At 58.3% G+C, this 65839-nt stretch overlaps 5 protein-coding genes across 6 annotated transcripts; all 5 read right to left on the bottom strand.

Moving 5' to 3' along the window:
• Positions 1-10732: 10732 nt before the first annotated feature.
• On the bottom strand, positions 10733-31184 carry ABCA2 (ATP binding cassette subfamily A member 2). Of its 2 annotated transcripts, XM_049782534.1 has the most exons (48): positions 31032-31184; positions 28650-28743; positions 27979-28090; positions 27425-27588; positions 27212-27339; positions 27025-27135; positions 26621-26839; positions 25996-26375; positions 25346-25505; positions 24295-24423; positions 24045-24212; positions 23863-23959; positions 23075-23248; positions 22893-22995; positions 22700-22814; positions 22399-22589; positions 22119-22269; positions 21819-22023; positions 21550-21714; positions 21296-21476; positions 20983-21195; positions 20338-20534; positions 20077-20259; positions 19748-19932; positions 19115-19235; positions 18722-18958; positions 18436-18642; positions 18145-18247; positions 17730-18049; positions 17439-17652; positions 17241-17346; positions 17048-17159; positions 16906-16966; positions 16535-16709; positions 16327-16442; positions 15866-16013; positions 15513-15636; positions 15154-15286; positions 14952-15069; positions 14686-14864; positions 14453-14594; positions 14232-14366; positions 14057-14160; positions 13665-13757; positions 13477-13579; positions 12912-13049; positions 12623-12829; positions 10733-11371 (listed from the first exon to the last, which is right to left on the bottom strand). In XM_049782534.1, the coding sequence occupies exons 1-48, from the start codon at positions 31095-31097 to the stop codon at positions 11336-11338; spliced, it is 7323 nt and encodes a 2440-aa protein (XP_049638491.1). In that variant the 5' UTR covers positions 31098-31184; the 3' UTR covers positions 10733-11335. The 2 variants fall into 2 exon arrangements, with proteins under 2 accessions (XP_049638491.1, XP_049638492.1); XM_049782535.1 differs by lacking the exons at positions 28650-28743; positions 31032-31184 and having other exon boundaries at positions 27425-27611; positions 27979-28045.
• A 3635-nt stretch (positions 31185-34819) lies between these two features.
• On the bottom strand, positions 34820-36978 carry FUT7 (fucosyltransferase 7). Its single transcript, XM_049782581.1, has 2 exons — positions 35935-36978; positions 34820-35841 (listed from the first exon to the last, which is right to left on the bottom strand). The coding sequence occupies exons 1-2, from the start codon at positions 35945-35947 to the stop codon at positions 34832-34834; spliced, it is 1023 nt and encodes a 340-aa protein (XP_049638538.1). The 5' UTR covers positions 35948-36978; the 3' UTR covers positions 34820-34831.
• A 2330-nt stretch (positions 36979-39308) lies between these two features.
• On the bottom strand, positions 39309-44120 carry NPDC1 (neural proliferation, differentiation and control 1). Its single transcript, XM_049782583.1, has 9 exons — positions 43911-44120; positions 41564-41710; positions 41003-41092; positions 40777-40932; positions 40498-40564; positions 40335-40419; positions 40162-40241; positions 39972-40068; positions 39309-39596 (listed from the first exon to the last, which is right to left on the bottom strand). The coding sequence occupies exons 1-9, from the start codon at positions 44017-44019 to the stop codon at positions 39519-39521; spliced, it is 909 nt and encodes a 302-aa protein (XP_049638540.1). The 5' UTR covers positions 44020-44120; the 3' UTR covers positions 39309-39518.
• A 2646-nt stretch (positions 44121-46766) lies between these two features.
• On the bottom strand, positions 46767-51614 carry ENTPD2 (ectonucleoside triphosphate diphosphohydrolase 2). Its single transcript, XM_049781634.1, has 9 exons — positions 51408-51614; positions 50314-50452; positions 49616-49766; positions 49342-49501; positions 49039-49266; positions 48539-48793; positions 48340-48459; positions 47740-47874; positions 46767-47333 (listed from the first exon to the last, which is right to left on the bottom strand). Exons 1-9 carry the CDS (start codon positions 51612-51614, stop codon positions 47133-47135), a joined length of 1596 nt encoding a protein of 531 aa, XP_049637591.1. The 3' UTR covers positions 46767-47132.
• A 5589-nt stretch (positions 51615-57203) lies between these two features.
• SAPCD2 (suppressor APC domain containing 2) lies at positions 57204-60808 on the bottom strand. Its single transcript, XM_049781633.1, has 6 exons — positions 60454-60808; positions 59071-59183; positions 58691-58837; positions 58494-58601; positions 58274-58399; positions 57204-57626 (listed from the first exon to the last, which is right to left on the bottom strand). Exons 1-6 carry the CDS (start codon positions 60806-60808, stop codon positions 57498-57500), a joined length of 978 nt encoding a protein of 325 aa, XP_049637590.1. The 3' UTR covers positions 57204-57497.
• Between the last annotated feature and the right edge of the window lie 5031 nt (positions 60809-65839).

Here is a 65839-nt window from a genome sequence, read left to right as displayed (position 1 = left end):
CACCGCCTTGAAAAACTGGGGCCACGCCCTGATGGTCCAGCCCTCTAGCCACTTAGTCCCTTCCCCGTGCCTGGACGTGACAGGGCGTGTTGGGGGCATGTTGGGGGCGGGGAGGGATGGGATGGGATGTAAACGCAGATGCCCTGTGACAACCCAGCTGGCTGGGAGCGCTGCAAGCCAGGCTGAGTCCTTCAGCACCTGCTAACCACCCTGCTGGCATGGTCTTTTCTTTTTTTTTTTTTTTTTTTTTTTTTTTTTGGTTTTTGGGTCACACCCAGCGGTGCTCTGGCTGTCTGCTCAGAAATAGCTCCTGGCAGGCACGGGAGACCATATGGGACACCGGGATTCGAACCAACCACCTTAGGTTCTGGATCGGCTGCTTGCAAGGCAAGCACCACTGTGCTATCTCTCCGGGCCCAGCATGGTCTTTTCCCTGCAACCCAGTCCAGCCCAGAATGCAGGCTGGATCATCCTCTTCCCCTCCTCTTGCCTCAGAGGGTCTCTCAAGGGCCCCCTAGCCCCCCCCCCCGTGTACCCACATTCCTCAGGCCAAGCAAGGCCTGGACCACTCACTGCCCATTTCCCCACCAGGCCTGATGGAGGTCCTCAGAGGTGCCCCAGTATGCCCGAGTCAGCACCCTGAGGGCTTCAGCCGATTTCCTGTGTCCCCACCATTGCACCATTTTACCAGGCGCCCTTTGTTACATGTGCATGAAAACGCCAGCGTGGGTGTGGGGGTAGCAGCTAGTGGGTGCTTCCCAATATGGGGATCTCAGTGTTTGGCATAGGGGTTCAGGTCCTGGGTTGGGTCTTATTGGTGCTTGTGATTGGGGATGGGCCTTGCACAGGTCACAGAGTGAAAATGGGGTCCTGGACCCTATGACAAGAACCTGTGGGGAAGGATATGTGAGGGTGGAGACCACCACAAGGCTCCACATCACAGCCTGGCAGTGAGCAGGGGTGGGAGAACATGGACCCAACTATGCCCACAAATTTCCACTTGTTTGTCTTTGAACCACACCTGATGGTGCTCAGGGAATACTCCTAGCTCTTCGCTCAGAAATTACTCCTGGCAGGGTCCATGAACTATATGGGATGTTAGGGATTGAACCCAGATTGGCAACATGCAAGACAAACACCCTCTATGCTGTCCTATCGCTCTGGCCTCTTCATGTGTTTTATTGTTGTTTTGGGTTTTTTGGGGTCACACCCAGTGGCGCTCAGGGATTACTCCTAACTCTGTGCTCAGAAATCGAAATCGTTCCTGGAAGTCTCGAGGGATCATATAAAATGCTGGGATTCGAACCATCTGTCCTGGTTCGGCTGCGTGCAAGGCAAATGCCCTACCACTGTGCTATCTCTTCGGTCCCCCACTTCATGTGTTTTTTTTGGGGGGGCCACACCCAGTGATGCTCAGGGGTTACTCTTGGCTATGAGCTCAGAAATTGTTCCTGGCTTAGGAGACCATATAGGACTCCAGACATTGAACTGAGTTTCGTCCTGGGTCAGCCGCGTGCAAGGCAAGCACCCTACCACTGCACTACTGCTCTGGCCCCACCTTCATGTATTTTAAAATATGGTTTGCTTTTTTGGGGCCAGAGCAGTGGCGCAAGCAGTAGGGCATTTGCCTTGCACACACTGACCTAGGATGGACCTTAGTTTGATCCCCTGGTGTCCCATATCGTTCCCCAAGCCAGGAATGATTTCTGAGCGCATAGTCAGGAGTAACCTCTGAGCATCACCGGATGTGGCCCCCTCCAAAAAAATGTTTTGCTGGACTGGACAGATAGCACAGCGGTAAGGCCTTTTCCTTGCACGCAGCTGATCCAGGACGGACAGTGGTTCAAATCCAGGCATCCCATATGGTCTCCCATGCCTGCCAGGGGCGATTTCTGGGCACAGAGTCAAGAGTAACCCCTGAGTGCCACCAGGTGTGACCCAAAAACAACAAAAAAAGTTTTGCTTTTGTTTGGGGCCCACAGTGCTCAGGGATTACTCCTATCCCTGTGCTCAGAAGATCATAAGGGATGCCAAGGATCAAACCTGGGCTGCTTGCACTCAAGGCAAGTGCCCTAACCTCTGAGCTATCACTGTGGTTCTGTATTTACTTCTTTTAATGGAGGTGAACACCACACCTGGTGGTATTCAGGGGCTACTTTCCAGCGCTCTCTCTCTCTCTGTCTCTCTGTCTCTCTCTGTCTGTCTGTCTGTCTGTTTCTCTCTCTCTCTCTCTCTCTCTCTCTCTCTCTCTCTCTCTCTCTCTCTCTCTCTCTCTCTCTCCCCACACACACACATCGTGCAGCGCTCAGGGGTTATTCCTGGCTCTGTGCTCAGAAATCGTTCCTGGCAGGCTCAAAGGACCCTATGGGATGCCAACACTTGAGCCTGGGTCGTTCCAAGACCCCTTTACTTCTTCTTTTTTTTTTTTTTTTTTTGGTGTGGTTTTTGGGTCACACCCGGCAGTGCTCAGGGGTTATTCCTGGCTCCAAGCTCAGAAATTGCTCCTGGCAGGCACGGGGGACCATATGGGACGCCGGGATTCGAACCGATGACCTCCTACATGAAAGGCAAACGCCTTACCTCCATGCTATCTCTCTGGTCCCCCCTTTACTTCTTGATTGAAGCTTGGGCCCACATGTTGCAGTGCTGCGGAGTGCCTACTCACTGTTTGGGACTTGCTCTTGGCAGTGCTTGGGGGATGAGGAAGTGTTAGGATCGAACCATGTTCTCTGCTGCAGACCGCTCAACCGTCGGAGGGCAGCACTCGGGTCCTCCTCGGAAGACAGGTGGGCAAGGGGTTGGCGTAACAAAAGACTCGAAGTCTTGGGTGCTGGAAAGTGGCTAAGAGTTTTGGCTTGAGCCTCTGCTACAGAGCAACTGCATTTATTTCTCTAGGTTATTTATACATCTAACAGCAGGATATTGGCAAAAAATCAAAATACACCAATTTACAGGTTCCTCATTCCAACATATATTTAACACATATTAGCAATTTTCTAGGCATGCTGACCTTATCAAGAGTCAGATCAAAAAAAGAAAGAGTCAGATCAAATCTTACTATTTTTAAACAATGGCACTCTGGTGATTGTCTACATTTACTATATGACCTAAGACTAGTAGTTAATGTGGTTAATCTTTGCTTGATTTTAGAAACCTGCCCAGTCTGAGTTGTGAGCAGGATTTTTATTATATTTAATATGTTATAAATTCACCATTTTAAATCTATGTCTGGGGGTCCAGGTTTAGGTCTCCAATCATGTACTGCCTTGGTCCAAGCCTTCCATAGCCTTCTTTATTTGCTTTTTTAATAAATCCTTTTGTTCCTGTGTAAGATGACATTAAAGAGGCATTGCTCTTATTAATATATATATTTTTTGGGGGGGGTTCACACCCGGCAGTGCTTAGGGGTTACTCCTGACTCTACGCTCAGAAATCGCCCCTGGTAGGCACAGAGGACCATATGGGATGCTGGGATTCAAACCATCATCCTTCTGCATGAAAGGCAAATGCCTTATCTCCATGCTATCTCTCTGGCCCCTCTTATTAATATTTTTAACAAGGGCAATTTATAATAAGACACTCTTTTTCCTTCATGCACCACTCCTCTGTTACCAGCCTCATCATTCACTCCTGTATAAGGTGAGGGATCAGGTGTAGTTAATCCTATGCTAAGTGGGCCATAGTCTAATCCAGGGGTCTCAAACTCTCAGCCCTCCGTACAATATCTTGTGGCCCGCGACTGGCCTTCAAATATCACAGTATTCGCGATTATTCGCTTACTGAATAATTGCAATAAAAATCGCATTAGTAAGAAAAAAATCGCGGGGCCGGGAAGGTGGCGCTAGAGGTAAGGTGTCTGCCTTGCAAGCGCTAGTGTAGGATGGACCATATGGTCCCCTCAAGCCAGAGGCGATTTCTGAGCGCATAGCCAGGAGTAACCCCTGAGCATCAAACGGGTGTGGCCCCCCCCAAAAAAAAGGGGGCCCGAAGAGATAGCGTTTGCCTTGCAAGCAGCCGATCCAGGACCTAAGGTGGTTGGTTCGAATCCCGGTGTCCCATATGGTCCCCCGTGCCTGCCAGGAGCTATTTCTGAGCAGACAGCCAGGAGTAACCCCTGAGCACTGCTGGGTGTGGCCCAAAAACCAAAAAAAAAAAAAATCGCATTAAACATTCGCATACCCCAAGCAGTTCCGTTCGGGGTATGCAAATGTTTAATGTTATTTTTTGCGATTTTTTTCTTACTAATGCGATTTTTTATTGCGAATATTCAGTAAGCGAATAATTGCGAATACTTTGCGCCTAGCGCAGACATAATTTCCGCTGCTCCTGCCCGCTGTCCCTTGCATTATCGGAGGCCTAAGGGAGAGAAGTTTATTACAGAATTAGATTTTGTCATACCTGCATCATGACTTCATCAAAGCCTGCAGTGAAGAGAAAGATTGATGACGAGCACAGACAATTTCAGGAAAAGTGGGAGACGCAGTATTTCTTTGTTGAGCACAGGGACATCCCCACATGTCTTATTTGCTCAGAGAAAGTTGCAGTACACAAGGAATACAACTTGAAACGCCATTCTTCAACTAAACATGCTGAGGAATGTGCAAAAAATCAAGGAAATGAGAGAGCCAAGCAGGTTGCCAGTCTTAAAGCATGTCTAATGAGGCAACAAGATTTCTTCAAGAAAGCAACCAAAGAGAATGTTGCATCAGTCGAAGCTAGTTACATGGTTAGTGAGATGATTGCTAAGGCAGGGAAACCATTCACAGAAGGAGAGTTTGTTAAAAAAAAAAAATGCATGTTAGAGGCTGCAAGTATTATCTGTCCAGAAAAGAAAGGTCAGTTTAGCAAAATCAGCCTTTCTGCCAACACTGTGGCAGATTGCAATTTTGAATTGACAGAGGAGCTGCCCACAATAATTCCAATGCATAGCCAGACCACCGCTAATGAGATATTTCAGCATCTGTGTGTGATGCCATTGAGAATGCAGGTTTGCCATGGAAGAAGTTTGTTGGAATAATAACCAATGGAGCGCCATCGATGACAGGGAGGAAAAATGGACTGGTGGCACTTGTTCAAAAAAAACTTGAAGAGGAGGGTGTAGAGAAGGCCATTGCTCTTCACTGCATTATCCATCAGCAGGCCCTTTGCAGTAAATGCCTGCCATGTGACAATGTGATATCTGTTGTTCTGAGATGCATCAACCAAATCAGATCCAGGGGCTTAAAGCACAGGAGGTTCCGTGCTTTTTTAGAGGAAATGGAGTCAGAATATGGAGATGCGCTCTATTTCACCGAGGTACATTGGCTCAGCAGGGGAAATGTCCTGAAATGATTTTTTGAGTTGAGAGAAGTGAAAGCCTTCATGGAGAAGGATGGGAATCCTGTTTCTGAGTTGAGTGATCACAAATGGCTCATGGACTTAGTTTTTCTTGTTGATATCACACATAAGCTGAATGTACTAAACAAGATGTTACAAGGCCCAGGGCAGCTTATCAGTGCTGTCTATGACAACGTGAGAGCATTCTCCACAAAACTTGTGTTATGGAAATCCCAGCTCTCTCAGACAAACCTTTGCCATTTCCCAGCATGCAAGGAACTTGTGGATGCAGGCATGCCATTTAGTGGTGAGAAATATGTTGATGCTATTTTTAAGCTAGAGAAGGAATTTGATCACAAATTTGCAGACTTCAAAAAGCACAGAGCCACTTTCCAAATTTTTGTGGACCCCTTTTCCATTGATGTGCAAGATACCCCTCTTGTGCTTCAAATGGAGCTCATTGACCTGCAGCACAATTCTGATCTCAAAGCCAAGTTCAGGGAGATTAGTGGAAAAGCAGACTTGCATGGGCAATTTTTGAGAGAATTGCCCCCCAGCTTCCCGAATGTTCAAGCGCACCATGTGCCTTTTTGGGACAAGTGTGTGAAAAGTTATTCTCCACATTGAACTTCAATAAGTCAAAGTACAGGTCTAGACTTAATGATGATCATCTTCAAGCCATACTGAGGGTCTCAACTGCTTCCTCTCTAAAGCCAAATGTGGTTCAGATTTGTGAGAAGAAGCGCTGTCAAGTCTCTGACAGCAAGGAATAGGTAAAAGATGCCATGTTCAGAAGAACTGTTCATGATCTTCACTCAATATTCTATTCATGTTCAGAAGAAATAATTGAAACTGTTAATAATGACATTTGATGACTTTTTTTTGTGAAATCCCTTATGCGGCCCTGCCTCACCCTGACTTTGCCTCCTGCAGCCCCCAGCTAAATTGAGTTTGAGACCCCTGGTCTTAATCCTATGTATAGGTGTTCCCCATCATTTGCCCTGTATTAGATATAATCATTGTGTGCCTTGCTTTTTCTTAGGAACATAAGAAATTCTGTTTCCTTGACTTGATCTATTTCTGCCTTTTATAGGGACACTTATATGAATCTGTTACAGTCCTTCAAGAGTCTCCAGCTATCAGGTTTTATGCTATGGGCTTTCCCCCTAGATTCTTTTTTTTTTTTTTTTTTTGGTTTTTGGGTCACACCCGGCAGTGCTCAAGGGTTACTCCTGGCTGTCTGCTCAGAAATAGCTCCTGGCAGGCACGGGGGACCATATGGGACACCGGGATTCGAACCAACCACCTTTGGTCCTGGATCGGCTGCTTGCAAGGCAAACACCACTGTGCTATCTCTCCGGGCCCTCCCCCTAGATTCTTTTATCAGAGACTTTCCTACTTATAACTGATTCAAAGTTATGGCTAAATGATTCTTACTATTATCATTCTTTTTGTTGTTGTTGGTTTTTGGGCCACACCCGGTGACGCTCAAGGGTTACTCCTGCCTATGCGCTCAGAAGTCGCTCCTGGCTTGGGGGACTATATGGGACCCCAGGGGATCGAACTGCAGTCCGTCCTAGGCTAGCGCAGGCAAGGCAGGCACCTTACCTCTAGCGCCACCGTGCCGGCCCCACTATTATCATTCTTAAGAATATTAGTGATAGCTTTTAAGCACAGAATATTAGTGATAGCTTTTAAGCTAAAATCCTTGATTTTCTGCTAAAGACTTCTTTTCTAAAAAATCATTCTCGGGGGCCTGGAGAGATAGCACAGCGGCGTTTGCCTTGTAAGCAGCCGATCCAGGACCAAAGGTGGTTAGTTCGAATCCCAGTGTCCCATATGGTCCCCCGTGCCTGCCAGGAGCTATTTCTGAGCAGACAGCCAGGAGTAACCCCTGAGCACCGCCGGGTGTGGCCCAAAAACCAAAAAAAAAAAAAAAAACCACAAAAAAAAAATCATTCTCGGAAGTTTCTATGTGGTTTGTAAACTCATTAGGGTGTTCTCAAATAATTATGTTGTGGGTTTTCTATAGAACCCAGTGTTCTCAGGTTACTGTAGCATGGAGTAAGAAAAACAATCATCATTATTCCCAGAAGCAGTACATGACGTGGGGGATATTTCCTTGCTTTGGGGCCACTTGCGACTGCTCCAGGAGACTAACTTCCGTGAAGAGTTTGCCTCAGGTCCAAGAACACAGTTTTCACCATATCATGGACTCCACTGGAGCTGCTGTGGCAATTCTCCCACACTCCAACCTCTGAGGCAGCAACCTGCCCAGGTGTGAACACTGGTGGGTTTTTTTTTTTTGTTTTTTTTGTTTTTTGTTTTTTGGGTCACACCCGGCAGTGCTCAGGGGTTACTCCTGGCTGTCTGCTCAGAAATAGCTCCTGGCAGGCACGGGGGACCATATGGGACACCGGGATTCGAACCAACCACCTTAGGTCCTGGATCGGCTGCTTGCAAGGCAAACGCTGCTGTGCTATCTCTCCGGGCCCAAACACTGTTATTTTTATTTATTTATTTATTTTGGTTTTTGGGCCACACCCGGTGATGCTCAGGGGTTACTCCTGGCTATGCACTTCGAAGTTGCTCCTGGCTTGGGGTACCATATGGGACGCCGGGGGATCGAACCGCAGTCTGTCCTAGGCTAGTGCAGGCAAGGAAGGCACCTTACCTCTAGCGCCACAGCCCGGCCCCAACACTGTTATTTTTTAATTATTATTATTTACTTACTTTTGATTTGGGGCCACACCTGGCAGAGCTCAGGGTTTACTCCTGGATCTGTGCTCAGACATCATTCCTGATGGTGCTCAGGGGACCATATGGGATGCCAAATATCGAACCCAGGTTGGACGAATGCAAGGCAAATGCCCTCCCCACCGTGCTAGCACAACTCAGGCCCAGGTGTAAGCAGTTTTTAAAAAAAATTAGGTCAGAGGGGCCGGGCGGTGGCGCTAAAGGTAAGGTGTCTGCCTTGCCAGCGCTAGCCTAGGACGGACCGCGGTTCGATCCCCCGGTGTCCCATATGGTCCCCCAAGCCAGGAGCGACTTCTGAGCGCATAGCCAGGAGAGTAACCCCTGAGCATCAAACGGGTGTGGCCCAAAAACAAAAAACAAAAAACAACAACAAAAAAAAATTAGGTCAGAGCTGTGGAGAGCACTTGCCTGGGCTGTGGAGGGCCCAAGTCCAAGTCCTCATACTATGGGGTCCCCCCAATCATCAATGAAGTGGCTTTGGTGGCCCCGAGCACCTCAGGGCAGACCTGAGTATTACTAGCTCGTCACCAGGAATGGCTATGACAGAAACTATGACAGTAGAAATTCATAGTCCCCAGAGGATGTTGGGCTCCTAACATGAGAGGAACTCTGACCCCCAGAGGGACCCTTATCCCACTGATGCTATAACACTAAGTCTGGGGAACTGGAAACACAATGAGGAGTGAGGGTTTACAATGTAAACTTTACATACAGGCAATTGCTATATTTGGTTGTTTGGTTTGGGTAGGATGCAGGACGTATTGGGATGCAATGGAGAGTGGGGGGCAAGGACCGGGAAGCTCCGGGGTACTGTGTTCAAAGGCCCAGATAGGGACAAGATAGGGACAAGATGAATTTGAACCCATGGGGAGTCACCCAGGCAACTGTGCTGGCCCTCGGGGCCTACACTGTGGCCCATAAGCATAAGCCTTGGGAATATTCTCCCGTGAAACTTTTGATTCAAGGACAGGTGACTTGGCCATGACATCACTCCATGGGGATCCTGGCCAGGGTCTGGGCCTAGGCCTATCACAGAGCCAAGAGGATGCTCCTAGGAGGGGGTCTCTACAGTGTCCCCAGAAGGGCAGGGTTATCCTCACAAGTCTTGGGCACTTGTGCAGGGAGGCTGTGACATGACTGTGACCACACTTGTTGGCATTTGCTTTATGTTTTGTTCTGGGGCCACAACCGGCAGTGCTCAGGAGTCACTCCTGCTGGTGCTCAGGGACGTCATATTAGATGCTGAGGATCAAACTCAGGCTGGCTATGTGCAAGGCAAATGCTTTCCCCTTGGTGCTATGGCTCCGGTACCAGCTTTGTGTTTTTTTGTTTGTTTGATTTTGGGCCATACCCGGTGATGCTCAGGGGTTACTCCTGGCTATGCTCCCAGAAATCACTACTGGCTTGGGACCATATGGGATGCTAGGGGATCAAACTGAGGTCCATCCTGGGTCAGACGTGTGCAAGACAAGCAAGTGTCCTACCGCTGTGCCACCACTACGGCCCCTGTTTTGTGTTTTATTGCAGCTTCTAACTTTTCTAAAGGGCTAGTGATGGGCCTGAGTCCCAGGGATCTTTTGTTTTGTTTTGGGGGCTACATGTAGTGGTGCTTAGACTTCCAAATACTGCCAGCTCTTGAACCCAGATCCCTCACGTGTGTCACCCCCTGCACTTTTTGTTTGTCCTGGCTCTGCAATCAGAAATTGCTCCTGGCAGGCTTGGGGGACCATATGGGATATCAGGAATTGAACCCAGGTCTGTCCTAGGTTGGCCACTTGCAATGCAAACGCCCTGCCGCTGTGCTATCGCTCCAGCCCCACCCGCTGGACTTTTGTTCTTCCACACAGAGGTGGTTTCTGGCAGAATCACCAGCCCGGCTGTGTGGGCAAGTCAGAAGGTGGGGACTTGGACTCAGGTGTGAGGGCTTGAGAACACTGTGTACAGGTAGCTGGGGCACCCCCAGTTCTCCTTTCTTCAGATAAGGGGACCTTTGTGGGGCAGGGTTGGGAGCCTCAGATCAGTAGCAGAATGCCTTAGGGTGGATGGACACAGGAAAGTGGGCACAGCTAGGGGCCAGGGTTGGTAGGCAAAGGGCACCCCAGATGGCATGGGGGGAGCAGAAAGGGCTCTCTCACCTTGCATCTGCTCAGCAAAACTGCATAAACCCTGCCACCCCTCGATACCTGACACTACCCGCTGCTTCCTGGGGAGATATTGTGGACCTGTCAGTCCCTGAAGCATCCACATCTGCCCCCACACTCTGAGGGGCTCTGCGCATCCCCTTGGGTCTGCCAGTGTGGCAGAAGCCTAGGCCCCAGGTCTGTCCTGGTGCCTTGTCCCCAGCCTGGACATGACTCTGCCTCCACAGAACCCCAATTTCCAATTTCCGGGACCCCCCAACAGCATGAGTCACCTCACCAGTGCTCTTTCTCTGTCTAGGATATTTCCCATGTGCCATAGTATCAGGGTGCCCAGCCAGGAAGGATTACACCGCATCCATTGGAAGGATTACACCGCATCCATTACAAGGATTACAAGGCATCCAGTGCCTTGCCTCAGCCTCCTTATGCGGTCACATTGGGGTTGGTGGGAGGAGCAGCCCTTGGTTCTCCCAGCTGACCCAGCCGCGCCCCCAGTGCCAAGCCACAGACCACATGCATCAGCTTTTTGGTTTTATTTAAAACAAACATCCGTGCGCTATGTACAGATTCAGCTCCTGGGTGTAGGGTGGGCAGGGGCCGAGCCGGAGGCAGGCGCTGGCAGCAGAAGGGAGGAAGCTTCCCAGCCCACAGGGCCAGTATCCCCCACCCCCCACACGGGGAGCCCCATGTGAAAACAGGTCAGGGAGCCTCTTTCCAAAAAAATAGATAGGAGCCTGGGCTAGTCCCCTGCCCCCTAGTGCTGTCGTGTCCCAATCCCACTGACAGAAAGAAAGGCCTGTTCAGGAATCCTGGCCCAGAGACAGGAACCACGGGGATGGTCACCCTGGGTGGCCCCAGAAGAGTGGGCAGAGCCAAGGAGGGGAGAGGTGAGGGGCCAGACCAGACCCCCAGGCTTTAAGGCAAAGCGGGGTGAGGGAGTACGCAGCCCCGGGTGGGCTGGCCTTTGGCACAAATGGGAGAGGGTGGCTGCATGGCCACGGGAGCAGGGGCGGCGGGGGCATGGCACCCCGGTCCTGGACCTCCCCTTCCAGGGCCAGCCACTCAGTGTTGGGACTTTGCCCTGCATGACTTCTGTCTCCGCTGTGTCCTTGGGCCCACAGTCAGCAGAGCGTGTCTGTGTTGAAGGAGAGCTGGGCCTGGTGACAGATGATGGTTGAGTTGGGGTGACCCCTAGTGGCTGTCTCCACACCTGGGACTGACCTGGGTGCTGAGCTCTGTGGCAGATTCCACCCCACAAACCTTTTCTAGTTTTCTTACTTTGTTTTATGTTTGTTTTGGGACCAACCCCAGCAAAGCTTAAGGGTTACTCCTGGCTCTGCGTTCAGCGATGCTTAGGGGTTACTCCTAGCAGGCTTGAGAAATCATATGGGATTGAATCTAGGTCGGTCCTGTTTATTTTTCCTCCCTGCTATACTATTGCTCCAGCCCCACTTACTCTTTTTTTGGGGGGTGGGGTTCCACACATGGCAGTGCTCAGGGGTTACTCCTGGCTCTGCACTCAGGAATCACTCCTGGCGATGCTCTAGGAACCATATGGGATGCTGGGAATCGAACCTGGGTTGGCTACATTCAAGGCAAATGCCCTCCCCACTATGCCATCACTCCTGCACCACTTACTTTTAAAAAGGATTATCTCAGGGCTGAAAAGCTAGTACTTGCTTTACATATATGACTACCCCAGGTTCGACCTCTAGTTTCCCTGAGCCCTTCCAGGAGTGGCCTCTGAATTCACAGCCAGAAAAAATTCCCAGAATACCACTGAGTGTGGCTCTCAATCCAAAATAAAAACACCTTTTTTCTTTCTTTTATATTTGGGCCACATGCAGTGGTGCTCAGGATGCTTACTCCTAGCTTTGCACTGAGGGCTTACTCCTGGCAGGGCCCAGGGGACTCCATGATATGCTGAGGCTCGAGTCTGGGTCCCCTACATACAAGGCAGTAACTCCACACTATACTAGTTCCAGCCCAGGATTCTTTCTTTTCCTTTTCCTATTTTCTGTTGTTGATATTAGGGCTGCATCCAGTGCCTAGGACTTAGTCCTGGTTCTGTGTTCAGGAATCACTCCTGGATTCCTTGGAGGACCTTATCAGATACTGGGGATCAAACCTAGGTTGGTTGTGAGAGGCAAATACCCTCCCTGCTGTCTTATCTCCCTGGCGTCCAACCCAGGATCCCTTTTTACGCTCTGCTCCCCCAATCTCCACTCTGCCCTGTGGAGACACCCCTCAACATCTGGGATGTCTGCCTACTCCTAGGCCTCCATGTCTGCTCTAGTGCTGAGCCTCTGGTGGAGCTCTGTCACCTGAATGAGGTCAGCAGAGGCCCTAGGGACCCACCAGCTTCCACAGAGTGGGTGCGGGGTTGCCTGCAGGCAGGTCCTGCTCACCCGCTCCTCCTCGAAGCTGATGAGGCCTTCATCCTCTGTGTCCAGGTCCTCGGGCTCCTCAGTCACCAGAGCACGGAGTTCTGTGGGTGCAGGGCGCGGCCGGAACAGGCTCAGCAGCCGGCCCAAGGGGGACTGCAGGCCAGAGGGTGGCTCCGTCTCCTGCTGTTCCAGGTTGTCGCTCTGTTTCTTGGCGAAGTTGACAAACACCTGTGGGGCCGAGTCGGGCTGTGGGTGGGATGGGGAGGCCCAGGCCCCGGCCCCGGCCCCGCCTTGGCTTCCAGACACTCACATTGTCCAGGGTGGTCTGGCTGACTGAGTAGTCCTCGATGCCCAGCACCCCCATCACTTGCTCCATCTTGCTGAACACCTGTGCCAGCGAGATGTGCTCCGACTTGAGCTGGTACTGCACCTTCGTGTGGTGCCGCTCCTGGGGGCAAGGCAAGTCAGACAAGTCAGACGAGAGGGGACCAGGAGCTGTGCAATTCCTGGACCTAGTCACAGGTCCCACCAGGACACTCCCACGCCGGCACCGCCCAGCTTCCGCCACACCCGCAGGCCACGCCCACATCCCCCTACACCACCAGGCCACGCCCACAAACCGCACAGCTCTCTGGGTCCCGCCCACATCGTTCTCACCCTCCCAGACCTTGCCTGCAGGGGGCCACTCAGGCCCCGCCCACAGCTGCTTCATTATTCAGGCTCCGCCCATACCACGCCCCACTGGGCCCTGCCCCAAGTCCTTCCCACAATATGACCCTCAGGCCAGATAGCAAGGCCACACCCACAAGCCACGCCCACACGTGACCACGCCCATGTCCGCTCTGTCCTCCCACGCAGGCCCCGCCCCTGCCCACCTTGAGCACCGCCTCGGGGAAGTTCCGGTTGAAGAAGCGCACCACATCCTTCACACTATGGCTGCTCTTGGTCCTCACGGTGATCATGTAGCCGTCGCCAAACCTGCGCGACAGGCCCGTGGCCCATGGCCCTTGCCACCCCCACTTCTCCCTCCCTGGCCCCACACTCTGCCCACCAACCAGCTCACCGGTTCTTCAGGTGCTGGATGCTGCCCAGACAGCGCAGCCGCCCGTTCACCATGATGGCCAGGCGCGTGCACAGGGCCTCGCATTCCTCCATGCTGCGGGCACAAAGCAGGGTCGCGGGGTCAGGAGGTGCCTGAGCACCCTGGAGGGGTAGGGTGGGGATTCGTGGGGGCCGGCAGAGCAGGGCTTGGCATGACACAGGGTTGAGGCTAGAAATAAAGTGGGGCGGGGTTCTAGGGGGCTTGGAGCTAGGCTCAGGCAGAGCAGGGCTGGGCATGGCTGCAGGGTTGGGACCCCGAGGGCAGGAGTTGGGCTCTAGACTCAGGCAGAGCAGAGGGGCCATGGAGACAGCTGTGGCTAGGAGTACACAATAGGGGGTGGGATCGGGACACACCTGTGTGATGTTAGCACCACGGAGCGCCCGGTCTTGATGAGGTCCAGAATGAGATTCCAGAGGAAGCGCCGTGCTTTGGGGTCCATGCCTGTAGTGGGCTCGTCCTAAGGGGGCACAGGCTTAGCCACAGCCCCGCACCCTGCTCCTGCCCCGCCGGCCACCCCAGGGGCCTCACCAGGAAGATGAAGGACGGGTGGCCAATGAGGGCAATGGCGGCCGACAGCTTCCTCTTGTTGCCACCGCTGTAGGTGCCGGCCGGCTTATCGGCGTGCTTGGTCAGCTCTAGCTTCTCCAGAGCCCACTTTACCACCTGCAGAGGGCACAGCAGGGATGTAAGGGTGGGCGCGTGTGCTGCTGCAGCAGTGGTGGGAGCTGGCATGGCAGGCTGGGACCCACCTGCTTCTCATCCTTCCAGGGGATCCCCCGGAGCCTCGTGTAGAGCTGCAGGTGCTCACGGGCCGTAAGCTCGTCGAACAGGGCGTCAAATTGGGGGCAGTAGCCAAGGCTCTGCTGTACCTGCAGTAGCTCCCTGAGCACACTGGGGACACAGCACTGTCAGCCCTGAGCAGCTGGCCGGAGCCCTCGCCAGCTGCCTACCCCACCCTGCTGCCCTCCTGCAAGCCACTGACCTGTGCCCGTTCACAAAGGCCTCGCCCCCAGTCGTGCTCTCGTCGCCCGTCAGCATCTTGAAGGTGCTGGTCTTGCCTGCTCCATTGACACCCAGGAGCCCAAAGCATTCCCCGGGCCGCACGCCCAGACACAGTCGGTCCACGGCCAGGATGCGGCCCAGCTTCCGAGATTTGTAGACCTGAGCAGATGAGGGCTGTTATTTGGAGACCATGCCACGGTGTCCACCCTGCACCTGCACACAGCCATCTTGATGCCCGGGACCCACCTTGGTCAAATTCTCGATCTTGACCATGTCGTTGTCTGCATCCCCTCGGAGCACACGCCGACGCTCACTGGCCACATCCACATCATCCTCCACGGGCTTGGTGGACACTGGCATGCGCCTGGGGAAGGGGGCGGGTTGGGAGTCATTGGTGCGCCAAGCACCCCACCTCCCTGAAGCCCTGTTCGCCAAAGGCCCCACTCACTGTGGCTGCCGAAGGAAGTTGTACTGGCACATGATGGTGAGGAAGAAGCCCACAAAGCCCTCCACCGTCATGGCCACTAGGCTCCGGGTGACGATGTCCCACTCGAAAGGGGACTTCATCTTGTCGAACTGGCCTGCGGGGCAACGGGCTCGGGACCTGGGCGCAGGCATGGACCCCATACTCCCCACACTGCCCTGTGGACCCTGGCCATGCCCAGGTCCCCTTCTAAGCCTCAGCCTCCAGTCCCCATGACCCCCATGCCAACCCATCGCCCATTGGCCATGCCCACAGAACACACCCACATGTTATTTGGCCATGCCCAGATGGCCTGCCTCCATGCCTCACCCCCCCCACCTCACCGATCTTGGCATAGTACTCGTTGATGTACTCGTTGTAGGCCATCTCCATGAGCCCATGGCCCAGGTTGTAGTTGGGGAAGATGAGAAAGCAGCTTTTCAGGTAACTGTTGACCACCTTCAGGTCCTGAGAGCAGTGAGTTCAGCTCTGCTGGCCTGCCCTGAGCTTCCTGGCTCTCCTCGGCCCTGCTATCTTGCCCACTGTTCTGCCTGACCCATCCCCCCACAGCCCTGCCCTCCTTCAGTCCTGCCTACCAAGCTCTGCCCCCCACAGCACCCTGCACCTACCCACCCCATCCCCTTACCCACAGCCCCTTTGTCCCTGCCCACCCTACTTCCCTGGTCCTGCCACACACCTTGTCGTGCTCGAAAAGCTGTAGCAGAAACGTGGCCACGGTGGCTGTGATGCCAATGAAGAGGTTGATGACAATGAGGAACACGTAGGCTGAGCTGGGCACCTCGAACCAGAAGGAGGCTGGGTACATGATGGGAGTGATGGACCACCTGGGGGTAGGAACATGAGGGGGATATGAAGCCATTAGGGATAGAGACATGGGAGGGGATGAGCCCCCCTGGGGGTAGGGACATGAGGGGAAGAATGAACTATGTGGGCAGAGGAACATAATGGGGGTGGACCCCTTGTGGGAAGGCAGGCAGCAGGCATGGTGAGCTCTCTGACCCCCTCCCTCTCCAGCCCACTGACCCCAGCGACCCTTCTTCCCTTTAACCCCACCCTTGGTCCCCTAATCCCGCCCTCCTCAGCCATCTGACCATCCTCTGACCTGCCCTTCTCAGCCCTCTGACCCTGCCCTCTTACCCATACAACAGGAAGAGAGAGAGCACTGCTGGGAAGTTGGTAGGGGAAGTGTAGGCTGGCAGGTCAAACACAAACAGGATGATGACACAGCAGGTGGCTGGGACCAGGTAGTTGAGCTACCAGAGAGGGGTGCTGGTGAGGGCCAGGCCAGGAGCACCCTGGGAACAGGCTGGGGGGCAGGACGGGAAGGCAGAGGCCCGGGGCGCACCATGTCCCACACGTAGTTGGCGAGCCAGTAGATGACGGGGTTGCAGCCGCTGACGAACTGCAGGTGTTTGGCCTTGGTGGACTGCTCGGCCACCAAGAAGACCACAAAGCTTGCTGGCACGAAGGACATGGCCACAATGATGAAGATGGCGATGACTACATCGGTGCCCTGCAACCTGGGGGAAATAGCCCTGAGCCCTGCCCAGTGCCACAGTGGTACCTACTTCCAGACCTCCCAACCCTGCCCATCCCGGCCTCCCACCGTGACCCTCAAGCCGCTACCTTTCCAGCCTCCCAGCTGCACCTCTCCCAACCTCCCAGCCACACCCCTTCTGGGCTCTCAGACACACTTCCATCAGGTCCCCCACCTACAGGTAATCCAGGGAAAGGCTGGCGCTGGTCTTGTTCATGGGGTGGTTAGTGACAGTAATGCCTGTGCACAAGGAGGGCAGCCTCAGAGGCATGCTCAGTATCACATGTCCCTCTCACACCCCCACATGCCCATCCCACTCACCGTAGGCTGCTGGATTGCCCTTGCTCTTGGGCAGGTTGGCGCGAAGGATGGCGTTATTGAGACTGTTGAGGTAGGTGGGCATGCTGTGGTAGCCCTTGTTGTTGTAGAGCACCTGGGGGCAGAGAGAGTGACGCAAAACCCGTGGGTCCCTGTGGGAAGCCGTGGGGGGACATGGGACATAGCCAGCACTCACCTGTGCTGCCCGGCGCACTGCGATTTTTCGCACCATAGCCGGTGCTCGGGCGCCAAATGACGCCGGGATGGACTTCTGCACGTTGCCGAACGTGATTGCCCCATACCTGGTAGAGAAGGAGGGTGGGTGGATGGCAGTGAAGATAGGCGGACAGGGAGCACCCTAATCCTTCAGTCCCAACCCCTCCGACTGGCTCACCGGTGCAGTCGGAAGCGGTCAGAGGTGAAGAGCAGGTACTCAGAGACATTGTGGCCAGTGATGTCCATCAAGATGTCCCCAGTGACCACACGCATCTGTGGGGGGTGTCCCCCCACGCCTCCAGGGCAAGAGAAGCCAGTGCCCTGCGACGAGCAGATGCAGCGCACGGGCTCCCGCACCAGGTGGGGAAGGGCGGGTGCGGAGGTCCAGTTCTCTGTGAGTAGCAGTGGGCAGTCAGCCCCAGCCATAACATCACCCCACCCCACGCCCAGCAGGTCTTTGAACTGGTACCTGGCCCTGATGTGGGTGGCAGCGAGGAGTTCCAGGTCTGCAGGGGGTCGTCATCAGGGGACATGGGTGAGTCGGAAGGGGCAGGGGAGGGCGGCGGGGGCACGAAGTTCGACAGTGGCAGCCCCTTTGTGAAGGACTCCAGGCACATGCTGTCGAAGAAGCGAGCGGCCAGCACTCGGGATTCGCCACTGCTCAGGTTCAGGGTGGGGCCCAGCGAGCCATTGGCTGGAGACTTCAGCACGCAGGTGGCCCCCACACCAGATGGTAGCCGGAAAGTGCTCACCAGCTGCTGGGGGCTGGCATCGGGCGACAACCGTAACCTGGAAGGGCAAGACGGTCAGTCCAGTGGTGGAGGAGGGAGATGGGATGTCCGTTCACCAGCTCCCAGCCCAGCCTCAGCCCAGCCAGTGCTCACCGGTACTCCCGGCGCTCCTCATTGGCATAGGGGATGAAGTTGCCACGAGGCTGAGTGTAGTTGTGGTACTGGGAGGGCGACAGGACCAGCGGGGGCAAGTCCCCTGGGAGGGATGTGGGGAGAAGCCGGTTCTTACCCTCTACCTGGCCAGGGATCTCAGGCTTGGTTTCCCCCTTCCTGAACACCATGAGGGCTTGGGTCAGGGAACTGGAGAAAGGACTGGGAGGGACAAGCAGGGTTCCAAGTAGCATGGGGCGGATGGAGCATCCCCTGAGGCGCGTGCAGCCCTACCGATCTCGGGAACAGAGAGGGCCACGGTCATGGCCACGCAGACAAAGAAGGCAGGCAGCAGGATCTGGGAGGACAATGCCTTGGAGTTGCGGCGGGCACAGTGGAATCGCTTCACCAGCAGCCCATGAAACTGGCGCACTCTCAGCCACCAGCCGTCCAGCTTGTGGCTGCCTTGGCCCACTCGTGTGAGTGCCTCAGCCTCAGCCTCTGCACAGGGAGAGGATGCTGAGCCACGACCTGGTCGCCACTCAGGCCATTCCCAAGGCCCCCACAGCCAAGCCCCCACCTTGCAGACTGACGTTGTCCGGGTCGTGAAGGCCATCCAAGAGCGGCCGGTAGTCGCCGTAGACACCTGCAGAGCCAGTGGCCTCATCGCCACGGGCAGAGCCCACCGAGGACGTGGACTGCAGGGACGCCTGCGACTGTGCCAGCTCCGAGCTTTGGGCTAGGTTGCCCGCTGGTGCCTCCCCTGAGACAGCTCTGTCGGTCACAGGAAATGCATCCTTCCTGGACTCCTTCATATCTGCCATGGCAGACGGAGCAGGTAGCGTCCCGTGGGGAATCCCAGCTCTCTAGCCCCCCTGAGCCCTGACCTCCAGAGAAGGACCCGTGAGCAGTAGCCCCAGCCAGACTCCACCCAGTGGACAGTGCGGGGCTGACCCATGGTTCTGGGCCTCACCTGCCTCACTGTTCTCCAGAGACTGGTCCTCTTCAGACACCTTGAGGAACACCTCCTCCAGTGTCGTGTCCATCAGCCCGAAGCTGCTCAGGTGCAGCAGGTCCAAACTGCACTCCAGGTGCTGGGGAAGGGTTGGGTGAGGCTCTCATGTAGGCTGGACTACAGGGACCTCGCCTCCCTAGGCCCACTTGACTGGGCTACTCCTACTGCACCCACCTACCCACAGCCATCCAACAACCTGTCTGATTGGCTGCCCCTGATAGCCCCGCCCACGCACAGCCCATCATTCATTTAATGCTCTGCCCTGCCTGCTCACACCCACATGATTGCCTATCTCTGCTGTGCCTGCCCACCCACAGCCCATCCATTCACCCACCTGATTGTACCTAATGACGTGTCCATCCACAGCCCATCCATCCATCCATCCATCCATTCATCCACCTGTTTGGCTGCCCCTCCTAAGTCCGCCCACCCACAGCCCATCTATCCAGTGCCTTGCCTGTCCCATCTGTCCAATGCCCTTCCCTCTCTGCTCTACCCACCTATTGGCTGTCCCTGATGACCCAACCACCCACGTATTGGCTGCCCCTCCTAAGCCCGCCCACCCACATGAGGCTAGGGCTAGCCACGCACCTGGAAGAGGCGCTCAAAGCCCCCCTTCTTGACAGCCTCACTAGGCAGGATATAGGAGAGCTCCGTGCTGGTGTCTGAGACCAGTAGGCAGGAACCCACATGCTTGCGGATGAACTGGGAGACTTGGGGCTCAGAGCAGCAGCTCAGCTGGGCTCGACCCGAAGGGCTTGATGTCAGCATTGGCTCTGGGAGGATAAGAAGAGGGGCTGGGAGAGAGACCCTGAATGGGGCCCACCTGACCCCTGCTACAGAGAAGGTGGCCGCAAGGCCCCGGCCCTTCCCTTCCTTCCCTCCCTTCCTCGTGGGGAATGGGCAATCTCCACACAGACCTTGGGGATCCCCAGGCTGGGCTGGCTTCTTGACCAGCGTGAGGCGGTAGCCATCGCCGTAGGCGCCCTTGAGGAAGAGTGGGGACCCACAGCACTTGAGCTTCCCATGGGAGATGATGGCGATGCGGTCCCCCAGCAGGTCGGCCTCGTCCATGTGGTGGGTGGACAGGAGGATGGTGCGACCTGCAGGAGGCCGGCTGGGCTCAGGAGGCTGCGAGGTATGGCTAGGTGGGGGTAACCACCCTGCCCACGCCCACTCACCAGGCTTGTACTTGAGGATGAGGTCCCAGATGGCGCGGCGCGCATAGGGGTCCACCCCCGCCGTGGGCTCGTCCAGGATGATGGCCCGAGACCCGCCTACAAAGGCAATGGCCACCGACAGTTTGCGCTTCATGCCACCTGACAGGGTCTGCACCAGCGAGTGCCGTTTGTTGGACAGCTCCAGGTCTTCGATCATCCTGACAAGGAGAGAAAGGTGGAGCAGGGCTGGAGCATCCCACCCACTCTACAGCTGTGGATGCACAGGTACCTAGCTAACAAGGCCCTTCCACCCTGCAAGGCTCTGCCCATCATACAGGCCCCATTCACCCTGCCCAAGAACATGCCCAGATAAAGGCCCTTCCACCCTGCCACAGACCCTGCTCATCAAACAAGGCTCCACCCATACTACCCAAGACCCTGCCCAGCACTAAGGTCCCATCCACCCAGCCACATTCCTTCCCATTCATTACTCAAGGGCAGGCCCTGCCCTCCATAGCCCACCCACTCTAATGCCCATTCTAACACACAAGGCCCCACCCATTCTGCAAGCAGTTGCCAAGCACATAAGACCTACCCATCATATGCCCCTTCCCAAGACTGCCCACTACATGGCCCCGCCCACCCCGACATGCCCCCTCCACCCACTTCTCCATCTCCTTGCGGATCTCCGCCTGGGCCATGCTCTTCAGCCGGGAGTAGAACCACAGGTGCTCCTCCACCGTGAGCCGATCGAAGAGCACATTGTGTTGAGGGCACATGCCCAGGTTCTTGCGGATCTCATCCATTTCTGTGCGGATGTCGTGCCCGTAGATGGTAGCTGATCCCGATGTGGGTGGGAACAGGCCGGTCAGGATGGACCTGGATGGGTGGGCATGGCCATGACTTACCAGCCCCTGTCCCAGCAAAGCCCACTGCGTCACCTGGCCAGCCCCACAGCACAGCGGCTGTCTGTACTCACATGGTGGTGGTCTTGCCAGCCCCGTTGTGACCCAGGAAGGAGACCACCTGATTTTCGTAGAGGTTCAGGCTTAGCCTGTTCAAGGCCGGCTTCTTGTCCGTCTTGTAGATCTTGGTGAGCTTGTCCACGCATACCACCAGGGGCAAGTGGGTAGGCTCTTCCTCCATGCCACGCATCTCCTCTGCAGTGAGGCCCAGGTCAGCGCCCAGCCTCCCCGGGGCCCTCCAGCACCCAGCTGTCCCATGCTGTCTCACCCAAGTGCCGGCTCTCCATGGCACAGGCCTGGTCTTCTTCCATGACACTGAGTCGGGGGGCATGAGCCCAGGGCCAGGTCCATTCCCACGCTTCTGTTCGCCCACTGCCCAGCCAGTAGGACTTCTGCAGCGGGAAGTACCAGGGTCGGGGCAGCCCATACATGCCTGGGTGGGGAGAAGGAAGTGGCCAGGCCCTGAGTCATCAATCTCTGACCTCAAGCCACAGAGCCCCAGTGCTGCCCCCTCCACGGGGGAAGAGAGGAAACTACCTGGGTGCACTGCCTCGATGTACCATGTGAGCACCCCATACACGACAGCATCCACCACCAGCATGATGACGGCCAGCAGCAGGTTAAAGTCGTCTCCCTCCACGGGCGACTGACTAAACGTATGCCACTGGATGCCCACGCCTGCTACCTCATACAGGGCGAAGTACTTGGAGCCCAGACCAAAGGCAGTGGTGGACATCAAGGACTGTGGGGACAATGGAGTCAGTGTGCAGGGAAGCAAGGCCAGACACCACCACCACCCACACACCACCCATACACATGGCCTGCCATGACCCTCACCGCAATGCACTTCTCGAAGGCTGTGATCTTGTCGTGGGCCACTTCTTCTCGGATGGCCACATACATGTAGGGCACGTAACTCAGGAAGTAGATGATGCCACCACAGGCCGAGGCCAGCTTGGCCTTGGAATACAGCACTGACACCAGGAAGCTGGGGTGGAAGGGGAGCTGGGCATGGGCATCAGGCAGCCCATCATGTCCTTGCCACTGTGCCAAAGCCCCCCTCCTGGCATGAATGAGTGCCTACTGGACACAGGCTCCCCTCCCATCAGGCACTCACCAGAACATGATGGTGGCTACAGCATACACGGCCAGGAAGAGCCAGATGATGAGCACATGACTGTGCATGAGCACCTGGCCGTACTTGAGGATTGCAGTAAGCGCCGTCACCGAGATGGACAGCTGCACAAAGCCCGTGATGAACCAGGCCACCCAGTGCACTGCATTATTCAGGCCCATCGTCTTCATCACCTGCATTGGGAGGCGGGACTTTGGCAGTGGTTTTAGATGGCCCCTCCCACTCCATCCCCACTGGAGTGGCCCTCTCAGGGTGCCCCATCTCTCCATGTGCCCCCGCCCACCTCCTTGAGGCGATGCTCCTTCTCAGCCACGATGTGCTGGATCGTCATGGCCACAGAGTAGACCCAGGAGATGACCATGCACAGGGGCATCATGTGCTCGATGACAAACAGGAAGCTGTGAGCACAGGATATCAGGGGGCGCTCGGGGGTCCTGCCCCATGCTCCAGCTCCCAGTCCCCGGCCTAGCACTCACTCATCCCGTGTGTAGCAGGGGTAAGGGAACATCTGCACGTAGTTGCCCGGCTCCACCACATCATGCCCCACAAAGGTATTGATGATGGCACGCTCCATCATGTCTGCAGGTAGAGCAGGTCAGCCATCAGGGGGCATCCTTCAGCTTGGGTCTCACCTTTGCCCTGGACCCAGGACCCTCACCTTGGATCCAGACGAAGCCATACAGGAAGTAGAATCGGCCGCCTGTGTTGGGCCCCGGGCGCCAGTAGGCCCGGCGTATCTCATTGGTTTTCTCCGTGAAGCTCGAGTTCTGGCGGATCTTGTAGTGGAGGTGGGGTGGCAAGGAGCCGTCCTTTCGAGTCTGGAAGATCACACCTGTAGACGGGATGCCCGAGCCATAGGACTGAGTGGGGGGAAGGGGTGGGCAGAGGGCAGGGAGAGTCAAGGTGTACACAGGAGAAAGGGGCAGCAGCCATGGGGGCCTGACAACCTGACAGGGCTGGGAGGGAACCAGGAGGGACACAACTAGGGTGAAGGGGTAGAACAGGATGGGAGGGTGGGGTTGGTGGAAGGGGCAGGGTTTATAAAGCAGGTCTCAGTATGCCAGGCAGGTGGATGGTTGTGGGTGTCGGGGCTTGCATAGGGGTGGGGCTTAGCATGAGCCAGGCAGGTAGATGGCCGTGGATTACCAATAGGATAATCAAGATAGGCAAGGGTTGGTGGAGGGGCAGAGCTAGTGGGGAGGATGAGGGGCTCAGCATGAGCCAAGCAGGTGGGTGGTTGTACTTTGGGGTGAGCTTAATGCAGCAGGGCTTGGATGAGGAGCAGGGCTTGTGGGTGGGGTTCAGGTGGACAGGGCTCAGGGCAGGCAGGCCTTGGTGGGGCAGGGCTCAGCAAGAGCTAGGTGTTTGGGGGCGGGACTTCAAGGTCAGCAGGGCCCAGGGGAGGAGCGGGGCCCACCAGGAGCAGGGTTGGGGATCCGGGCTCACTGGCAAACACGGTGACGTTGTCCTGATAGGCCTGGTTGAGCGTGTAGTTGACGATGCTCTCCTCATCAGGAAAACCCTTGAAGATGTCCACGCTCACCTGAGGGATGAGCATGGTTGGAGTAGCCCCAGGCAGCCCCAGAGCCCCTCACAGGGGCAGGAGCAGGGACTGGGGCCGAGCACACCTTGGACATGAACTGAATCCAGCCACAGGCAGCGTTGTCAATGGTGTCCAGCTGCTGCAGCAGGGCAGAGCTGTTGGGCAGGGAGAAGTTGTCCTGGCGCAGGGCAGGTGGCAGATCCTCCAGAGACAGGTCCAGTGCCTCTGGGTGCAGCCTCAGCTCTGCCACTGACTGAGGGTGCAAGGCCGGCTCAGTGAGGGTGGTTGCTGGGCAGGAAGTGGGGATGACCCCCCACACCTGCTGCCCCTCAGACCTGCTGCAGCCAATCCAAATGCCTCTGCAGCCGGCCCTGCTCCAGAAAGCTGCGGATCTCTGCCGAGATGTTAAGCCAGACTTGGGCATAGTGCGTCACATTGCCTACAAAGGCAAAGGTCTCGTTGGCCTGCAGAGGGTGAGGAAGGAGGACAGGCTCATGTAGGCTGGTCAGCAGTTTGTCCTGACTCTTCAGCTCCCACCCAGCGGCAGAGTCCCGACCACTCCCGTTTCTTTTCTTTTTCTTTTGGTTTTTGGGTCACACCCGGCAGTGCTCAGGGGTTACTCCTGGCTCAGCGCTCAGAAATCGCTCCTGGCAGTCTCAGGGGATCATATAGGATGCTGGGATTTGAACCATCATCTTTCCTGGGTCAGCTGCATTAAAGGCAAAAAACGTACCACTGTGCTATCTCTCTAGCCCACTCCCATTTCTTTTCTAGAGAGAATGCCTGGGGTAATCTGGGTGACTCCTGATGGTGCTTGGGGAATGCTATATAAGGCCAGGGTAGGCATGAGGTAATCCCTGCACCCTCCAACCTACACCACCATTCTTTTTTTTTTTTTTTTTTTTTTTTTGGGTCACACCCAGCGGTGCTCAGGGGTTACTCCTGGCTGTCTGCTCAGAAATAGCTCCTGGCAGGCACGGGGGACCATATGGGACACCGGGATTCGAACCAACCACCTTTGGTCCTGGATCGGCTGCTTGCAAGGCAAACCCCGCCGTGCTATCTCTCCGGGCCCTACACCACCATTCTTACTCTGACCAAACTTCCATTTGTAAGCGCAAATCCTCCCCTTAAGCGTCACCCTTGGGCCTCCCTGTGATTCCTCAGTGTTGCATAAAATACCACACCTCAGTACTCACTGGCCCAGCCATGCAACTGTACGCAGCCCACCAGGGCCCGAACCCAACCCTGTGGACGGGCCCACAGGTGTCGTCACCCCCAGAGTGGGGCGGTGGGCTCAAGCCTGGATGTTTCCTGCTAAGTCCAACTTTTGCTGTGCTTTAGGGTCTTGAAAAGTGGGGCGCCAGCTCTACCGGCCTCACGCACCTTGAGGATGACCCGGTCAGCCTCTGAACCTGCAGGCGCGTACAGGATCTTGGGGTTGCTGGTCATGAGGTGCACCAGAAGGCCCAGATTCCGCTGCTCCTTGCTCGTGAAGCCCAGTGAGCTCATGTTGCCCCTCCGCAGGGCTTCGGGCTCAATGGTGCTGGGGCAGGACAGGGCATCAGGGGTTAGGAGGGCAGAAAAGTGGGACACGTCTCCAGTGGGCTTGGCTTTCAAGGAAAGTGGATTGCTCAGTGATCATGACTGGGGCGTGGTTTTCAGTTGGAAAACAAGTTTTCAGCTTTTAGCTGAGGCCCAGGGTGGGTGTGGTTTTCTATTGGAAAGCAAGGCTTTTCCGTGGGAGTTGGTGTGTGTGGGGGCGGGGTGGTCTGTGCTTCCATGGACAGGGCATTCTGGTAAGCAGGACATTCTAGTGAGTATGACATCCGGGTGGGCAGGGCACTAGGCCAAGACCTGGGCCTGGGCTAGGGAAGAACTGATGGCCTTGGCCTTGGTGGTCAGCTCCTCAGGGGTACCGTGTGTGGCATGGCTAGAGTTCAGAAGTGAGACAAGGCTTGGGTGACCTGGCATAAGGGTGGATGTCCAGGGAGACAGGGAGATGTGGAGCCTGCCCATCCTTGCCCAGTACCTACCGGTTGTTGCCACAGAGGATGGGCTGCAAGCCGGCCCACAGCTGCACGAAAGCCGAGCACTGGCCCTGCAGGGCGTCCGAGGAGGCAGGGGCAGCAGAGGATGCTGCTCCCTCCTCGGCTGAGCTGTTGGAACCATTGGAACCAGGACTCTGGCCCAGCCCCGTGCTGTTGGCCGTGCCCCCAGAGCCACTGGCTTGGCCCACTGGAGCCCGGCCAGCACAGGCACCCTGTGGCAGCAGCAGAGCAAGGGCTGAGAGGACATCTACATCCTGCAGGATCTTTTGGGCACCCAGCAGATCCTCCAGCAGTGCCTGCATCTCCCGTGGGGGTGGTGGCTGACGTTGGGGCACTGAGCCATTTGGGGCTGTGTCCAGGCCCAGCTGAGGGAGAATAGGTTTCAGGTGCCATGTAGACAGGGGCAGGGTTGGTAAAGGGGTTAAGGGCAGGGATTGGGGAGAGAGAGGTCTGGGAGCAGTGGCCTAAGGGCCAGGAGACAACCTGGACATGGCACCATCAGAGGGTCAGGCTCCCACTGCAGGGACTCTGCCCAGGTGCCAAGGTGCCCAGCACCCCCCACTGGGTTGTGTGTCTGTTGTGGGGACTGATCTGCCAGACAGGACCTCACCTGCTGGGCAATCTTGGCTGTGTCCAGCTGGTCCCGGAGCTCGGCAGCCAACTCTGTAAAGTGCCGGGTGCGGGCCATGGCCTGTCCACTGCAGACCACATCCCGGTAGCCCTGCAGAGCATCCTGGTGACCCTGCGGTGCAGTGAGGATGCGGCCCAGCTCCCTGGAGCCCCGTGAGCACGTCAGCTGCTCCAGGAGTGAAGGCGCCAGCAGCAGCTCCTGGTGAGGGTATAGGGAGGGGGTAGAGCTGGGAAGGGGCCTGGTCCTGTTGAGCCCCGAGCCTCACCTGGTACCACCGGCTCTGTCTGGGACAACCCATCCTGCCTCTGCCCCAGGCCAGCCCCAGAAATTCGGCAGGATCTCAGGCCCATTTCTCACCCACCTCCAAGACAGGCTGCCCTCACCTCCATCTGGAGCAGGTGGTCGCTGCCTAGGTGGCCCCAGGGTGTCCGAGCCCTGGAGAGGCCCGACCCTACGTCCAGGATAGGTGAAGGGCCAAACAGCAAGCGATGCACCTGGGTGGGGGACAGGTGGGTCTCAGAGGCCCTGCTTGTCCCACACACACAGACTACATCCCAGTATCCTGCTCACCTCAGGCAGGTCCACACGCGCAGCCAGGAGGGCCTCGGCTGTGCCATTGGGCAGCGACAGGTTCTGTGTTAGGAAACGCCACAGCTCCCGTGGATCTCGGGCCACTGAGTCCAGTGAGAAGGATGACTCTGGACAGGCAGCAGAGGGCATCTCAGGTCGCTCTGCCCTCAGCCAGGTCGCTCTGCCGGCTGGGCCTGCCCTTTCCACACTTACCTGCAGGGCCCCCGGGGGCATCAGCTCCCAGCTCTGGGCCCGAGCCCAGGGCTTCGAGGCGCTGACGGAGAGTCTCGAGTTCTGAGCCCAGGCTGGGCCGCACCGGATCAAACAGGTTACCGTCCTCCACCACGCGGCTCAGGCGCTCCAGCAGCTGAGTGACCCTGCTCAGCATGGCACATCAGCCCTGTGCCCGGCCGAGATGGGACTCGTGGGGCAATGGGGGACACACCCCAGGGCAACCAGGACTCACATGAAGTTGGTAGGACAGGCCCTGAGGCAGTGAGGACTTGGAGGTGGAGTTGGGGGGGGGGGGAACAGGCCTTAGGGTGACCAGGACTCTTACAATCCCCTGCAATGATGGGAGTTGGGGGAAGCCCCCAGAATGCCCCGACTCATGTGGAGTTGGGGGCCACATCCCAAGATAACTAGGACTCCTGTGGAGTTGGAGACATATCCCAGGGTGACTGGATTCACATGGGGTGAGGGACTGACCCTGGAACAACCAGGACTGACACTGAGTTAGGGGGACGGCCCAGGGTGCCCGGACTCACGTGGAGTTGGCATACTGCAGGAAGCCGAACTCGTCCCGCTGGCCATCAGGGCACAGGGACTGCATCACTGGCAGGATGCCCGCGGAGGTGAGAGGTGAGGCTGTGTAGAAGGCTAGTGGCAGGAAGGGAAGGAGCAGAGGGGTTGCAGGGATGGGCGGGGGCAGAGGTCGAGAAGAGAGATTTGGACAAAGTCAGGGGGACAAGCAGGAAGTGAGCAGAAGAGGAAGGTAGATGGCTCTGTGGCGAAGAGCGCAACCTATTCACCCTGAATACCCTGTTCCAGCACCATCCAGGGCCCAAACCAACGACCCCTCCCCAAGATCAGGCAGTGCCGGTTGAGAGGTCCCATGGGGACCCCGGCAGTGACCTCTGACCTCTCTGGACCCACAGGTGCAAGTCCAGGGAGTCCCACCCTGCTCCCTTCACCCCCCACCACAGACCCTGCCACAGGGACACAGCCAGGTGTGGAAGTGCGTGCTGAGCAGCACTGGGGGACAGCCCAGAGAAGGTGGCCCTCACTTACAGACTGCATGCAGGACGGCGAGACAAGGACCATGCGGGGAGGGGAAAACAGAACAGAGGAGACCAGTGAGCACCGGAGAGGTCTGGCCAGGGACTGGATGGGGACACAGGAAGCGCCGGGTCCGTGACGGGGAGGCGAGGGCCCTCACCTTCCTTCACGGAGATGGTGGGTTTCTTCTGCCTCAGGCCCAGCAGGATGAAGAACAGGACCAGGGGGATGAAGAGCTCAAAGGCCAGGACCCACTGCAAGAGCCGCGAATGAGGCCCGGTGGCTGAGCCTCCTGCCAGGGACAGGCAGCTGTGTCCCCCTGCTCGAGCTGAGCTGTGTCCTCCAGCCCTGCCTTTGGGGCTAGTTACACCCCCTTAGCCCTGAGCTGTGTCCCACAGCCTTATTCTTCTGGGGGACGCCGTCCCGTACCCACCAGTCAGCATCCTTGATTCCTGCTCCTATCCAGCTAATCTCCGACCATACCTGCTGTGCCCCTCAAAAGGATCCCGTGGGGCAACCCTGGCTCCTCCACAGCCAGCTCCCCACATGGCCCCAAGGTCGGGGGACAGGTCCCTGCCTCCAGGAAGAAGTAGGCTGAGCAGAGCGATCCCTCAGTCCCTGGCTACAGCACCCAGCCCCCCAGTGGGCAGGGACAAGGTGACCTCTGGTAGGGAAAATGCCCAGGGCCAACCTGCCCCTATCACCTGTGCTGGCCGGGGAGGGGAAAGCAGGGCAACAGGAGAGGGGCCCCCAAAGCCCTCCCCAACCCCAGTCCAGACAGGGCAGCTACTGCTGGGTGGACAATGGCGCTCTGTGGCCCAGAACACGCTCTGTCCGCACCCCACGCCCGCCCCAGCCTGTGCCAGCCTCCACCCCTCCCCAAGCTCAAGCCAGGGCCCCATCAAGGGCACACACCACGGGCCACCCTCAGACATGCGCCTGGGCACAGTGCCAGCTGACAATGCCCGCGTGGGCCTCAGGCAGGTCAGCCCGTGGGGCCAGCTCCGCCCTCCGGCTCATCAGGCACCTCCAGCACGTCACTGCAGCAACCGCTGCTCCCGCTGCCATGGCGACTGCTTCGCTCACGCTGCCGAGGCACAGGCTGGAGGGGGGGGGTCCCTCTGGGTACCGTAAGAGCCACCCCTCCAGGAGCCCCACCTAACCCTGGGCCCCAAGACCCCGAAGGTCCTGCGGTCTCAGGGGGACAGGGCCTCTGCAGCATCACTGGCCCCAGACAGGTGCTGGCCCAGGTCGTTATCCCGTGGCCAAGACCAACTAAGGCAGCTCACGCAGGTGGAGAAACTGAGACACAGAACAGGAAGTAAGACGGTCCTGAGCCCACTCAGTGGACACACCTCAGCCCAGCACTCAGTTCAAGGATGCACTTGGTAACTAAGACAACAGCCAGCCCCTGCCTGCGCCTGACCACGGACGGGCTGGGCACCTGGCTTGTGAGAGCTGAAAGCCGCCGTGGAGGCCCGAGCCCCACTCCCGTCTACTCATAAATCCCCTTTGGAAGCAGACCCCTTGTCCGAGTAGCCAGACCCAGTCCTCTCGCCCAGGCCTCGCCGCCCTCCCCAGTGACCCAGAACCTGACCAGCACTACCTGGGCTGCAGGACGGCTCTCCCGGGCCCAGTGCCAGCCAGCCCCGGTGACTTGGGCAGGAAATGTACCCAGCTTGGTTCCCTGCCAGTGCCAGGTGCCCAGGGGAGGCCTGTGGGTCCCGGCACCGGCCACGGACACCCAGCTCTGGGCTCAGCCCCCAGCTCCGTTTCCCCTGGGTTCCTTCTTGGGGACCCCACTGGCCCCGACCAGGAAAGCCCAGGTCTCATCAAGAAAAACCAAGTTGGACAGGTGGGGCTGCTGCTGCTGGCAGGCCAGGAGGGGACAGCCCCTGTCCATCCCTCGGAGGGGGCACCAAGGTGGCATCCATAGTGTCCCACGCAGCTGCGGTGCCCAGGCCCAGGCAGGCAAGCTCGGGGAGAGCGCTGGCAGCCAAGACGGGTGCTCAGAGCCCCGCACAGCAAGGCCCGGCACCCAGGGGCACTGTGGATGGGCCAGGGACCAGCAGGGCCCTCCTCCAGAGGGCAGGAGGGTGCGGGGCCTCGGCCTGGCACTGCAAGGACGCTGGCCGGGGTGGCAAGAACGCGGGGATGGAGCAGGTGGCAGCGGGGAGGGCTGTGGCGGGGGCGCTGCTCGCTCGGGTCCGGGCCAAGGGCAGCGGGTGATGCCAAAGCAAAGATGAACCGGGCTCGGGGGAGCGCCAGGCTGGGTGCGCCCAGCCCCTGCCCTGCCCCTGCCATGCTCGGCCCTGGGCACCCGAGGGAGGGCACGGTGCGGCTGGCCCGACCCCGCCACCGCCACCGCCACCGCCACCGCCACCGCCCTAGAGCGCGCAGGGCTCCGGTGCCATGACTCAGCCGTGCGCGGACGTCGGCGGGCGCGGGCGGGCAGGCGGGCGGGCTGGGCACGGGGTGCGGGGCGCAGGGTGCGGGGTCTGGGGCCTTCCCGGGGTCCCCGGGTGCACAGAAGGGCGCTCACCGGGCTCCGGCGCTTCAGCGTCACGTTCTTCCAGAGCAGCAGCTGCAGCTGGTGCAAGAAGCCCATGGCGGGGCCGCTCGGCCGCAAGGCGCCGCCGCCTCCCGGAGGCTCCGCTGCGCGCCCGTCGCCCGCCCGCAGCCCGTCCGCCGCCCGTCGCCGCACAGCGCCCGCGCGTGGGCGGGGCCTGGGGAAGGGGCGGGGCCTGTAGAAAGAGGTGGGCGGGGCCTTATGAAAGGGGCGTGGCTTGTAGAAAGAGTCCCGGTGAAAGGGGCGGGGTCTGCGGGAAGAGGCGGGGCCTTGCCAAGAGGCGTGACCTGCAGAGTGGGCCTGGCCCGAGGGAAGGGGCGTGGCCTGTAAGCAAGCAGAGCGGGGCGGGGCCTGTGGGAAGAGTCCTGCGGGGAGGGGCGGGGCCTGGGAAGGGGCTTGACCTGTACAAAGAGGCGGGGCCTGTGTGAAGAGGCGGGGTCTGATGAGCGGGAGGGGCGGGGCCTGAGAGACGGGACCTGTCGGGGGAGCGGGGCCTGCGTGAAGAGGCGGGGCCTGAGGGAAGGGACCTGAGGGAGGGGCGGGGCCTGCCAGAGGTTTGTGGGCGTGGTCTTTAGGTGGCCCCGCCCCTGGACGTGGCTTCGCCCTCGGCCTCCTTCAAGTGCAGTGTTCGCTGTGCCCGCCAGGGGGCGCCATCTGGGGACCAGGAGGAGACAGCGAGGTCTTTTTGTTTCCTTGTTTTTGTTGTTCTTGTTTACTTATTTTGCTTTGGGTTTTTTTTTTTGGGGGGGGGGTTTGGCCGCACCCTGCGGCACTCTGGTGTTACTTCTAGCTCTGCAATCAGAAATCAATCCTGGCAGGCTAGGCATCCTGGAATCCTGGAATGCTGGGGATCAAACCCCAGTCGACTCTGTGCAAGGCTTTTTTTTTTCTCCCCTCTTTGCTCAGGCTCTGGCTCCTGTTTTTGTTTTTGTTGTTTTTGTTTTTTGACCACACCCAGCGGTGCACAGGGGTTACTACTCCTGGCACTATGCTCAAGAATCATTCCTGACCAGCTATGGAATGCTGACGTCCAAACTGGGTGGGCTACGTGGGAAGCAAGAGCCCTCCTGATGCACCATCGCTCCGGAGGCCCTAGTGTATCTGAGTGTTGATGTTTGCTTCTTTGATTTTGAGCCACACACAGCTATGCTCAGGCTGGGTGGTGCTGGGAGCTATGTAGGTACAGATGAGGGCCAGAGGTCCTGAGTGCAGAGCCCACTGCCTCGTACCCCTGTGCTCTCTCTCAGCAGCTAGGTTTTCTTGGTGCTGGACCACTGGACCACCTTCTGCCCAAACCTCCTACCTGTCCCACCCCAGCCCTCAGAGCCCACTTCCTTCTCCCCTGCACAGTGCTTTTCCAAGTACAACCAAGTCTGCCCCATCCTTCTGCAGAGATGTCCATGGGTGCTCGTGGCCTGAGGAGTCTCTTTGGATGAATGGCAGAGCCATGTTGAGTATCTCCTGCAATGCTTGCTGGCTTGGCAGCAGGAAGCCCCACTTTGATAGCACTGAGCCCTCAGAGCCCCAACAGGCATTTTCTGACCGGGACCCCCTTAGCAGTGGGGCTGATGGGGGTTGTCCCAGACTCCAAGAGTTTACTGGAGTTGACCAGAGAGGTAAGCACTGTTCTTGCACTGCTAACCCAGGTTTCTCCACCCCCGCAACCCGTAGGGTTCCCTGAGTCTATTAGGAATCTTGGGAGACTGAGAGTAAGCCAAATGTAGTTCCTTCCTAAAAACAAATAAATAGGGGACAGAGAGATAGTACAATGTGTAGACTACTTGCCTTGCATGCAGCTGACCCCGGTTTGATTACTGACATTCCATATAGTTCTCAAGAAGCAACAGGAGTGATTCCTGAGTACAGAGCCAGGAGTAAGCCCTGACACTGTTGGGTGTGGCCAAAAAATAAAAATAAATAAAAAAAAAACCTAAAACAAAAAGAAAAAAGGGGGCCAAGAGCGATAGCACAGTGGGGAGGGCATTTGCTTTGCGTGAGGTCAAACTGGGACGAACCCAGGTTCGACTCCCAGCATCCCATATGGTTCCCCAAGACTGCCAGGAGCTATTTCTGAGCACAGAGCCAGGAGTAACCACTGAGCATCACTGCTGGGTGTGGCCCAAAAGCAAAAAAACAAATAAACAAACAAAAAACACACAAAAATAAGGAAGGGTGTTTGCCTTGCACGCAATCAACCCATATTCAATCTCCAGGATTTATTATGGTATTCTTTTTGTTTTGTTTTTTGGGGTTATAACACCCGGCAGCGCTCAGGGGTTACTCCTGGCTCTATGCTCAGAAATCACTCCTGGCAGGCACAGTGGACCATATGGGATGCCGGGATTTGAACCATATCCTTCTGCATGAAAGGCAAACGCCTACCTCCATGCTATCTCTCCGGTCCCCCATTATGGTATTCTTTTTTTTTTTTTCTTTTTTCTTTTTGGCCACACCCGGTGGCACTCAGGGGTTATTCCTGGCTATCTGCTCAGAAATAGCTCCTGGCTCCTGGCAGACACCAGGGATCATATGGGACGCCGGGATTCGAACCAACCACCTTAGGTCCTGGATTGGCTGCTTGCAAGGCAAACGCCGCTGTGCTATCTCTCCGGCCCCCCATTATGGTATTCTAAGCCTGCCAGGAGTAACTCCTGAGGGTCACTGGGTATAGCTCAAAATCAAAAACAAACAAACAAACAAAAAACAGCAGAGAGGAAAGCACATAGGTGGGACACGCCCAAAATTGAATGGCAGATTGGGGGGGGAGTGGAAACAACCCCCTCCCCGGTTGTCCACACATTGCAAGGCACTTCCTTCCCCCTACCCCATAGGCCTGGGGAGAGGAGCCAGGGCCGGAAGTCACACACGCCTTTTCCACCAGCCACTCACTTCCTGTTGCACCAGCCACCAACCACACCTGGACAGGACAGGGCCTGGTCAGAGCAGTCCCAAGACTGGTCATCAGCTCATGCAAAAGGTCACCTTGACCAGAGGGAAGCAGAAGGGCAGAGCAGGAGATTGGACAGGGCAGGAGTCTCAGACAAAGGGAGTGATGCCACAGCACATGGCAGGCGTGAGGTGGGGGCAGTGGGGGCCTACTGGGCCTAAGTCACTCTCTCACTGCATCTTTGGCTTCGTGATTGATGGTCTCTGCTCCACAAATACCCTTGTATGGAGCACAGACGGCGGAGTCCTGGGCAAGCAGCCCTGCCGCAGGGAAGCCTGTGCCAAGGTGTTCAGAGACACACACACAGCACAAACCTTCCGAGTCCTGACTCCAACCTTTCCCAGCCCATGTCCTGGATCAGCTGAGCCGTGGTGTGTGTGCAGGAGGCCGTAGCAGACTCGCATCCATCAGCCCTCAGCTAGTCACATTCCATTAACTTTCCCTGAATGGACCCTCCCATGCTCCCACCTGCTTGCCTCCCCCGCCCCACACTCAACCTTCTCCTCCAAGAAGCCAGCCCAGAATGCACCTTATGCTTTGCCTTTATTTGTTTGTTTGTTTTTAGTTTTTGGGCCACACTCGGTGACGCTCAGGGGTTACTCCTGGCTATGTGCACAGAAATCGCTCCTGGCTTGGGGACCATATGGGACGCTGGGCCTGTCTGAGGCTAGCCAAGGCAAGGCAGACACCTTACACTTTGTGCCACCGCTCCGGCCCCTGTCTGCCTTTAATGTCAGTCAGAGTTGCAGCAGGGACCAGGGTGTGAGTCGACACCACCCTGAGTTTCACCCACAGGCTCTACTTGGGTGGAGGTGAACAGGGGTGCTCAGGCCCGGAACCAGCCCTCCAAGTCCTGGTACACCTGGCCCTGGGGCAGGTGAGGGAAGCGCTTGCAGATGGTGCAGAAACGCTCCCTCCAGTCATTGATGAGCCGGACCTGGAACCGATGTCGCCAAGTGAAGTAGCGGCGGTAGCTGCTCTGGTTCATGCCGGCGAGGAAGGAGGCCAGCTCGCGGGCTGAATCAAAGTCATTCACGTGTATGAAGGCGTCCGGAGGGACAAAGGTCTCATAGGTGGCCCGAGGGGGGCCCAGCACCACGGGCACTGTGCCGGCCATTAGCGCGTTGTGCCAGAACTTCTCTGTGATGTAGTCTCGGTGCTGGGAGTTCTCGAAGGCCAAGTAGAAAAGATAGCGGGACACCGTGGGCAGCAGGCAGCCAGCGCACAGCGGCCGTCGGGTGGCACGGCCGAACAAGTCCACCCTAAGGTGCGGCTCCAGCTGCCGAAAAAGCCGAGCACGCTGCTGCCGCTCCTGGAAGTTGCCCACCACCCACACTGCCAGCCCACTCTTGGGGGGCAGGGGTGGCGGTGGGCCCCGGCGGGGCTCCAAATGGCCATAGGGCACAGAGATGTCAGCGTCCCGCCGGTAGCTCAGCACCCAGTTGAAGATGCCACTGAGGCGACCCAAGCCCCGCGTGTAGCTGGGGGACTCCAGGGATGCCCACACCCAGGGCTGGCCTGGTGGGCGTGCAGCCAGGGGCAGGTGGGCCAGCTGGGACTGCAGCTCCCGGTGATGGAAGACCACGGCATCGGCCTGGCCCAGCAAGCTGCGGTTGGTACTCAGGTGGCAGTGGGCCACGCCAAAACGGGCACACGTGTCCCGTGGCAGGTCGGGGGGCTGCTGGCTGAAGGGCCAGTGCCAGACCAGGATGGTGAGTGGGGCTGGGGGTGTTGCCCTGGGGCCCGGCCTGAGCAGCTGTAGGAGCCAGAAGGCCCCCAGCAGGGCTGCACAAGTCAGGCTCCCCAGGGCCCCAAACCTTCGGGCCAGGCTGCACCCTGCACAGGAGAGGGAGGAAAGTGTGCCGCATGTGTGTGGTGCTTAGGCCCCACCACCACCACCACCACTAGCGCTCCCAGGAGGCCACTCACCAGCAAGGTGCATTGAGAATCTGCCGCCCCACAGCCCGGGCTCTGAATCTCAGCCACCTTCACCTCAGGATGCTCTGAAATCACAGCTCGCCTGTCTCCACCCCACCTCTTATCCGCCCTGGCCAGGAAAGTGGGGGAACCTTCTGTTCCTCCCCCCACCCACCCTGGAGGTGGCTTTGGGCAGCAGCAACCACTATCCTCAGCTGACTTCACACCTGGGGTAGAGGTTCAGGTCCGGCCAGCACATGGGCAGCAGCAGACATAGATGGGTGCTGGGGGCCACCCAGGCTCTAGGGGACTCAGCCTGCACACCCTGACCCTGACCATGGACACAGGTGCTCAGGGCCAGTGGCTCACGACATCCCACAGGCCTCCCCACCCTGCTCACCCCAGATTCAGATTCCAAGGGCTCTCTCTGTTGGCCTGTCTGTCTTGAAGCCCTCGGCGGTCTGTCCACAGCAACCCCCACAGTAGCAGACACTTGCTGGCCCCGGGCTGAACCTTCTTTCTAGGCTTGTAGGTTCCAAGTAAGCGAAATCAGGACCATGGTCACGCAGCCCCAGGGCTCTCGATCCAGGCTTACAGCCCCAGAGGGTGGGCAGGGGCTCCCCAGGGTGGAAAGGGAAAGAGCCAGGGGTGTCTGGCAGGGAGGGGTTGAGGGCTGGTATCCTCCACAGGAAATGTAGAGGCCCCCATAGCTGGGCCACTTCCCCTTTCCATGACTGAGTAGGGCAGAAGCTATGGCTGGTCCTCAGCCTCCTGATCTGGCCCCCAGCCTCATGCCCATCCTTGGATTGCCCTGGCTGGAAACAGCAGCTCTTGGGGCTTCTGTGGGTCTCCCCAGGCCTGGCTAGTCCTTCCTATTTTTCTGCATCCTTTGGCAGCTACTGGCCTGGGGCTGGAGATCATCACAGCAGAAGGGGCAGAAGGGCAGATGGGCTCCTTTCCACAAGGTAGTGGTGGCGTCGGGGACTTGTGCAATTATTTGGGGCCAGGCCCCACTCCCAGCTGCACCATCTGTGATAGCGGCCAGAAGCCCAGGCTTCCAGGCCCTCCTCATTCAGCCCTGTTTGGTGCAACCCACGTCCTTGTCTCTCCACACAGGCTCCCATGCCACCACGAGCTTTGGGGCCCACAAGAAGGAGCAGCCCCTTGGGCCGGAGAGATAGCACAGCGGTAGGGTGTTTGCCTTGCACGTGGTTGACCCAGGACAGATCCGAGTTCAATTCCTGACATCCCATATGGTCCCCCAAACCTGCTAGGAGCGATTTCTGAGTGCAGAGCAAGGAGTAACCCCTGAGCACTGCCAGGTGTAACACCCCCCCCAAAAAATATATAAGTAAGAAGCCCCATGCCCATCTCCATGCTCACTCAAGAGCCTTGAATCCTCCCATTTGTGCGGCAGGTTCACCCCACACCCTCTGCCCTCTCTCCTCCACGTGAGAATCAGCTAGCTGGGAACCACCAAAATTGGTTCAGATTGAAAGGAGATAAACGGAAAAGCCGGCAGGCAAGCGAGCAGGGGTGAGTCAAAGGGAAAGTAGGTAAACGGCCTCATCCTGTTGCTCTCTGTGGGCTTATTACCCCAGCCCAGAGCACCATGTAGGGGCCAGGGAGCACCCAGCTGCCTCCCTGCAGCTCTGACTGGCCACAGGCCCACTGACTGTTGTCCCAGCCACGGTGCGGACACCCCCTGGTTGGTGGGACTTGCTCCCATCCAGATGGAACCAGACTGTCTCCTTGTGGGGCTCTATGGAAGGAATTGCAGACACTGGCAGGTGGGGGCACAACTCAGGGGCCACTCAGGCCAGAGCCCAGGAGGAGAGTGTGCGGCACAACACTGCCCCCACTCGGTTCTTCTGGGCTGGCTGGGATGGGTGGGGCTTCCCCCTTGAGAAGGGACAGTCACCCACTGATCCATATCTGGTGGTGTTAGGCTGAAGCAGTTCCTAAAGGAGGGCATCACCCCAGTTTGCTAGGGCCAGGGAGGGGGAGGAAGAGGGAGGGGGAAAGGCTGAGGGCAGCTCCTTCCATAGGAGACAAAAAAGGGGTAGGAGGAGGAGCTGGAAGGGTGGTTGCTGTGCAAGGCCAGCCCGTTTGGTCTTGGGCATCCTAAAAGGTCCCCTGAGCCCACCAGGAGTGACCCCTGAGGGATCGGAGTGATAGCACAGTGGTATGGTGTTTGCCTTGCATGCGGCCAACCTAGAGATGCACCCAGGTTCGATCCCCAGCATCCTATATGGTCCCTGGAGCATGCCAGGAGAGATTTCTGAGTGCAGAGCCAGGAGTAACCACAGAGTGTGGCCCCCAAAACAAAACAAACAAGAGAAGTGACTTCTGAGAGCAGAGCCAGGAGTAATCCCTGATCTGATCGCCACCAGGTGTGGCCTGAAAACAAAAGCAGAAGCACAGGATAAAACTCAGTGCAGGGTTGAGGAGCTGGGGAGCCTTTGGGTCCCTCACCAAGAAGTGGGGTCTCAGAGTCCCCCTGGGCCAGGCAGAGTGGACACCTTATTGTTCCCCAGGGTGGTGGTGGTGGGAGGGACTGAGCAGCAGGGCAGAGACAAGTGGCAGAGGACACAGCTGTGAGCAATGTCGGACCCAGCACTGCCCTGCAGGAACACCTCCTGCTCCCCAGTTCTTCTGCAGTGGCTTGGGACCAGCGAGAATGGACGTGGACACAGGCCCTGTCCTCACTCAGAGCCCTGTGATGGAAGCCAAGTATCTGCCCATGGGGCGCCCTGGGAAGCTACCAAAAGTCTTTTTTTTTTTTTTTTTGGTTTTTTGGGCCACACCCGTTTGACGCACAGGGGTTACTCCTGGCTAAGCGCTCAGAAATTGCCCCTGGCTTGGGGGGACCATATGGGATGCCAGGGGATCGAACCGAGGTCCTTCCTTGGCTAGCGCTTGCAAGGCAGACACCTTACTTCTAGCGCCACCTCACAGGCCCCTACCCAAAGTCTTGTACTCACCAGGCCTGCTGTGGGGAACATCCTTCCCCAGTGCCCACGCCCCACCAGCCTCTTCTCTCCGATGTTCAGGTGCCTCTACCCCTCAGGCTACTCAATCACCAGTGCCTCTGCTCAGCTGTTCCCCCGACGCGACCCAGCCCCAGGAACCTGCATGGCCCCAAAGACTGGGGAGTCCAAGCACTGCCCAGTTCCTGCCCTCCTGTCCCTCCCACACACTCAGGCCCTTGGCACCCTCTGCTGGCCACCGGGGATACCTCAGCGCTCAGTCCGCTGGCCACTCCCCTTGGGCACCCAATCGCTCAAGTGGAAGTGGGGGGACAAAGGGGCTGTGACCAGTGCCAGGGGTGTCCCAGCAGGGCAGAGACGCCCTCCCTGGGGTGGGAGCCCTGTAGCACACCCAGCTCCAGGTTTGAAATGTATTTTAATTGGCTGGTCTCGGTCCCCCACCTGTTCCCATTCTCCAGCCACCCCAGCTCCAGATTTTGGGGGTGCATCCGCTGGAAGACAGGCACCAGGAGGAAGTAGCAGGGGTCTCTCAGCAGGGGTCCTAGGCATGGGAGGGAGCCCCCCCCCAAACTGCAGCCTCTTCTTGCCCAGTGGTTGGGACCTTGGTCACTGCGTTGAGCCTGGCAGGGGCGCGGACAGCGAAGCGTGGTCGAACAGCGGATTCCGCACTTCCATCTCTCCTGTCTGTAAAGGCCAAGGCGGATTTTAGGTCTGGGGGCCGCAACGAGACCCACATACCTGCTCACTCACAGGGACTAGGTCTGGGGGTGCAGTGAGACGCCTAAGGAATCAGGCCTGAGGACACAGTGACACCTGAGCACCTGCCCACTTACCAGGGGAGCAAAGACCCCCAAAGGGCCCAGCCTGAGGAGTAGTGAGACTCATGTACCTGCCCACTCACAGGCACTAGGTCTGGGGGTGCAGTGACACCGGAGCACCCTCCAGTCACCCGAGGTGCAGAGCCCCTGAGGGGCCCAGCCTGGGGATGCAGTGACACCCTCCCACTCACTCAGAGTGAAGGGCCCAGCCTGGGAGAGATCCGCGCGCCCTGGCACTCACCGGGGCCAGGCCTGGGCACTCGTAGACTGTGAAGTCCCCGTCTTCGTTTTCCTCGTCCGAGGAGGCTGCCCCAGGCTCCCTGGGCGGTTCTTTGTGCCTGGGGGTGGGGGCACAGCTGGTACTGGTGCCAGGGGTCCTGGCACACTGAGGGGGGGGGCAGGGGGCAGGTGGGGGTCGCTGAGCCACTCACCGCTGCAGGCACCGCAGCTGCTGCCTCTGGTGCTGGTAGTGGTACATCTCGGCATTGCGTGCCAGCCGCTGGTCCCCGGGCTGTGGGCAGGAGGGTGGCGGGGGGCTCGGGGAAGGCCACGCGGGGGCGGGCAGGGGCGGTCGAGGGGCCGGGGGCGAGGGGCAGGCACCCACCGAGGCGCTGGGGGCAGTGGGGCCACCGGGGGCCAGGGGAACCACGTAGTCCACTTTCTGCGTCAGGCGGAGCTCTCTCTGCAGCCTGGGGGGGAGACGGAGCCTGAGCCCTGAGGCCGCCCCCACACCCCCAGGACGCACCCCACATGCCCCACACACGCACCGGCACCAGCAGAGCGCGGCCACGGCCAAGACAGCAGCACCTGCCACGGAGCAGGCCAGGATGAGCACTGAAGGTGGAGCACTCAGTCAGAGGGGGCGATGGGGTAGGGTTGGCCCCTCAGATCACCCCCGGTCCATTCCTTCCAACCACCCTGACCTCACTCCACCCCTTCATAGCCCAGCTCATTTCCAGTCCCCCCACCATCACCCCATCTCCAGAGACCTGCCCACCCACCTCCAAGGCCCCACCTCCCACCCCCTCCCCAGCTGCCTCACCTACCTAGGACCAAGCCAAGGCCATGGTGGTCCCCCGGCCGTAGGGGGGCCATGTGCACTGGTCCTGAAGCCTTGCTGGGGCCCTGGGAACTATGGGATGTGGGTGCAGGGGTCCCCCGAGTGGGGGGCAGGCTGGGCTTTGACAGCCCCAGGGTGGCAGCTGCGAAGAGAAGGGCAGTCAGAGGCATGGGTTCTGGTGAGTGGGGGATATGTCAGGGACCGGGTCTCACCGGGCTGGGGGTGTCTGTCCTCCTGCAGAGCCAGCTTCTGGGCCAGGAAGTCGATCTCATCCTCCAGGTGCTGCTGCGGGGGGACGTCCCCTGGGAGGAAAGTGGGCTCAGGCAGGGCTCCATGTTCTGCCTGGCTACCCCATGCTGAGGTCTAAGGTCCAGCACCCTAGGCCTGGACCCTACAGGAAGGGAGCCACAGCCACCATACAGGGCATTCACTCCTCAGGGCAGGGCCCAGCAGGAGAGAAGGGGTGCAGGCCAGAGGAGACCCCTAACAGGACATGGCAGGAGCAGAGCCATCACCCCAGGGGGCAATGCAGGGTCTTGCTCTGTAGGAACCCGAGGTCAGTACAGAGTTCTGGGCCCCCAACTCTGCCTGACTCTGAGGCTCAGGCCCTGGCAAATGCCTCTCATGCCAGTGTCACCCCGGTTGCTCATGCCACCCCACCCTGGGACAGACATCATGGAGCCAAGACAGAAGGGCTCTGACCCAGGCTCTGTTTTGGTCCCTGGGAATCCTGGATCCCCCGGGCAGCTGAGAGATGGAGGGGCCCCTCCTACCCGGTGGCCAGTGAGGCCTGGGCACGCAGACCCCATGCCCATCCTCCTGGAAGGGGTCGAGGCATGGCCCGCACATGTGGGCACCAGGAGGGCACCGTGCCCGCCGCTGCAGGGCACAGTCCAGGCTCCTGGGACAGGTGGAACCATCTGAGGAGAAGCAGAGAGCAGCACAGGTCACAGTGGGTCCCTCCCTGCTGGCGGATGCCTGACTGGCTCCGGGTATTGTTCTGGGCAGGTCCTTCCTTTACCCCGGGGCCAGCAAGCAGAACCAGGAAGACAAGCACATCCTGGACCTCTGAGAAGGAACTGGCCCTGACTGTGGCCACAAAGCCCTTGCCCAGCAGCCAACCAGGACCAGCAGCCAGGTCCTCTATCCAGACAATCACTCTAGACCCTCGGTGCGAATGGACCCCAGATTGTATCTCCAGAGCAATGGTCCTCAAACTACGGCCCGAGGGCCACATATTGTATTTATTCCCATTTTGTTTCTTCACTTCTAAATAAGATATATGCAGTGTGCATAGAAATTTGTTCATAATTTTTGTTTTTACTATAATCTGGCCCTCCAACAGTCTGAAGGACAGTGAACTGGCCCCCTGTTTAAAAAGTTTGAGGACCCCTGCTCCAGAGCAGCAGGAGGGGACCCAGGCACAGGGCCCAGAAGACTGTCATGCTTGCCCGAGAGCTCATTCTCCAATCTGGGGGCTCTGCCCAGTATCCTAGGCTGCTCTCAAAAGCGTGAGAAATTGAGGTCACTACGCAGCTGCCCCCCACATCAGGGTTGCCCGAGGTGGCCCTGTTACCAATCCTGGCTGAGCTGTGGGGTCTCTACCCTTGACCAATATCTTTCCCCATGCAGGGGCAGGAGGGTATGGCTCTGCAGACATGGCTGGGAGATGGGTAGGATGTCTGTGCGGCCTGAACCTTCCCTCTGTGCCCAGCCCATCAGCCTCAGGAGGAGACGGGGCACACAGGCAGAGCTCCTAGACATCTCCTTGGTGACAGATGCAACCTCTGGGGCAGACTGGCTGGTAACTGGTGCCACTGGGAACTGGGCTGGTTAAACTTTAAACCTGTGCCCCCACGGGACCCCGGGCAGACCCTGGCCTGGTGCTGAGAACTGTGGACGCTCCCCAAAGATGGGGCGGTGTCCCTCCACCTCCGGGTGCCCAGCCCCGAGGTCACTTCTCGGAGCCACGTGTGGGCGGCAGCCTTGGGAGCAAGAGCAGCTGGAGAGCGAGCACCTGGCTCTCTGCCCAGGCCTCCTCCCGGCAGGCGCAGCCCAGGGGCTGCCCAGGGCTATGCCAGTCCTCCCCACCCGAGGAACACAGGTAAAGCAACGGGGCAGGCTCTGCTGCCCACATCCCCAGTTTGCCCCTCTCTGCTGGTCCTGGATAGCCTCCACCTCCACCCCTGCCCTGACATCTGGGGGAGCCCCACACACCCTTCTATCCCCTCAGATACAGGTGGGCACCCTGGCTACACCACAGCCTAAGGAACGGCACCCCCAGGCCATGAGTATCCCAGGAAGGAGCAGGGTAAAGGGAAGAGGGGCCTTAGGCCCTCCGTACAGCGGTTGCTCCTCAGGCCAGGGCAGGGCAGAATGAGAGGGGAGTGCAGGCCTAGGAGAACCCCCGAAATGGCAAGAACAGTGCTGTCACCATAGGGCCACGTGCAAGGCCTGTCCCCCTTCGCTCTGCCGGACCCCGAGGTCAGCACAGAGGCCTGGCCCCCTCCTTCTGCTCTCCCAAGGCCCCTTCCCACCCCCCTCAAATTTCAAGTGTCCAAGCCTGAGGACTCCACGTCCGTCTCCTCTGCCCGCTGTCAGATATCTGGGCAAGGGGCACCACTATTGCCGAGAACTCCCGAATATTAGATAGGGGCGCATTTCGGACCCCGAGGTTCTGGCACTCAATTTGGGGGCTCCAGGAGGGGCCCAGCCAGATCTAGTTCTCAGCAGAGAGCGGTGGACATCCCCAGGCTGGGAGCTGGGGCCAGTCCTGGCCCAGCCAAGCAGCTGTCAAAAGCCAGGAAAGCAACGAAGCGACAGCCCCCGCTACCCGCACCCCAAGATGCTCCGAGAAGGACCCGCAGCAACCCGGGCGGTTCTCACGACGCGGGCTCCGGAGGAGGCGCAGGAGCGGACAGGTGCGGGGAACCCCGGGACAAAGACCGGCACCCCGGTACCTGTCACCCCAGGACCGAGGGAGGCCGGCCTGCGAGCCTCCGAGCCGACACACGCAAGATGCATCCCAGGCGCGGGCTGGGGGCTCGGGGGCGCCGCCCAGATGCGTGTCCCGCGGTCTCGGGTCCTCCCCGGGTGGCCCGCGGCCTGCGCCCCGCTCACCCGGGAGGCCGGCGGCAGCGGCGGACCCGCGCAGGGCGGCGCCGAGGACCAAGCCCGGGAGCAGCAGCCGCAGGAGCGGCGGCCAGGGCGGCGGCATGGGCGTCGCCATCCTTCAGCGCCTCCGGGGCACCATGGCAAGGTGCGGGGCGGCGCGGGCGCGGGCGGTGCGGGGGCGGCGGGGCCGGTGACGCTGCAGCGGCGGAGCCAGGAGCCAGGCCCGGCGGCGAGGGGCGTGACAGTACGCCTGCGCGCTCCACCGCGGGGCGGGACCACGCTGCCCGCGTCCCCGCCCCCGGCCCCGCAAACACCTACGCTGAGGTCGAGGGTTCGAGCCCCGGGGCGGCTGCGGCCGGAGCCCTTCCCGGTCCCCGTGGACTGGCCCGGCACGCGCTTCCTCGAGCGGCCTGGCGGCTGCCAAGCCCCGGCCCTGGCCCACCCGACACCCCACATAGTCTGGGGCGCAGCTGGATGGTACAGGGCCGCGCTGGGTCGGGGACCCCCAAGGCGCGCCAACTCCGCCTTCCCTGTGCCTGGACCGACGGGGAGAGCTCCGCGAGGACACCAGGGGGCAGGAGAGAGCTACCCGGCTGGTGGAGGCCTGAAAGCTCGCTTTGTGGGTCCAGGATAAATCTCTGACTCCAGTTGTTACAGCCCAAGGGTGTGCCCCCCCCCCCGTACCCATCCGCCTGGAAGGCTTTTTTTTTCTTTTCTCTCTCTCTCTCTCTCTCTCTCTCTCTCTCTCTCTCTCTCTCTCTCTCTCTCTCTCTCTCTCTCTCTCTCTCTCTCTCTTTTTTTTTTGGGGGGGGGTGATTTTTGGGTCACACCCGGCAGTGTTCAGGGGAAACTCCTGGCTCCATGCTCAGAAATTGCTCCTGGCAAGCACGGGGGGACCATATGGAATCCAGATTCGAAGTGATGACCTTCTGCATGAAAGGCAAACGCCTTACCTTCATGCTATCTCTCCGGCCCCTGGAAGGCTTTGCTTTTCTTTTCTTTTCTTTTTGTTGGGGGAGGTCACACCAGGTAGCGTTCAGTGGTCACTCCTGGCTCTATGCTCAGAAATCACTCCTGGCAGGCTCAGGGGGCCAATATGGGATGCCAGGATTCGAACCAATGACCTTTTGCATGAAAGGCAAATGCCTTACCTCCATGCTATCTTATCTCTGGCAGGCTCGGGGGCCAATATGGGGTGCCAAGGATTGAACCCGGGTCAACCGGATGTCCTGGAAGGCTTTTCTAATTCTCGATCGGCCAACCCAGGTTTGATCCTCAGCATCCCATATTGGAACCCCAGGGCCTGCCTGCCAGGAGTGATTCCTGAGCTCAGTCAGGAGTAACCCCTGAGTGCTGCTGGGTGTGCCCCCCCAAACAAAAGAAAATCAAACAGAAAAAGAAGTGTAGCTGAACTCTTTTGAGAGAGATAGAAGTGGTGCCGGGGAGAGACAACTTGACCACACCTTCGACAGGCTGGTATCCTGACACCGTGCAGCCAAAGAGCCAGGGCATGGGTCTGGAGTGGTAGCACAGTGGTAGGATGTTTGCTTTGCACGAGGCTGACCCAGGACACCCCAGCATCCCATATTGGTCCCCCAGGGCCTGCCAGAAGTGATTCTTTTTGTTTGTTTGTTTGTTTGTTTTTTTGGTTTTTGATTTTTGGGTGCTTAGGGGTTACTCCTGGCTGTCTGCTCAGAAATAGCTCCTGGCGGGCCCGGAGAGATAGCACAGCAGTGTTTGCCTTGCAAGCAGCTGATCCAAGACCAAAGGTGGTTGGTTCGAGTCCCGTGTCCCATATGGTCCCCCATGCCTGCCAGGAGCTATTTCTGAGCAGACAGCCAGGAGTAACCCCTGAGCACCGCTGGGTGTGGCCCAAAAACCAAAAAAAAAAAAGAAATAGTTCCTGGCAGGCACGGGGGACCATATGGGACACCGGGATTCGAACCAACCACCTTTGGTCCTAAATCGGCTGCGTGCAAGGCAAACGCCGCTGTGCTATCTCTCCGGGCCCCAGAAGTGATTCTTGAGCTTAGTCAGTAGTAATCCCTGAGCACTGCCGGGTGTGGTCCCAAAAACAAACAGCAAAAGAAATGTAATTGGACTATTTTTTTGGGGGCCACGTTTGGTGACGCTCAAGGGTTACTCCTGGCTCTGTGCTTAGAAATCGTTCCTAGCAGGCACGGGGTACCATATGGGATGCCAGGGATTGAAACCAGGTCCTTCCTGGGTCAGCTGCATGTAAGGCTACCCTACCTATCGCTCCAGCCCCTGTAGCTGAACTCTTGGCAGAGAGAGAGAGAGAGAGAGAGAGAGAGAGAGAGAGAGAGAGAGAGAGAGAGAGAGAGAGAGAGAGAGAGAGAGAGAGAGAGAGAGAGAGAAGAGAGAGGTGATGAGGGGGAGAGGCAACTTGACCACACCTTTGGCAGGCTGGTACCTGGCACCATGTGGCCAAAGAACCAGGGCATGGAACTGGAGTGGTAGCACAGCAGTAGGATATTTGCCTTGCACGAGGCTGACCCAGGACACCCGGCTGACCCGGGTTCAATCCTTGGCATCCCATATTGGCCCCAGAGCCTGCCAGGAGCAATTTCTGAGCGCAGAGCCAGGAGTAACCCCTGAGCGCCACCAGGTTTGGCCCAAAACAAACAAACCGAAGAGCCAGGGCATGTGAGCGAGAGGGTGGCCCGCCACGCAGCATTCCTGATCTCAGCCTTGTGGCCCAGAGAGGTTCATGCATTTTGAAGCTCTCCCAGGCCAGCCAGTGCCCCTGGGCCAAGCCTAAGTAAGTCCACACACCACACCTGGGTCTGGGCAGGAAGAAGCAGGGAGGCAGGGGGCCTGGCCCACAGAGGTGACAGCAGCTCCTAATCAAAGTGAGGTTTTATTACAAAATGCATGTAAGTAGGCTCGTGGAGATACCAGAAGGAGCTCTGGGGATCCCGCCCTTCAAGTAGGAGACCAGCCTATCTATAGATCAGCCCTGCAGAAAGGCGCTGAGGGCTAGGACCGGGTCTCTGCTCTGCTCCAGGGCGAGGAGGGGCAGGCTGTCTTGGGCATGGCCAGCGTGTAAAGGGGGTGCCGGAAGGGGGATTAGGGACCCCCAGTCACTGTGCATGTTGGTGCATTCGGCAGTGCCAGTCTGTTCCGGGCTGATTTCAAGGCCGAGCACGGAAGTGAGCTGCGGGGCAGGCAGGCTAGAGACTTGGGACCCGCACAGGACGCGGTGCCCTAGATGACACTCGGAGACTTGGAGCGCGCCCGGAGCAGCAGCAGGACCAAGGCTGCCAGGACCATGGCGCTGAAGAGCAGGAGAAGGACCACCCAGGAGTTGGCGTCTATGCCCTTGCGCAGCTTCGGAGTCTCGGCGGGGATCATGTTGGTGAGGTTCAGCATGTAGCCCAGGGCCCAGCCCACCGCGGTGTCCCCAGCCTGAGCATGGGGGTGTGGGTTCAGGGCCGCCCTGGCCCCGCCCACCGTCCAGACCACGCCCACCAGTCAAGGCCACGCCCCATGGGAAAACACCCATTGCATCTGACCCCGCCCGCCCACCGCCCCTGTCCAAGCATTCTGGCCCTGGCTGGTCACGCCCATCACACGACTGATCGCTCGGTCTGGCCCCGCCCTCCTGAACTGGCCCCGCCCACTCAACAGCTGTCGTGTATTCTGGCCACGCCCTCCTGATCTGGCCACGCCTACTCCGACTCTGTCCATCGGTCTGGCCCCACCCCTCCTTACTTGGCCCGTCTATTCTGCCCTGCCCATCCACTCTGGCCCCGCCCATCCAGATCTAGCCGCGCCCACTTCACCCCTTTGGCCCCACCCCACAGGCGCCCACCTTCTTTTGGAAGGTCACCCCACTGAAGGTGTTCTCGTCGAACCCATAGCCGAGGCTCAGTAGCTGGTGCACAAATGTGGCCATGGCGCAGTAGTGGGGCAGGTGGTTTTGCTGGCCAGGAACCCGAGCCTGCAGCTGGGATGAGAGTGGGAGAAGGTATTGTCAGCACCTCTAGGGGATGGAACAGACCCCCCCTCCACAACACACATACATGCACACAGGTACACACATGGGGATACACATGCAAACACCGCACACAAATAGACCTTCACACAGGCACACTAGGAGGGGACAGGAAGGGACAGGACAGGTCTTGTCCCTGCCTGCCCTGCCCAGGGAAACCATGTGTCTTTTCCCAAAAGGCTCTGGGGCCTCTGTGCCTCCCACACGTCTTTACCTGGCCCAGGCCTGGTTGGGGCGGGGCTCTCTCCAGTGCTCCCCGCCCAGTTCTTCCCACTCCCTTCAGGCACCTCTCACTTCCCTGTACCCTGGGCTATAAAACAGGCCTTGGGGAAGCCCCACAGCTGTCCAGCCACTGTGTCCCCACACATTGGGCCCCTGGGGGTTCTGCACCCAGCGAGTCCTGGTGCAGCTGTTCACCTCGGCCCAGCTCTGGTTGCAGAGGGTCCGCACAGCTGCGTCCAGTTGTGTGAGGGTAGCCACGGGTAGGTTCATCGTTGTGTGTAGGAAGTCCACGGTGTAGAAGAAGGCAGAGAAGGCCTGCATGGGTAAATTGCAGCATGCTTGGACCCCACACTTGCAAATGCTCGGGTCCCCCTCTCCCATTTCCCACACGCACAATAAAGTTTCCAGCCACAGGGGGCTGGAAGGTGCCATTGAAGGAGCAGCGGGAGAAGGCACAGTGGGGGAAGCTGAAGAGCCGGGAGATGAGGTGGCGGCAGAGGACAGGGTCGCCACTGCCCGACACGTTGACCCAGCTGCTGCCATTGAAGGTCTGGGGCCGTTGCGAGGCCAGGCACGGTGACTCATACAACTGCTGAAGCTGAACCCGGGTGGAGTAGCCCCTGGGCCAGCAGGGGTGTGAGCGGTAGGCCTGCGGACAGCACAAGTGAAACAACACTGCTCCAAAGCACCAGAGGACATAGGACAGCCTCCTGGAAGGCCAGCACTGGGCTGGGGACCCGCCCCTGCCATCAACCAGGGTCCATGCTGGACCTTCCCCCCCCACCTGCCAGTTCCTCATCCACCCTGGAACCTGCTGCCCAGGCTCCCATGCCATACAGGCCACTGTCCCAAACTCCCTGGGGGCTGCGCCATGCGGTGGGTGGGAGGGGGCACCTGGATAGCCGCCACCTGCAGCCTGAGCAGGACCTGGTCGCGACCGTAGCACAGGAAGCTGTGCGTATACAGGTGGTACTGGTGGCCGTAGAGGCGGAGCTGCACGGCCGTGCTGGGGTCCTCGAGGACGCTGCTGGTCTCAAAGGTAATCTGGGTGGACGCTCCGCCCAGGTCCAGAGCCCCCAGGGTCTTACCCTGAGGCCGGAGCCACAGGCCCCCCCAGTCATACTGTGGGGGAACCGGCCAGTGTCAGTGAGGGGCATCGGCAGCTCTCCTGCCCGCTGTCCACTATGCCCAGCCTACCTTGATGAAGTTTTCCAACAGGTAATTCGTAGTCACCCAGCCAAACACCCCCTCGGCCTGGCTGGACAGGATGTTCGCCCCCCGGAAGTCAAAAGGGTATCGGGCCATCACACGGGACACTTCCTGGAGGACATTGGCTGCTGCCTCGGGGTTGCGCAGACTAGAACAGAGAGGGGGTGTGGAGAGAGATAGAGACAGAGAGATAGAGAGACAGAGACAGAGAGCGCTAAGGGACTGCCCCCCACCCTGGAAGCCATGCATCATGGTCACTCACCTAAGCAGGCGCATGCCCGCCGTGGCCCCCAGATACAGAGGTGTGCCTGCCTGCCTTTCTTTGGGCACCTCCCTCACGGCCTGGTCCAAGCATTTCACAAGGCTCTGGCCGGCACGGGATGGGTTGTTGGCATAGCTGGAGATGCCCCCACCTAGGGGAGGGTGAGGCAGTCCCCAAGTTGGCCAAGTTTACTAGAGGGGACCTCGGGACATTGGTTCTCCAGCCACAGAGCAGTGTCCACGCTGCTTCTGAATGTCTCTGAGATGCTCTCTAGGGCCCCAGATCAAGGACAGAAAAAGGCCCTGCCTGCACTGGGCATGGATCATGCCATGGGCAGAATAGGTACAGGTCCCAAAGTGAAGAAGTGACCCAGAGGCTAGCCCAAGGGTGCCACCCCTCTCACCCGGGCAGCTCCTGGCCCCACCCTGGGGCCATCAGTGAAGCCAGGAAGGACCCCAGAGTTTCAGCCTCTCTGGAGCTTCAGTCTGCATGGATGGGGTTGGGCCCGCCTCCCCCCCCACGCCTGCCTCACCTCTTCCAGCAACTAGCGATGGTTTTGTGGATCCCACAGCCCTTCCTGGGTCTGGGTGGGGCCCACCCACCGCCCTGCAGGTCCCACCCACCCACCGCCCTGCAGGTCCCAGAGCCCCCAGAAGTGGCCTGTGGTGGGGTGGCATGACGTGGCGTGGGGTGCTCACCGCTCACGTCGCAGTAGCTGAGCTGGCTGACGATGCCTGTGTCATTCTCCTTGTCTGCGGGCCACTTGTAAATGAACACGGACGTGTGGGAAGAGCCGGCGTCCAGGACGATGCCATACTGCAGGACGGGGATGGAACCGGGGGACGGGCCGGGGGCGGGGCCAGGTCAGCTCCGGTGAGTGACCTGAGCTCTGCGGTTTCCCTGCACCGCCACCCCCGAGGAAGGAAAGAGGAACAAGTTGCAGAACTTGGGCGGTGGCCCAGCTCGGTTAGGGGATGGGATGGGGGTGGACCGGGCTAGAATTCTAAGGGGCTTCCTGGCAGGCGCCGGTGTCCGGGTCAGAGGGAAGCGGGTGCATCCTTGAACTCGCGCCCTGGGGACTTGAGATCCAGGTTCGATTCAAGAGGCGTTTGCAGGGCCGGAGAGATAGCACAGCGGTAGGACCCAGGACCAATGGTGGTTCGAATCCCGGCATCCCATGTGGTCCCCCGTGCCTGCAGGAGCGATTTCTGAGCACAGAGCCAAGAGTAACCCCTGGGCGCCGCCGGGTGTGGCCCAAAACACAAAACCAAAAAAGAAAAATAAAAGGGCGTTTGCAGGGCCGGAAAGATAGCACAGCGGTAGGGCGTTTGCCTTGCATGCCCTGATTCGATTCCCTGCATCCTATACGGTCCTCCAGCCTGCCAGGGTGCAGAGCCAGGAGTAACCCCTGAGCACCGCTGGCTGTGGCTCAAAAACCAACCAACTAATAATCAATCAATCAAGATTTTTTAAGAGGCGTTTGCAACTGTCCAGCGCCTCGGCCTTCCTCTCCCTCTCCCAGCCTAGCCCTGCCCTGCCCAGCCGGTGGGGTCTGGCGAGTCAGCAGCAGAGGTGCGCAGGGAGAGCGCCGGGCTGGAGCTGGGCGCTGGGTTGTGGGTGGGGGGCGAGGAGGGGCACCCCATCCGCACAGGTCCCACCCCGCAAGCCCCACCCTGGAGCAAGTGCTGCTTCGGGGCGGCCGGCCGACCGGGCAGGCGGTGCAAGGCGCTGATCAGAAGAAACGGGGACGCCTTCCCGGAACCCCATTGATCCCCGCAAGCGCAGCAGCCACCCTGGTTCGGGGACCCCCGGGCAGAAGCGGAGGCGCGCCGGGGCGCGGGGCGCAGGGGTGCGGGGTCCGGCCTTGCGGGTCGGGGGGCACCTTGAGGGCCAGCGGCTCCCAGACGTGGCGGGTGGGCACGCTCAGCAGCAGCAGGCCAGCGAGGCCCGCGGCGGCCAGCACCAGCGGCGGCAGCAGCGACAGCAGCTTCCCGGCCATGGGGGTGCGGAGGGTGGCCGCGGGACCGGGCGCTGTGGGCCGTGGCCGGGCGCGGGCGGGACGGGCCGAGGCGAGGCGGGGCAGTGGGCGGGAGGGCGAGGCGGAACCGCTGCTGACCCCGCCCCGCTCTGTCCCAGGCGCAGGTGAGCCCGACCCGGTGCCTGGGCCTCGCCTGCCTTCCAGCTCGCCTCCTCCCTGCACTCCCTCTCTGCACCCCTGCACCCTTGCCCGGGTACAGGTGAGTCTGGCCAGGTGCCTGGGCCTCGCCTGCCTTCCCTCCCTTTCAGCTCGCCCCCTCCCTGCACCCCTGCTTCCTCCCTGCACTCCTGTTTCCCTCCCCACTGGACTCTTCCAGCCCCAGATTCTCAGGGGGCTTTCCAGGGGCCAGACCCTTCCAGCACAGGATCGGCGCTAGGCTGCGGGATTCCAGGAGGAGTGCAAACAACAGGGCTTAGGTGGCTCCTGCCCACTGGCCTTCTGTGCAGGGGTGTCAAGGCCCTGTGGTCAGATGGTCCTACAGACCCTCTCCTGCCCAGGCCGGGCTGTGCCGCTGTCTCCATACCAGGTATGGCAGGACACAGCAGAGAGCAGGATGACTGTGAGGACACTGAGCCTAGGCCAGAGTTAGGAAGACAAGACGGAGCTGATTCCTTTGGAGGCATTCCCTGCCCTTTTTCGAGCTCAACGGTCCCAAATCGGTGCTCCAACATGCCTACATCCCCACCCCACTTCTGCCCCCACTACTCTGCACCCCTGCCCCAACCCTGTGGGTCAGCCTAGCCAAGCAGCTCTCAGTTACCAGAGGCCACCCCGTCCTCGCTTGCTTGGCAAAATGGAAACCCCAGCACCCAGCATCCCAATTGGGGCATGTGGCAAGACCCTTAAGGGGAGAGGGAGGCAAAGGGCAAAATCTGGGCACTGCCTGGGGCTATAGCCAGTCGGACAATGGGCTGGGTGGTGCCTTCCTGGCTGAGGGTCCAACAGCAGAAAGGGGCCTTTCTTCCCGGGAGCTCAGCCCCACAGGAAGGGGGTGTGTGTGTGTATGCCCCGCCCTTGCCTGGCTGGACACCATGGGACCTCAGGCTCCATCCCGTAGCACTTCCCTGGAGCCCCGCAGTGGGAGTGGGAGAGACCACACACACACACACACACACACACACACACACACACACACACACACACACACACACACACATCAGCGCCGGCCAGGGTCTGAAGAGAGCTAGGAAGGTCGCAGTGGGAGTGGGAGAGACCACACACACACACACACACACACACACACACACACACATCAGCGCCGGCCAGGGTCTGAAGAGAGCTAGGAAGGTCCTCTAGGACATGGGTGGACCAATGCCCAGACGGAGGAGGAGGTGGAGTGGGAGGACGGAGGGACTGCAGCTGTGCTGTAGCCCAAGGGCGGGTCTCTGGCAGGACACGGTGCATCCTGGGGTAGGGAAAGTGGGGGTCCTGGGGGAAGGGCGGCAGGAAGAGTCTGGGAAGGGGTCCAGGCTTCCTGAAGGAGAGCTCAGCTCGACGCCACGCCCTCCCTGTTTTCTGGAGTGCCTGTGAGCTGGGGGTCCCAGGAGGATGTCCACGTGGGAGGCAACTAGCCAAGACTTCCAGGGTGGGGGCCTGCTGTTCAAGGAACCACCAGCACTAAGGGCTCGGAGGGTAGCCAAAGACTGGGCCTGCCTGGGGAGTGGCCGGGTGTATGGCTGGTCCCTCAAGTACTCAGGGTTCTCTGCACCCCGATATGCCCAAGCCCTGGGTGCTGTGCAGGTCCAGGAGCAGGTCTCCTTCCAGATCCAAACACTCCCCGCCTGACCCAGTCACTGCCTCCCCCAGCTGCAAGGCATCCTCCCGGGCTGAAGGAGCAGGTGCGGGGCGGGTGGGGAGAGGCTCTGGGGCTCCGCTCCTTGCAGGGAAGGGCCCCTGTGCTGTGTTGGGCGCTGGGTGGGTCTCCCCCCGTGGGTCATCGCCGAGCTGTCCGGGCACTCCGGGGTCAGTCCCCAAAGCCTCATTGTTCAGCGGGGTCCAGGAGTCTCGCCAGGGTGGGGGTGCGGTCCTAGGAGTGACGCCACTCCCCCTGCTCGCCCTGAGCTCCTCCAGCTGTACTAAGGGAGGGGTGCAAGGCGGGGCACTGGTCTCCCGGGACCCTAGTTCAATTCTCCAGCCGGGCTGAACTAAGGGTCCCTTCTCCTCAGCAGAGCCAGGAGTAGCTCCTCAAGCACTCTGGGGAATGCCCCAACCCCTACCACAAAGGCGCTTCAGAACCACCTGCTCAAGTTTCTTGGAGAGCTTTGGGGGGGCTTATCCTCCAGAACCACCAAGAGTGATTTCTAAGCTCTGAGTAACCATTCCTGAGCACTACAGGGTGTGGCCTCCAAACAACAAAACAAAAATAGAATGTAAGGGGCAGAGAGGGGGAAGGGCCCACGCCTGGGCTCCAATCCAGGCACTGTAAAGTGCCCCTGAGCCCCAACAAAGTGACCCCTGAGTGCAGAATCAGAACTAAGCCGGAGCACTGCCGGGTGTGGCACAAGTTGTTTTCCAAACAACTGCAAAAGAGCAAAGATCCCAGCCAAAACTGGCTCCCCCCACCCCCACAGTTTCCTTGGAGGCCTTCAAGATGAAAAAGTTTAATAATGTGGGCTGGAGCGACAGAACAGTGGGTAGGGCGTTTGCCTTGCACATGGCCAACCCATGTTCAATTCCTGGTATCCCATATGGTCCTCTGAGCCTGCCAAAAAGGATTTCTCTCTTTTTTTGTGTGTGTCACACCCGGCGGGGCTCAGGGGTTAGTTACTCCTGGTCCTGCACTCAGAAATTGCTCCTGGCAGGCTAGAGGACCAAATGGATGCTGGAAATCAAATCCAGGTCCTTCCTACCGCTCTGCTATTTCTCCGGCCCCCTAAAAGTTATTTCTGAGAGATGAGCCAGGAGTAGCTAAGTAACCTCATTTAATGTTTAAAAACATTTAGTGTTTAAAAATATTAAAAATATGTCTTATCTTCTGCACAAGGGAGTTCAGCCACTCCCGGTGATACTCAGGGCTCACTCCCAGCCCTGTGCCCAGGGAGCCCTTCTGGTGGAGGTCAGGGACCCTGTGAGGTGCGGGGGATGGAACCCACATTAGCCAGTTCTGAAAGTGCCACCACTTTTCCCTTGTCATTGGCCTACCCCTCCCTCCTTTGGTGGTCCTACTGCCCTCTAGGGCTTGAGCAGAGGTCCCTCCCCACACAGGAATGACTGGCTCAGCCATCACTCATGGGATCTGCTGGCCTGAAGCCACGGGAGAGGGATTTATCTCCTGATGTTCACAATACAGGCATGAGATCAGGTGTCTACATGAGTGCATGCGTACCCACACACACATATAACCACTGACACCAAACATATGTCAATACTCACACACACCTATGCTCACACATAATCCACTAACCTACAGATCTATATCCACACCTACTTACACCCGAGCCCTACCCACATCACCTACATCCCTACATCCCAATACCTACACCCCCACACCTGACCACACATACCAATACCAAACACCCACGCAAATGCAATATGCCCACCATACCCCATACACCCATACCAATATCTACCCCCACACCCACTCACCTACACCCCCACATTTATTCCCACCCTCACACTATTCCCCCATACTTCTACATCCAACCCCATAACTCCTGTATATATCCCTAGACCCTACCACCCCAAGTGTTCTATGCTCTGTGATGCTGTTCCCATGCGTCAATCTACCGAAGTAACCTTACCTGATGGAAATACCCGCCCATTTCTGGGAAGGATCCTTGGTTGGTAACAAAAGGATTGCCTCAGGGGCAGGAAGGGTATTGATTCAAGGATTGAGGAAGAGAGATGGAGGTAAAAGCAGCTGGAGTGCTGGCAGGATGGAGAGTTATGAGACAAGTTTAAGTGCAGGGCTACTTATGGAGTTTGCTCAAAAGGTTAGCCCAGGTGACTAGGACCTTGAATAAAGCTGATGTCTCCTAAAACCTTATTGCTGGGGCCGGGGAGGTGGCGCTAGAGGTAAGGTGTCTGCCTTGCAAGCGCTAGCATAGGACAGACCACTGTTCGATCCCCCCAAGCCAGGAGTGATTTCTGAGCGCTTAGCCAGGAGTAACCCCTGAGCGTCAAACGGGTATGGCCCAAAAACCAAAAAAAAAAAAAAAAACAAAAAACAACCTTATTGTTGTGAATCATTTTCTTTTTGCTATCCTGAACCCTCAGACCCACTGGCTGGAGGAAGTTCCAGGAGCTTTGCCAGGCCGGCTGAGAAGGGCCCATCCATCCATCTCACCATCATCCAGCCAGAGAGATAGCACAGCGATAAGGCGTTTGCCTTAGATGCAGAGGGACGGTGGTTGGAATCCTGGCATCCCATATGGTCCCCCGAGCCTGCCAGGAGCGATTTCTGAGCATAGAGCCAGGAGTAACCCCTGAGCGCTGCCAGGTGTGACCCAAAAAACAAAACAAATAAACAAACAAACAAACCTATCAACACTATTGCTCCAGCGCACTCCTAAGCTCATGCTGAGCTTACTCAGCTCACTCCTAAGTTCATGCTGAGCTTCTCTCCAGAGCCTCACCTGGGTACCCCCATGTCCTGTTACCCTTCAGATATCTGAGTTCCTCTTTTGGTCCACAATATAAGGATTGTTGGAAGAGAATAAATTCTCTCTGGTTGTCGTGAGCTGAGGGGAATGTCCTCAGTCCCCTGACTCACTGGGAGGAGGAAATTGACCCTTGCCACAGGGTCCACACACCCAGATGCTCCCCACACACACATCTTCACCCACATACTCCTATATCCACACCTCACTGAACTCCCTGGGAGGTCCCTGCGCCCTTCAGGGTACCAGCTGTCACAGCCTAGTCAGTCAGACTCAGTTGGACCCAGCCACCCTGAACCTGCCCATAGTCCTCACAGGCCTTGCCCTGCTCTGCACAGGGTTATCAAAGTTCCCAGGTGCCTGCTCTCTGGTGTGGCCTGTCTACACCACAGGGCCAGAGATGTGCTGCTCATCCTTTTTTTTGTTTTTGTGTCACACCCAGCAGTGCTCAGGGGTTACTCCTGGCTCTATGCTCAGAAATCGCTCCTGGCAGGCTCAGGGGACCACATGGGATGCCGGGATTCGAACCACCGTCCTTCTGCATAAAAGGCAAACGCCTTACCTCCATGCTATCTCTCTGGCCCCTGTGCTGCTCATCCTAACTAGACTCCTAACCCTAGTTGGGGTTTCTGCTTTTGGGCCATAGGGTGCTCAGGCCACAAGTGGTGCTCAGCCCTTGTCATGGTCAGAGGATTAATTCACCTTACTGGTAGGGCCCTAGCCCAGCTTCAGCTCCTCCTTCTCCAGCACCAATGAGTTGGTCCTGCATACCTGCACATCAGAGGGCACCACAGGACCCTACCACCTCTCCCACAGAACTCCCAGAATTGCAAACAGGGATCCCCTTCTAGAACCCCTGCTTAGCTCCTGCGTGACGGACAGACCCCCAGGGACACAGGCCTTCCACCCCAGGCCCTGCCCTCTGCTGGCCAAGCTGGGAAACGCAGTCTCGTGTGGCTGGGAATGTTTTACTAGGGGACCAGGACAGAACAGAACCACTGTAAAATTGAGGGCAAGGTTGCTCCAGGCCTTGGAAATGCGGGGGTGGTCCTGCACCGCCCACTGGCCATGGAAGAGCAGCTGCAGGTGTTGCTCACACCGCTCACCAGGATGAGTCCTTGCTGGGAGGGGGCTTGGGGCGGCTTGAAGAGTGAAAGGGTGACGGTGGGCAGGGGTGAGTCCGGGCTGGCAGTCGCCTTGAGTCTTCGGAGGAGGAGGTGCTGCCCTCCACTTCCCACGAGCTGTGCTAGATGAACGTCGAGTCCAACGGTCCAGCGTCCTGCTGGCTGAGGGCGCGGGCCTCAAACAGTTGCTTGATGAGGGCCGACTTCTCCTGCTCCAGCTGAGTGATGCGCTCGCTCTTGTCCGTCACCTCCTGTGGGGACTGTGGTCAGGGCTGGCACATGCCATATGTTTCCACACACACTGCACACAGATGTCATGATACACCCCACATACATACCTGTACATATGTACCACACACATCCGCATCGATACACATACGTGGATATGCACGCACATTACATCCATAACACCCCACATACACATGACACACACATGCATCAAGGAACACATCTTCATATATACATTGCTCACACATAAATACCACAAAATACACCCCTACATACAGATATACACAACACACCCATAATGCCACATATACATATACCTACACGTAACCCCCACATGCTGCACACCCTACATACATACACCTCCCACATGTACACAGACATATAGCCCTACAGACACAAAAGCTGCACATATACAACTACTCACAGACACGGCACACAGGCAATACATATCTACCCCACAAAACTGCACACACATACCACACATGTATGTTCACATGACATATACTATACCCTCACATGAACTACACACATATATCACACACGGACACATCACATTGTAAACCCACATATACACACCACATATTGACTACTTCACTACAGACACATACTCTGCCTACCCCCAAACATCATAACCACCCGTGCACACACGCACGTGCGTGGCCTCCCTCACCTGGGTGAGAAGCCGATTCTGCTCCTTCAGCATCATGATGGTCTGTTGCTGTTGCTGCTGCTGCTGCTGCCAGCCAGGGATGGGGGATGAGGCTGGGAGCCCGGAGGACAGGGACGAGGGCAGAGCCTGCAGAAAGTCGCCGGCAAGTGGGCATGGTGTCCAGCATGAACCTCGTGACCAGAGAGAGGGGCGCATGAGTGAAGGGAGGGGGGCCACTCACCCTGGGGCCACAGGCTGAGGCCAGCAGCTCTCCCAAGCACCGTGCCACCTCCTGGATTTTGGGTAGCAGGCGCCCCAGCAGACTTGAGCTTCCCTCCGTCCCAAAGTCCTGGGGAGAAGTGAGAGGGGAAAGCTGAGCCTCTGGTGGATGTCAGAGACTCCCATGCACGCTGGGGCCGGGCTCCCAGGGACACTCACGGCGCTGGCCTTGCTCTGGCCCAGTCGGCGCTGACGCTCCTGCACGCGCTTCAGCTGCTGCTGGTACCAGTCCCGGCCACGTGCCATCATGGCCAGGCCCTGCAGTAGCAAGTCTTGCTCTTGCTCCAGTTCCTCCAGCTGCTTTAGCTGCATGGCAGGGGAGACACGACAGCCCACAGCCGGTCCACGTTCAGCCCATGGCCAGTCCAGGCCACCTGACCTCTGGCTCCTGAGTCATCTTGACCTCCCACCTGCTGCCTCCCCTGAGCTCTGTCCTGGGCCAGGCATAGCCCTACCTGCCCCTCTAGGCCTCCACCCCACTCAGCACCTCCAGGCCAGCACAAACAAGTATCCCTGAGCAGGAGCCCCTCGGCCCTCACCAGCTTGCAGTCCACACCGTTGGTGATGGTGTGTCTTCGCCGTAGTCCTCGGGCCCGGGGCCCGTGCTGACCATTGCCTACCGTTGGCTCCCAGGCCCTGCAGCCCACAGTGCCTGCAAGAGATGGTCAAGGTCCCTTGAACTAACCCCAGAGCTGGACATGTGATCTCCTGAAGGACAGTGTGCCTGGGGCTGGAGGGTCCCAGGGCCAGAGGTTGTGAGTCTGCACATGGCTCCTCTGCAGGGTCCCCACCATCTACAACCCAGCAACCAGGTGACAGGGAGTGGTTCAGCAGGGGTTATAGGAGCAGGGTCCGCCCACAACTCCAGGGCCCTGCTTTGGCCCTGCCACCTGCACCCCAGCGTGCTTAGGGGTATGTGGGGCCTTTGGGAGAGGGGAGAGGGACCGGGTAACCGATGCACAGTGCCCAGATGGGACTTATGTGCGAACCAGCCTAGTATGTCTGGAGGGACCAGCAAAATTGTGCTCATGGCTACCAGGGGAGCCAGGCCACAGCTTCTGCCCACAGGGCAGGGCAGGACCAGGGGACAGGGAAGCAGGAGGCAGGATACCCCAGGTGTGGCACCCCAAGTATGCTGGCCAGTCCCAAGGCTGGGTGAAGATAGGGGTTCCTGAGTATAAGGAGGGAGAGGGAAGGCCCTACAGGACCCAACCAAGGGAACAGGGCAGGACGGGGCTGGGTAGGGCAAGGCTGGGCAGGACCTGCAAGCTCCCCCATTAGGCAGTGTGGACAAGGCCTGCATCCCAGGAGGGTCCCCTTGGCCGGTGCTACTCAGCTCAAAGAGGCCCCACAGGCCCTGGAGACACAGCCCAGGGAAGACACAAGCTGACTTAGATCTGGCCCTGGCCCTGCCACAACAACAACGGGAGGCCTGTGTTTGTGGCCAGGCAGGAGTGGGCACAACAAACGTCCACTGAGCCTGTCCTGTCACCTGCTCTGCAAGCTGGGCAGCCAGCCAGCCACCCCACCACCACTACCCTAATCAGCTGTAGTCCAGGCCACAGCGGGACCAGACATGTATGCATACATGTGACTATGCCTGCTGGGTGGGGACCGGGGACCCGGAGCCAGGGATGACAGCTGGGAGCCAGGGACGGCTAGAGGCCAAAAAGTGGGAGTCGAGGGGTGCCCAGGGACCAGCACTAGGAGGTAAGTGGCTGGTGTGGCGAGACAGGGAAGTCGGTAACCCACTGGTCTGGCCTGAATGAAGCCCAGAAGGGCCTAAATCTGCAGCACAGGGTCTAGGCCCAGGTTGGGGACTGCGTTTATGTGATAGCCTGGTCCCGGGTTCGAGCCCCACCATGCCACTGTGGGGTCCCCTGAGCACCGCCCAAACCCAACCCAACCCAAGCAGGGGGTACCCTGGGGCGGCGGCTGCGGCTCGTGCTCCAGGCCCCGGGGCGGCAGCGCCTTGTGCTCCAGCTCCAGCAGGTCGCGCGGCTCGTCGTCCCCGGGGCCGGGCAGGGCGGAGCGCAGGCCGGCCACGAAGCGCTCAAAGGTGAGGTAGCCGCTGGCCGGGGCCTCCCGCCGCAGCCCTTCGAGCACGCCGCGGGGTAGCTCCCGGGCGTCGGCGCCCTGCCAGCGGGTCTCGATCTCGCGCAGGTGCACGTAGCCGCGCCGCCGGTCGTCCAGGATGTCGAAGAGTGTGCGCAGGCTCTGCAGGAAGGCGCGCGGCAGGCCTTCGGTGCCCGGCGAGGCAGCGGCGGCCCCGGCCATGGGCGCCCCGCCAGGCCCGGCCCAGCCCCAGGCCCGGCCCAGCGCGCTCTGGCCGCTGCTACAATAGAGGCTACTTTTTGAACGCGGCCGGGCCGCGCGGCGTCAGCGTGCATTTGCATGCACGCCCGCTATTGGTCCGCGCCGGCCGGGCTCTGCTCCCGATTGGCTGAGCCGCGTTGGTATTTACCCCCCCCGCCCCGCCCGGAGAAGGGGGCGGATCCGGAAGCGAGGGAGGGGCGGGGTCGAGCTGGTCTCCTGACTGGATGGGTAGAGGGATGGATTCGTGGCTGGGGAGCCCAAGGGGATCCCTCTGCATACCCCCTCCTCAGCTTCAGCTCTCTCTCTTTGGGACCCCCTTCCTCGTATCCCCTCTTTGGGACCACTCTGTATCCCCCAGTTCCAGATCTCTCTCTCTCCTTTTTTTTTTTTGGTCACACCCGGCGGTGCTCAGAGGTATACTCCTGGGCTGTCTGCTCAGAAATAGCTCCTGACAGGCACGGGGGACCATTTGGGACACCGGGATTCGAACCAACCACCTTTGGTGCTGGATCGGCTGCTTGCAAGGCAAACGCAGCTGTGCTATCTCTCCGGGCCCTCTCTCTCCTTTTTTAAGTTATATATATTATATATTTTTTTGTTTGTTTTTGTTTTTGGGTCACACCCACAGCACTCAGGGGTTCCCTCTGGCTCTATGCTCAGAAATCGCTCCTGGCAGGCTCAGGGGACCACATGGGATGCCGGGATTCGAAACACCATTCTTCTGTATGCAAAGCAAATGCCCTACCTCCATGCTAATCTTTCCAGCCCACCCTCTCTTTTTTTTTTTTTGTTTTTTTGTTTTTTTGTTTTTGTTTTTAGGTCACACTCAGCAGCGCTCAGGGGTTACTCCTGGCTCTATGCTCAAAAATCGCTCCTGGCAGGCTCAGGGGGACCATATGGGATGCAGGATTCAAACCAATGACCTGCATGAAAGGCAAACGCCTTACCTCCATGCTATCTCTCCGGCCCCTCTCTCTCTTCTTTTAAAATAATATATTTATTCACAAACATGATTGTAGTTGGGTTTCAGTCATAATCCATCTCTCTCTCTTTGGTGAGAGGCGAGGCCTGGCGCCCAGCAGGAAAAAGTGTCCCCAGGTGGCAGCTCCACCACCAGACTTGCCCCTTCCGGGAGGGCACCCCAAGGCCCCTGGAGGATTGTAGGCTCCAGCTGGGCGCTTCCTCACAGAGGCCTCTCTGTCCCCACTTCGCTCTCTCGCTCTCTCTCCAGAGGCCTGGCCTCTGCAGGACAAAGCCTCCCCCTCCCATCCACCCAGGACTAAGCCACGTTTTCCTGTGTCCTTAGATCCCCAGCCGATGACCCCAGCTTCCCAAAGCTCGCCAGGCCCCTCTGCCCCGCCCTTCTGTCCCTCTGTCTTGCTGGAGGCCATTCAGGGAAGGGAGCCAGGTGGGGCTAGGCTTGCAGGCTCTCCAGAATCCACCCCCCCCCCTCTGGTACTTTCTTCCCGGAGAGTCTCCAAGCCTTGTATTTTCTGCTACCTCTGCGTTCTTATTTTATTTGTTTATGTATTTGGGGGACCACACCCGGTGGCACTCAGGGTTATTCCTGGCTCTTGTGCTCAGAAATCGCTCCTGGCAGGCCAATATGGAGACCATTTGGGGTGCCAGGGATTGAAACCTGGGTCCATCCTGGGCGTCAGCAGTGTGCAAGGCAAATGCCAGACCTCTGTACTATCGCTCTGGCCCCTGCTGTTTTCTTTTTTTTTTTTTTTTTTTTTTTGGTTTTTTGGGCCACACCCATTTGACGCTCAGGGGTTAACTCCTGGCTATGTGGCTCAGAAAATCGCCCCTGGCTTGGGGTGACCATATGGGACGCCGGGGGATCCGAACCGCGGTCCTTCCTTGGCTAGCGCTTGAAGGCAGACACCTTACCTCCAGCGCCACCTACCCGGCCCCTTTTTTTTGGTTTTTGGGCCACACCCGGGTAACGCTCAGGGGTTACTCCTGGCTATGTGCTCAGAAGTTGCTCCTGGCTTGGGGGACCATATGGGACACCGGGGGGATCGAACCGCGGTCCATCCAAGGCTAGCGCAGGCAAGGCAGGCACCCCTAACCTTTAGCGCCACCGCACGGCCCCCCCCTGCCTGTTTTCTAAGCTGACTGTCCACCTCCTTTAGGGACAGATGCTTTCTCCAGACAGGACCCTGGCATGGCTGGCCATCCCGATCCTGTCTTGGGGGGACTGCCCACCTGTTTCTTTCTGTCCTGGGGTCCCCAAGGCACGGGAGCATGACAAGAGGCTTTCCTGTCCTGGATCCATTCTCCACTGGTGCTAACCCTGGAAATCAGGGTATTTGCTGGTGGGGGGTGGGGCAAGAGAAATCTGGGTAGCTGTGGGCCTTCCCCATCCCTGCTGTCTCTCTAGCTGGAGCAGAATTGAGTTCAGCATAGTGTCCAGGTCCATATCAGCATCATCTCTCCTGCTGCAGTCTAGTGATCTGTCCCCAGCCTTAGGGAGCTCAACAACTTTTCCCAAAGTGCTCAGGAAGGCCCAATCTGACTTAACTGTAGTGGGGGACTTACTCCTATTTGAAAGGTCTGACATATCACGGATGTCTAGCAGATGCCTTCAACAGGAAGTCAGCCACAAGCCCAGCCCCCAGAAATCTAGGCAGATGGCTGTTTCATTTGCAGCTAAGGAGGCTGCTCTGGGGTTCCAATTCGCTCCCCTGGGTTGGGCCCCCAAATCCTTGCAGGACAACACTGGAGGCTACAGGAAAATATCTATCATCTGGTTCAGGGAGGCTGTGGGCTGTGTGCCAAGAGCTGCCCTGAGGTTATGACTGTCTACCTGCAGGGGACATAAACTCCTCTGCAGCCTGCAGCCTTGGGGAAGGCAGCCCCTGGACTTGCACTGAAGAGTTTGGCAGGGGTGAGGTTAGGTCACTGTGACCCCTAGGAAACTAACCCTACCCCCACCCCATCCTGTTCTGCTGTCTTTCCTGGGGCCATCATGGGAGCTGACCAGGAGTGCCCTGCCCACTGGAAGTGTCGCTGGCAGGCCAGTTATGGGCTCCAGGACACCATGTGAGGAAAGGTCAGGCTTTCCCTTAGTCAGGTTCGCCATCTTCATCAGCCTGGCCCAGGACCAGCACTGGCCTGTGAACTGCTTCCAATCTGCTTCCTGGGTCCCTCAGGCAGTACCTAAGGCAGAGCAAGAAGGCTCCCTGGCGCCTGCCTGTGCTCTGTCTGCTTGGGGCTGGCACTCTGACCTCAGCTCGCCCTTACCCGAAGCTGGAGTCTACTCACCCTGAATGTTTCTTTTTTCTTTTTCTTTTCTTTTTCCTTTTTGGATTTATGGGCCACACCCAGCAGCACTCAGGTTACTCCTGGCTCTGCACTTAAATATCACACCTGGCAGGCTGGGGGGGGGGGGGGGATCATATGGGATGCCGGGGATTGAACTGGGGTCCCTCAGGGATTGGCCACGTGCAAGGCAAATGCTCTTCCTCTGTGCTATCACTCTAGAGCACAACTGGACTTCTGTTTGTTTGTTAGTTTTTGGGCCACACCCAGTGATGCTCAGGGGTTACTCCTGGCTATTGTGCTCAGAAATCGCTGAGACTGGAGAGATAGCATGGAGGTAAGGCATTTGCCTTTCATGCAGATGGTCAGTGGTTTGATCCCGGCATCCCATATGGATCCCCTGAGCCTGCAGAAGCGATTTCTGAGCATAGAGCCAGGAGTAGCCCCTGAGCATGGCTGGGTGTGACCAAAAAACAACCAACAACAAAAAAAAACAGAAATCGTTCCTGGCTTGGGAGACCCAAATTGGACGTGGGGGGGAGGGGATTCTAACCACGGTCTGTCCTAGGCTAGTTAACGGCAAGCAGATGCCTTACAGCTAAGCACCACCGCTCCGGCCCCCACAACTGGATTTTTTTAAACATATTTTTTATTGAATCATCGTTAGATACAGTGACAAAGTTATTCATGACTGAGTTACAATGTCCAATACCCTTCACCAGTGCTCTTTTCCTCCCACTGGTGTCCCAGTTTGGTTCCACCCTCTTCCTTCTTCCTCCCCCTCACCTCCCTCCTTGACAGAGAAACACCTCTCTCTCTCTCTCTCTCTCTCTCTCTCTCTCTCTCTCTCTCTCTCTCTCTCTCACCTTTTTCCCACTTTTTTTTTTTTTTTTTTTTTTTTTTTTTGGTTTTTGGGCCACACCCGTTTGACGCTACAGGGGTTACTCCTGGCTATGTGCTCAGAATCGCCCCTGGCTTGGGGGACCATATGGGACGCGGGGGATCGAACCGCGGTCCTTCCTTGGCTAGCGCTTGCAAGGCAGACACCTTACCTCCAGCGCCACCTACCCGGCCCCCCCTTTTTCCCACTTTTAAGACACTGTGGTTGCAATATTAAAGGGGTATCAATTTACCCCCTTTCAGCATCCAGGGGTTACTCCTGGCTATGCACTCAGAAATCGCTCCTGGCAAGCTCGGGGGACCATATGGGATGCCTGGAATTCACTCCAGGTCCAGCCCAGGTCAGCTGCGTGCAAGGCAAAAGCCCTACTGCTATGCTAACACTTCAGCCCCCCATATGGTTCTCTGAGCCCTACCAGAATGATTCCAAAGTGCAGAGCCAGGAGTAAGCCCTAAACAATATTGATTCAAAAAATAAAATAAAATACTAAGGCACTTGTGAGCAGCTGTCTGGTTATATTGCAGTGGGAAGGAAGAAGGGACCCTTTTAAGAGGCTGAACAACCTTTCTTCGGAGAGGGCACACATGGCGGGACTCAGGGGTTACTCCTAGCTCTACGTTCAGAAACTATTACTGACAGGCTAGACTCAGGAACCATATGGGATGCCCAGGATCAAACCCCGGTTGGCCTGGTGCAAGGCAATCGCCCTACCCGCTGTGCTATCACTCCCTGGCAACCTTTCGTTTTTTTAACTTTTGGGTCACACCAGGGCTAGTCTTTGTGAGCCACTTTCTTGGAAGGCGGAGCTGCAGTGAACTGCAAGC

This window comes from Suncus etruscus, chromosome 10 (assembly GCF_024139225.1).
Source record: "Suncus etruscus isolate mSunEtr1 chromosome 10, mSunEtr1.pri.cur, whole genome shotgun sequence".
Lineage (NCBI taxonomy): Eukaryota > Metazoa > Chordata > Mammalia > Eulipotyphla > Soricidae > Suncus > Suncus etruscus.
This window is presented reverse-complemented; position numbering and strand designations above follow the sequence as displayed.

Coding starts and splice junctions, on each gene's coding strand:
- ABCA2 (XM_049782534.1), bottom strand. CDS start 31,097: ATGGGCTTCTTGCACCAGCTGCAGCTGCTGCTCTGGAAGAACGTGACG. Junction 22,024..22,118: donor CCTTCGAGAAGTGCATTGCG/GTGAGGGTCATG, acceptor TTGTCCCCACAG/TCCTTGATGTCCACCACTGC. Junction 14,595..14,685: donor GCCTTTGTGAACGGGCACAG/GTCAGTGGCTTG, acceptor CTGTGTCCCCAG/TGTGCTCAGGGAGCTACTGC.
- NPDC1 (XM_049782583.1), bottom strand. CDS start 44,019: ATGGCGACGCCCATGCCGCCGCCCTGGCCGCCGCTCCTGCGGCTGCTG. Junction 41,711..43,910: donor CGCTGCCGCCGGCCTCCCGG/GTGAGCGGGGCG, acceptor GCTTCTCCTCAG/ATGGTTCCACCTGTCCCAGG. Junction 39,597..39,971: donor AGTGCCCAGGCCTGGCCCCG/GTGAGTGCCAGG, acceptor TGGCCTTTACAG/ACAGGAGAGATGGAAGTGCG.
- ENTPD2 (XM_049781634.1), bottom strand. CDS start 51,614: ATGGCCGGGAAGCTGCTGTCGCTGCTGCCGCCGCTGGTGCTGGCCGCC. Junction 49,267..49,341: donor TGTTGGAAAACTTCATCAAG/GTAGGCTGGGCA, acceptor GTTCCCCCACAG/TATGACTGGGGGGGCCTGTG. Junction 48,794..49,038: donor TGCAGGTGGCGGCTATCCAG/GTGCCCCCTCCC, acceptor TGCTGTCCGCAG/GCCTACCGCTCACACCCCTG.
- SAPCD2 (XM_049781633.1), bottom strand. CDS start 60,808: ATGGCCGGGGCCGCCGCTGCCTCGCCGGGCACCGAAGGCCTGCCGCGC. Junction 58,400..58,493: donor CCTCAGCCTGTGGCCCCAGG/GTGAGTGGCCCC, acceptor GACTTTCTGCAG/GCTCTGCCCTCGTCCCTGTC. Junction 57,627..58,273: donor AGAATCGGCTTCTCACCCAG/GTGAGGGAGGCC, acceptor CAGTCCCCACAG/GAGGTGACGGACAAGAGCGA.